Here is a 63,648-nt window from a genome sequence, read left to right as displayed (position 1 = left end):
AACTTATGAGGTTGAATATCTCAACTTTTAGGATTTAATATCTCAATTTATGTAGTTTAATATCTCAACTTTTAGGATTTAATATCTCAATTTATGTGGTTTAATAATTAATATACAAACTTTCAAACTCACACATTATCACACACACTTTTCATACACACTCTCACACACATACACAACTGTTTAACACACACAGCCCGACACACACACACACACACACACACACACACACACTCTGTTTTGCACACACATACACTGTTTTACACACACACACACACCGTTTTACACACACACACACACTCTGTTTTACATATACACACACACACACTGTTTCACACACACACTCACATACACACACTGTTTTACACACACACACACACACTCAAATACACACACTGTTTTACACACACACACACACTCACATGCACACACAGCTTCTACACACACTCACATACACACACTGTTTACACACACACACACTCTGTTTTACACACACAGACACACACTGTTTTACACACACACACACACTCTGTTTTACACACACACACACACACACACACTATTTTACACACACACACACACACTATTTTACACACACACACACACACACACTGTTTTACACACACACACACACACACACACACACTCTGTTTTGCACACACACACACAATGTTTTACACACACACACACACACACACACTGTTTTACACACACACACACACACACGCATACACACACAATTTCTACACACACACACACACACACACACACACTGTTTTACACACACACACACACACGCATACACACACAATTTCTACACACACACACACACACATTATTTTACGCACACACACACACTCATACACACACACACACACACACACACACTATTTTACGCACACACACACACGCATACACACACAATTTCTACACACACACTGTGTTACACACACACACACACTGTGTTACACACACACACACTATTTTACGCACACACACACACACACTGTGTTACACATACACACACACTATTTTACGCACACACACACACACACACACACTCATATACACTTTTAATTAAAATAATATTTTGACTTTTTTTTGTGAGAAAATTGTTTTGGTATTTAATTGGGTTTTGATTGGATCCAATATGATCCACTTTATTTTGTGGTTAAACTTTTAATGGATTCAAAGTGGATCGACATGGATCCAGTTTTAAAAAAATATCAACTGGATCGGATCCGATTTATTTCAACTAAACTTAATCTAAACCGGATCCTTATGAACCGAACCGGATCTAATCGGATCCATGGAACCGGATCCAAATTGCCACCCCTAGGTAAAATTCATTTTGCACCTCTGTACTATGCGAAATGTATCATTTACCCTCATGTTGTAGAGAAAACATCAAATGCCCCCCTATTTTTTTACGGTCAACGATCAAACTTTTAACCGTGTCAAATTTGAGTGTGCAATGATTCTAATAAGTGTGATTGTAAGTTAGTCCGATAGAATCCCCTAATTGTTTTTTATGATTGTTGACGGTTTTTAGCGTTCGTTCAAATTAGGGTTTTTTGTCGTACAGAGTAAGAGAAAATACTTAAATAAAAAAAGAACAAAAAGAAGCAATGAGTTGATTAATTTAATGAGTTATTATTTTTGCAACATTTGAACTATTAAATTTAAACTGATAACATACATTTTCCCTTTTCAAATTTGTTTCTGATCATGGAAATCCGAATGCGGGTGAATTTTATTCTCGAGACTATCGAATTATCGAGGATAAATCCCTTTCTCAAGGGCAAAACATTTAAATAAGAATGAAATAAACGTAAAAATAACAGATATCCCGTTTTATTTAGGCCGCGATTCGAGAATGACGCAGACCCTCAGATCAATCACAGCCATGGCAAATGTGTGTATTATTCATTAAATCTATCTGTATATATATAATTATATATATAGACATATTTATTTAATTTGAAATTTGACAGGATCCTAATTTGACAATGAAATGACAATTAAGGATGCTGCATGTTCAGTGGTATATATATATATATATATATATATATATTGTGAATGGGGGAAGGCTACAACAGCTTGATATATATATATATATATATATATATATATATATATATATATATATATATATATATATATATATATATATATATATAATGTCAAATGTTTGGTAATTTCATTCGAATCAAAAACCTGATTTTATTTAAATACAGATATTTATATACAAAAATGGCGAATGCACATTGTCTCAGCGTCGAGCAATATTAATCAGTTAGATAACTGTAGTTGTTATTTATTCCCATTAATTAAATAGGATTTTTATTTTAAGATTTAGCTAATCTTATTTAACGGGCCTATTAATTCAAAACCGTTGGATACATGGGCCTGAATATTAAAACAGAGTATGCGTGCTAACCCAGTTCTATATTGGCTTAATTCTAATTTACACCCTTGAAATAAAGCATTTTTTTACTTTGCCGTTTGCACCCTTCAAAAAAATAAATAGTATTTCGTCGCCCTAAAAAACAATTAATTCATAATGCACCATGAATTGAATATTTAAAACTTAACAACCTCGTACCAAATTAACAAATTAAAACTTAATAACCACATTATTTTTCTTTTTTTTCTTTTATTTCCATCGTGAAAACAAATTAAATTATTATTAATCTTCAACATCCAATCTATTTTTTAGTGTACAAAGTGCGCAAATATAAAAATCTTATTGAATTATTAAAGAAACTATATTTCCTTACAAAATAAAATAACATACAGTTTTATTACTAAATTATTCGATTGATAGTTCTTTTATTGTAATTGGTACGGTGAAAATATCTGACATAAATCTTTGGAAATAACTTGATAACAAAACATGAGTAAAAATAAAAAATAAAAATGTATCAACAAACAAACAAATAGGAATTAATAATTTTTGCTATAACGAAAATAATAATAAATTAAATGAAGAATGATTTTAGTGGCTGATGTAGTTAATTATTTGTAATACAGGATTGATCCACTCTCTTCTTCATCTTCATCTTCATCTTCATCTTCCTCGACCTCTAACAAGCTCTCTGTAACAATGTCTGCTACGCTTTTAACCACATCCGACCAGTTCCTGCCACCATTTCCATCAATTATATATATATATATATATATATATATATATATATATATATATATATATATATATATATATATATATATACACACACGTTTAGAATATGCTTAAGGATTAATTAGTCCTATCTCAATTTTGTATGGACTATAAACTATACAAAACTAGCATTTTTAATCCCTTCTCACTCTGAACTTTGAATTTTACCTGTTGGTTAATGATGCAGCAATAAAACTTGCCGAAATTTATTTATATGGACGCTTAATTTTTTTTCAACAAGGCTCCTGATCTAAAATGGTTTATTATAAATTCGTCCTATCACATAATCAAATTTTTATTAAATTAATAAGGTTTAAGCATCCATATAATTAGTAAATCCGTCAAGCTTATTTGTGGTATCATAAAATTAAAAATTAATGCAAAAGAAACGACAAAATTCTATTAAGTTAGCGAGATATTAAATTATCTAACTAATATTTTAGTAAGTTTTTACGGAGTTGGGACTAGAATAAATTATTATTTAAGTGAGATTATTAATTTGTCGAGCTTCAGCTGTAGAATTTTCTATATTAATTAAATACTTGCATGCATGTGAATTAAATAGTGACAATTTAAATATATAAATGTAATGAATATATATCTAATTACCCTTTCTGAGAGTCGAAGACGAGGCCGACGGTATACTTAGCCTCTTCCAAAGCCATATCGAACTTCCGAAACTCCTCCGACGTCATTCTTCCGTCATCCACAACTTTAAGCTCCGACGGCTTAAAGTCAAAAAAAATCGGAATCGTTTTCTTCTTAAGCTCCGTCATCAGTGCCAGCTCATGAAGGCAAAAATATGACTCGCAATAACGAGGCGAAAACACAGCGAGGCCAATCTTGCACCCCTTTATCGCAGCGTCGATTTTGTCGAACAATCTGTCGCCAGGTTTCATGTTCTTGTTGTCCAGAAAAGGCCGGAGATTGATCCGGCAGAAATGGTCGTACAGCAACGAGGCCACCGTTCGCTTCGTGTCGGTGCCTCTGTGGTTGATGAACACATCGCATGGCGATGACGTGGCTTTAATTATTTTGGTTTTGTAGTTACTGCGTGTGATGATTTGGCGGTGTTGCAATACATACATGGCTGATGAACGTTGCATTTTGGTGGCCATGATTTAATTCTTTTTTCCTTTTTATTTTTATTATTATTTATATTTATTTTAGCTTTCTTTTGATTGATATGTTTTTGGTGTGTTCTTGTATTGGTATTATATAGGTATAAAAAAAATTGAGTGGGGAGAATTATATTATTTGTTTATTCAGTGTATACTTGAGTATGTGAATATAATTTACGGAGTATTGAATTGATTGTCGGAAAGAATATTTATATAGTATTTCTTTTACTTTGAATTTCGTGAAGAATTGTTCAATTTTCTTACTATAAGGTACATATGTAGATCGAATTTTATTATTGGATCAAATTTAGTTGTTTACTTCTCTCTCTTCTATATTATATGTCTATTTCATTAGAAAAAAAAAAATAGAATTTGTCATCTATTAATATTAATTGCATTTTTTTTTTCAATTTTAGCCCTTATCAATCTTAACTAGTTAATTAAAAAATAATTAATGATAATCATATTTTAGTATTTATATATGTACTATATTATTGTATTGTAATTTATGCATATTCAATTAGTTTCTGAATATGTGTGCAATGCTGCAAGCATAATAAACGACATATAATATGGGAAATGAGTAATAATTAGTTTTGAAAATATGAGAGACAAAGTTAACAACATTTAAAATAGATGATTTGTAGTCTGAAGTTTAGTTTTAACAAATTATTACATGTGAATTAACAGTAGACTGGAATTTATTTAATAACAAAAAAAAAAAAAAGACTTTGAATTTTGAGATTGCTTTTTGACAAATTACGTATTTATGACTGCATGAATTGATTAAAAAAAAAATTCCGACAAAACAGTCCACTTAATATTTCATGTCCAGGACTGTTGAATAAATAAGGTGCATGCATATTCGCTAAGAAATTGATGGGTTTGTAATTTGTATACTTTATCTTGGGTGAATTATATTGATTAATTCACATCTTTACATATCAATATTTAATCGTATAGAGAAAATAGGGGAAATTTTGAAGAAACCCGGCGGCCAAATTGAATTTTCGACAAATGATTTGGCCGGCGGATGTAGAGTTTGTAATTATGATATTAGCATGGTTCGCCGGACTGGTCCAAAACAGTACGGTGTTGCATTCCAATTTCATTGCTACGCCGTGGAAATTGTGGTTGTATAATAAACTTTTTATAAGAAATAATAAAATCATTTAGAATTTGTTAAAAATATTTAACCGCTTCGCATTCATTACGTCACAGATTTTTTCAATCACCGCCCCTATTTAGATCGATAGAGTACGTTCACGGGCTCAAATTCGAATATTGTCCTAAATTCTTATCCCTAATTAAGTAAGTGCAATTAAATATGTAATATAACATAAAGTGTTAAAATGAAATTATAGAAACAAAATTTTTAGTTCGGAAGTTTTGTGTCTTTTGATTTATATTATATATATATATATATATATATAATCAAACAAGACTTGTGGTCAATGAGCAGTCAAATTCTGGGATACTCGTGTCGGTTTGAACTTTGAATGAATCTAATATTTTGTCATAATACATGTACATAAGTTGCGACAATTTCTTATGGTCGTTTATTTTTCCTTAACTTTGATCCATAAAATATTTAGACCTATCTATCTTCCTTACAATTTAATTTGTACACCCCCCTTAGTAACAACACCTTTTGAACTGTCTGTTAAGTGTAGGGTCCTGAAAAATTATATTGACCATGCACTTCCTAGTAATGGTTCTACAGCACTAATTAAAATATTATTATTAACCACATTCCTAATTTAATGGTTTTGCTTTTTTTGCAGCATCAAATAGTAGACTTCTTCTAGGGTCTTTGAAAACTCATTCCAACTATACTTACTTCTTGTCACACAAAAAAATAAATAAATAAATAAGAAAACAAAAAATATGTATAGATTTTCTTCAGTCAATTGATCCAAAGCAACTAATTGGCTCGAGTGGCCCAACAATTCTGTTAAAACTCCAATTGGGTCTACAAAATTGGGTTGGAGCCAATATTGGGCTTATGTCCAATTAATAGATTTTAACTGAGACTTTGATAGAATTGTTGGAACAAAGAGTGGAATTATAACAACAATTGTTGCTAATAGTATTATGTTAGCTCATTAGTTGAAGACATTGATTATAATTCGAGTGTGGTCGAGTCATGGCCAGAAAAGAGTGCCATGTGAGGGTTGACACAAGACAACCTGACATTGGTCAAACGGTGGTCGAGTGTTAATTAGGCAGACAATTGAATTGGGGGTGCTTATCCGGGAAAATAAGGAGCGAAATGTTTGGTTCGAGCGGGAATAGTGATGAGAGTACTTGGCTTACGGCACAATTGAGTATCGACAATGCTCAGAGCTTGGCACGGGCACTGTTCGGCAAGTGGCACGAGAGAGTTCCAAGAGTACTCCACGTTTAATTGGCACGGTGTTAGTTTTATTTATGTTTAGTTTTGTTTGTGCTTGTGCATTTGTGGAAGAAATCGAACGAAGGCTAACTGATCTGGTGAGAAGATATCAGGTCACACGGAGACAAAAATCTCTTGTGTAAAGAAACTCCGGAGAATATCCATAATAACACGAAATTTAAATCTCTACAACAAGAAACATTGATCTCGATCTCCAATAAGCCCATTGGAATTTATGTGCCGAACCGAACTCCAAATACAAAAACGGATGTAAAGTGTGAATGTTTTTGCCAATTCTACCGTGTGCGATGGACATGGCTCGATAGAGTGTTCAAAAATACTTTTTCGTCCCCGTAAAACTCTTGAGCTTGCCAATAGTTGGCAATAGCAGAAAGAGTTCTCCCCATTTTCTTCACCATCTCCTCAAATTTGGAGGCATGAATTTGATCTTCATTTTCCAAATCAAAAACTCCATCGTATATTGCCCTCTGATCATGATCGTGAGGGTTTTCATTTTTCTGCACGAAACCCAAAAAAAAAAAAAAGAAAACAATAATATAATTTCATCAAAGCAGGGTAAGTAATAATAGTTGTTTTTGCGAAATTATAAAAATAATTTAATCAATCACCTTCTTGATATCTGTTATGGTTGTGGCCCAATGTGTTTGGGCCTATAGCCCCATAAATCATTTTAAATAAACACACACATGTCTAAAGGAATGACTCAAACAGAGAATAAGTCCATCAATGGGAATCTGCTAGAAGGCTCAATCTGAGCCCTTGGATTAACTTGATCTTGGCCATTCATTTTGGCTGACTTTCCCTCTTCCCTAGTACTCTCATTTCCCGTTTTGTGCCCTAGACAATCTTTGTTCTCCCTCTTTGTCCCCTTCTGTTTTTTTCTCATTTTGCTCCAGCAGCCATGGGCCAACCGCCGCCATCATCGGCCGTGCTTGTCCCGGTGGTGGTCTCTTCAATGGTTACCTTTGACTGGAGCTCCTATTTAACGTGGGAAGATGAGTGGCAGAAAAAAAGACCTAGAGAAAAACCCTAATTCAAATGCCTTACCCCCTCTCTTCTGTGAGTTGGGTCTGTGGTGAGTGGGTGAGTTGTTGAGTGCATCGTTTTCTTGGTCTTACCTCTGATCTGGGTGGTTAGGGTTTCAGTGGAGAGGGATTTGTTCTCTGTTGGTGCAATCTTAGACAGTGTGTGTAAGGTTTGAGACCTTAGTGAATCTCTGGTGTGAATCAGTTTGGAAGACTGAGTTGTTTCTCTTCCAACATTTAGTATACTCATAACTGTTTATTACTTTCTGGTTTTTTGTTCTAACATTTTTCTGAGTTTTCTGTAAGTCTCTTCGAGTGGAATCACAACAGTGGTATCAGAGCTTGGTTGCTCGAAGATCTGCTTGAAGAAGGCTTACATAACCTAACTTGGTTCTGACAAGGTAAGTTTCCATAAACCCTAGTATTTTTCCGTCTTCTGTTGAATTCTTGTGGAGATTGGGAGCCCTGTGTGGCACTACTTGGCCCTGTGTGGCAGATGTGCTCTTTTGTGATTTATATCTCATCTCCTTACTCGGTTTAGTTTTTTCGCATTTTTTTTTCTCTAGAGAACCTGGACTGCCTCTACTCCAAACCTCTCTTGTCTGGACCATCTAGTGAAAGGAATCTGGGGAGGGGGGTTGTCCAGGACTTATGCTCTTTTTTATCTGTAACTTTGTCTGATCTGTGTGACTCTGCTTGTTCTGTTCTGTGTGTAAAACCTTTGTGCTGACACTCTGTGTGCATCTGTGTGAATTATGAATGCAAATCATGTTGCTCATTTTGATGGGAAAGGTGATTTTTCTATATGGCAACAAAAAATGAAAGGGGTTTTGTTTCAGCAAAAATGTTTTAAAGCTATTACTCTAAACTATGAAGATACAACACCTGCTGCTAAGAAAGCTGAATTTGATGAACTTGCATATTCCTTGATTATCTTGAATTTGAGTGATTCTGTGATTAGGAAATTAGGAAAGCAAGATAATGCTAAAACTTTATGGGATAAACTGCAAGATCTGTACACTGAAACCTCTTAGCCCTAAAAAATGTTTTTACTTGAAAAGTTTTTCAGATTTAAACTGGATATAAGTAAAGATATAGATGAGAATCTGGATATTTTTACAAAACTAGTTCAGGACATTAAATTAAATGGAGATAAAAATATTGATAATTATACTCCTATTGTGTTTTTAAATGCAATTCCTGACACTTATAGTGTTGTAAAATCTGCCATTAAGTATGGTAGAGATCAGGTTACTCTTGACACTGTCATAAATGGTTTGAAAAGCAAAGAACTGGATTTAAAAACCAATAAGGGTAATAAATCTTTTGGTGATGTTAACTTTGTGAAAGGAAAGCCTAAATTCAAATTTCAAAACAAGGCCTCTTCCAGTAATAACAACCAAAACCAGTCTTTTCAAAAATCTAAAAAGGGCAAAGAGTGGAGTAAGAACAAGATCAAAGGCAGAAAATGCTATAATTGTGGTAAACCTGGTCATTATGCAAATGAGTCAACTGAACCTAAGAAAGAAAAGAATAATGAGCAGGCTAATGTTGTTGTTGATAATCTTGGTGATGTTTTCATGATTGGTGAGTCTGTGCATGATTGTGTTAACTCTGTGATCTCATCTCTTTGTGATAATGATTGGATCTTTGACTCTGCATGCACACACCACATGACACCTAATAGACACCTATTTACATCCTATGTGGAACTAAAAAATGGTAATGTGTCCATGGCTGATAGCAGTGGTATTAATGTGGTTGGTTTAGGAACTATTATTCTTAAGTTTGAATCTGGTTTTGAACTTATGCTTAAAAATGTGAGACATGTTCCTAATTTGAGTAGTAATTTGCTTTCTATTGTTGTACTTGAGGATAGTGGTTTGCATGGAAGTTAGGGAAATGGTTGCCAAAATATTATTAAAGATGATCAGTTTGTGTTCAAAGCCATTAAAATGCAAAATTTGTATGTGTGTTTTGCTGAACCCCTGTTGCATGCTAATTTTATTAAACATGATCATTCTTGAGTTACTGCATAAAAACAATTATCTTGATAATGACTGTATGTCTGATCTGCCCATATGTGACTCATGCATTTTAGGAAAACAGACTAAAGTCCAATTTTCTGTGTCTCCTTTTCCTAATTCTTTTAAATGCACTGATATCCTTGAATACATACATGCTGATGTGTGGGGCCCTGCCCCAGTTCCTAGTCATGGTGGTAATAGATATTTCCTCTCTGTGGTTGATGATTTTTCCAGAAAAGTGTTTGTATTCTTGCTGGAAAAATAAATCTGATGTGTTTCAAAGATTTAAAGCATGCAAAGTTTTGAAAATCAAACTGGAAAGAAAATTAAAATCTTGAGAGCAGACAATGGAACTGAATTTTGTAATGCTGGATTTGATGCTTTGTGTGTTGAGTTTGGCATAAAGAGGCATAAAACTGTAGCTTACACCCCTCAACAAAATGGTGTTGCTGAGAGGGTGAATAGGACATCACTTGATAGTGTTAGGTCCATGTTAGATGCATCTGGCTTATCTAAAATGTTTTGGGGTGAAGCTGTTTTAACTGCTGCATATATGATCAATAGATCACCTTATGTGCCTCTATGTGGTGAATTACCTGAAACTAAGTGGTCTGGTATTCCTGTTAGTTTGTTTAATCTTAGAGTATTTGGTTGCTCTGCCTTTATGCACCAGAAACATGATAAACTTGATCCCAGGTTTGTTAAATGTGTTTTTTTGGATTATCCAGAGGGGGTTAAGGGTTATAGGTGCTGGCTTAAGGGGGAACATGGATATAAAACTGTGATTAGTAGAAATATGATATTCAATGAGAATGAATTTCCTTGTCTATCTGTTGTTTCTTCTGAATCTACCCCCATTGAAGTGGAGACTTTACCCATTATTCCTGCTCAACATGATACTGTGTCTGATTCTGATAGTGAAGCTGATAACAATGTGCCTGAAAATGATATTTTTGATCAAAATGCTAATACTGATGTGCCTTATGTAGACAATCTTGGTGATTAACAACTTTCGAGGGACAGAGGTAGAAGGAACATCATTAGGCCTCATCATTTAGATGAGTATCAGCTTGCTTCATATGTGTTTTATGTTTTTGAGTCTCTGGATGGTAATGAACCTAAGTCTTATAGGGAAGCTCTTAAATCTAATGAATCTGTCTCTTGGTTAAATGCTATGAATGAAGAAATTGAATCTTTGCATGTTAACCATACTTGGATTCTTGTGCCAAAACCTGTTGAATGCTCTCTTGTTGATTGTAGGTGGCTGTTTAAAGTAAAGCATGAATCTGATTCAATTAGATATAAGGCTAGGCTAGTGGCTAAGGGGTTCACCCAAAAAGAAGAAATTGATTACACAGAAATATTTGCTCCTGTTGTGAAATTTACTACTGTGAGAATAATGCTTGCTCTAATTGCTCAATTTGATTGGGATTTAAAACAAATGGATGTAAAGACTGCATTTCTCCATGGAATTAGATAAGCAAATATACATGAAACAGCCTGAAGGTTTTCTTGATAAAAATCACCCTGATTATGTGTGTTTATTGAAAAAATCCTTGTATGGTCTTAAGCAGTCCCCTAGACAGTGGAATAAGAGATTTGATGCATGCATGAAGTCCTTGAAATTTTTGAGAAGTTCCTATGATCCATGCTTGTATTTCAAACAATCTGCCCAAATTCCTGTTTTCTTGCTCCTTTATGTGGATGATATATTTCTCACTAGTCCTTGTATTAAAACAATCAATTATGTCATTAAATGTCTTAGTGATGAATTTGACATGAAATTGCTTACTAATGCTAAAAGAATACTTGGCATGGATATAATCAGAGATAGAAAAGGTTGTTCATTATTTCTGAATCAATCTTCTTATACTGAAAAAATCCTTGAGAAATTTTCTATGCAATCTGCAAAACCTGTATCTGTTCCTCTTGCTGCCCACTTTATGCTAAGTAAGGAACAGTCTCCCAAGACTGAACCTGAAATGTCTGCAATGAAGAATGTGCCTTATGCTAATGTTGTTTTCTAAGTGTAAGACTGAAAGTGAACTCTGTGGGTATGTGGATTCTAATTTTGCCAATTGTAGGGATAGCAGAAAATCCTCCACTTGTTATGTATTTACTTTAAATGGTTCATGTGTAAGCTGGAAATCTCAGCTTCAAAGCATTGTTGCTCTGTCTACTACTGAGGCAGAGTATGTAGCTACAACTGAAGCTTTCCAAGAAGCTATCTGGCTGAAAGGCCTATTACTTGAAATTGGTTTCTTAAGGAACAAAGTGGTAGTTTTTTTTCTGACAGTCAATCTGGGATACAATTGTGCAAAAACCCTGTCTTCCATGATATAACTAAACATATTGTGATCAAATTTCATTTTATTAGCAGAATTGTGGAAGAAGGGATTATTGATCTTGAAAAATTCCCCTCAGAGTTCAACCCTGCTGATATGGGTACTAAGTGCTTACCAGTTGAGAAATTTCGTTCTTGTTTGAAAAACTTGAACCTAATTCCTCAAGATTAAACTGTTGTGTATTTTTTTGTTTCAGTCTGTGTGACTGACTGCTTTTCAAATGAGCCTTCTGTGTGATTGCTTGTATGCATGCTCTTCTTTGTGAATTGCAATGTGTTTATCTGTCTGATTTCAATTCTGCATTCTTTGTAAATGTAGAATTCTGTGTGACCTACTTCTGACTTTCTGAGTGAAAGCAGAAAGATATACTAGTATTACTTTGTGTTATACATGTATATAAAAAACAGCAATGATGAGTTCCAATAAACCATAAAATTCACTAATGATACACTTTGGTCCAAGGTAGAGATTTGTTATGGTTGTGGCCCAATTTGTTTGGGCCTATAGCGCAATAAATTATTTTAAATACACACACATATGTCTAAAGGAATGGCCCAAACAGAGGATAAGTCCATCAGTGGGAATGTGCTAGAAGGCTCAATCTGAGCCCATGGATTAACTTGATCTTTGTCATTCATTTTGGCTGACTTTCCCTCTCCCCTTGTACTCTCATTTCCCGTTTTGTGCCCTAGACAATCTATGTTCTCCCTCTTTGTCCCCTTCTGCTATTTTCTCCTTTTGCTCCAGCAGCCATGGGCCAACCGCCGCCGTCCTCAGCCGTTCTTGTCCCAGTGGTGGTCCCTTCAACGGTCACCTTTGACTGGAGCTCCTATTTAATGTAGGAAGATGAGTGGCAGAAAAAAAGACCTAGAGAAAAATCCTAATTCAAATGTCTTACCCCTCTCTTCTGTGAGTTGGGTCTGTGGTGAGTGGGTGAGTTGGTGAGTGCATCGTTTTCTTGGTCTTACCTCTGATCTGGGTGGGTTAGGATTTGAGTGGAGAGGGATTTGTTCTCTATTGGTGCAATCTTAGACAGTGTGTGTAAAGGTTTGAGACCTTAGTGAATCTCTGGTGTGAATCAGTTTGAAAGACTGAGTTGTTTCTCTTCCAACCTTTACTATACTCATATATGTTTATTCCTTTCTGGTTTTTTTGTTCTAACATTTTTCTGAGTTTTCTGTAAGTCTCTTCGAGTGGAATCACAACAATATCTGGATGAATTATGTAATCCATTTGTATTTCTTGTAGAAATTGCATCCGATTAAAAATAAATAGTACTTTATCACCCTATTTTTTTTAATTCACAATCAACCATGAATTGAATATTTAAAATTTAATAAGTACATTATTTTTATTGTTTTTATTTTATTTCCACGGTGGAAAATAATAAATTAAATTATTATTAATCTTCAACATCCAACCTCTTTTCTAGTGTCATAATAAGTGCGAAAATATAAAAATCACATTGAATTACTAAAAATAAACTATATTTTTTTACAAAATAAAATAGAATAGACTTTTATGAGTTTATCACTAAATTATTCCATGGTTCTTTTATTATAATTGGTGAAAATATTTGACAGAAATCTTTGAAAATAACTTGACAACAAAATAGGCGTAAAAATAAAAAAAATGTATCAACAAATAAAAACAAACAGGAATTAATAGTCTTTTTTTTTTTACAGTAACGAAAATAATAAATTAATTGATCTGTTTTGAGAATGATTTTAATTAATAATTATTTATAATAAAAACTGATTGGTCCACTCTCTTCTTCGTCTTCATCTTCATCTTCATCTTCCTCGACCTCTAACAAGCCCTCTGTAACAATGTCTGCTACGCTTTTAACCACATCCGACCAGTTCCTGCCACCATTTTCATCAATTTTATATATATATATATATATATATATATATATATATATATATATATATATATATATATATATATATATATATATTCGTCGTTTAGATATATATTTGTCAGGGAAATTGTAATTTCGGTACTTTATGGCACATGCTTAAGGATTAATTAGTCCTATTTCAATTTTGTATGGAATATAAACTATACAAAACTAGCATCTTTAATTCCTTTTCACTCGAACTTTGAATTTTACCCATTGTTTAATGATGCAGCAATATAAATTTGCCGAAAATTATTTATATGGACGCTTAAATTTTTTTCAAAAAACGTTCATTATCTAAAATGATTTATAAATTCGTTCTATAACATAATCAAAATTTTATCAAATTTATAACGTTTAAGCATTCATATAACTAGCAAATCCGTCAAGCTTTTTATCGCATCATAAAATAAAAAATTCATGCAAAAGAAAATTACAATTAAACCTCTATAAACTAATACAATTGTGACTAACAAAATTTTATTAATTTAGCGAAATATTAAATTATCGAACTAATAGTTTAGTAGTTTTTATGGAGTTGAGACTAAAATAAATTATTATTTAAGCGAGGTTATTAATTTATCGAGGTTCCAGTGGCGGTACCAGGGGGGGGGGCAGGGGGGGGCAGTTGACCCCCCAAGAAAAAAAAAAATTTTTTTTTTAGCTATTTTGACCTAATATTTTTTGAATATTACTTTTGGCCCCCCCAAAGATTTTGTAAGTATGTGTCTTAACCTTAAATTTTTTGTTTATTCTCCATAATTTTATATAAATTATAGATATATATGATATTATAGATATGTGTCGTATTTTTTTTCGCAGTATAAACCTATTTTTTCAATGTTTTGCGAACCTAAATTTTTTTTCGGGGCGTTGCCCCGAACCCCGAAATTTTAGTCAGCCCCCCCTACTTTCTAATCCTGGTTCCGCCCCTGCGAGGTTCAACTGTAGAATTTTCTCTATTAATTAAATACTTGCATGCATGTAAATTAAATATATATATATATATATATATATATATAAATAATTACCCTTTGTGAGAGTCGAAGGTGAGCCCGACGGTATACTTAGCCTCTTCCAAAGCCATATCGAACCTCCGAAACTCCTCCGACGTCATTCTTCCGTCACGCACCACTTTAAGCTCCGACGGCTTAACGTCACAAAAAATCGGAATCGTTTTCTTATTAAGCTCCGTCATCAGTGCCAGCTCATGAAGGCAAAAATAAGACTCGCAATAACGAGGCGAAAAAATAACGAGGCCAATCTTGCACCCCTTTATCGCAGCGTCGATTTTTTCGAACAATCTGTCGCCAGGTTTCATGTTCTTGTTGTCTAGAAAAGGCCGGAGATTGATCCGGCAGAAATGGTCGTACAGCAACGAGACCACCGTTCGCTTCGTGTCAGTGCCTCTGTGGTTGATGAACACGTCGCATGGCGATGACGTGGCCTTGATTATTTTGGTTTTGTAGTTACTGCGTGTGATGATTTGGCGGTGTTGCAATACATACTTGGCTGATGAACGTTGCATTTTGATGGCCATGATTTAATTCTTTCTTTTTTTTTCTATTTATTTTAGCTTTCTTTTGATTGATATGTTTTTGGTGTGTTCTTGTATTGGTATTATATAGGTATAAAAAAAAATTGAGTGGGGAGAATTATATTATTTGTTTATTCAGTGTATACTTGAGTATGTGAATATAATTTACGGAGTATTGAATTGATTGTCGGAAAGAATATTTATATAGTATTTCTTTTACTTCTCTCTCTTCTATATTATTTGTCTATCTGGACCCAGAAAAACAAAAAATTGTCATCTATTAATATTAATCAATGTTGTTAGAATCGAATCGAACCGGCCGGTCGGACCGGTTCGACCGTAACTCCGCAATAAAGTGATCCGGTCTGACATTTAAAACCCAAAAAATAAAAAACCGGGGTCAAATGACCAAAATCCGGTTCGACCGGGTAAAACATGAGAACCGACGAGTCAGTCAAGAACCCGATTTTCAGCCAAAACGTCTCGAATACCACTGAGTTGGTTATTTCTGGCTAGATTTGGGAGAATCATCAGAGATTTAGAAGTGGGTGGCCGGATCTAGTCATGATTGGTCGAAGGATTGTCGGATATGATCATGGGAGATCGAATAGGGGTGGCCGATTGCCGGATTTGAAGAATAAAAAATGGAAAAATATAGAGTATAAACAATAAAATATAGTAAAAGGTGAGGTGAAGTAGATAAAAGTAAATATAATAAGTGGAAGATTAAAAATATAAAGAGAATAATATTTTTTAAACATTAAAATTAATAAAATAATGGCATATTAAAAAAAATCAAAAACCTGGTTGAACCGGTTCGACCCTATAAACTCATAACCCAAATGATTGTCCGGTTCTATAGCCGGTCCGGTTCTGAAAACATTGATATTAATTGCATTTTTTTCTCCAATTTTACCCCTTATCAATTTTAATTAGTTAGTTGAAAAATAATTAATGATAATGGTATTTTAGTACTTATATACTATATTATTGTAGTGTAATCTAGTTAACGTTTGATATATATGATTTGTAGTATGAAGTTTAGTTTTAACAAATTTATTACATGTGAATTATCAGTAGACTGGAATTTATTTATTAAACAAAAAAAAAAGGACTTTGAATTATGTGATTGCTAATTACGTATTTATGACTGCATGAATTGATTAAAATAAATAGTCCGACAATACATTCCACTTATTCTAATATTTCATGTTGAATAAATAAGGTGCATATTTGCTAAGAAATTGATGAGCTTGTAATTTGTGTACTTGATCTAGTGTGAAATATATTGATTAGTTCACATCTTATAGTAAATTCACATAGCAATATTTAATCGTATAGAGAAAATAGGGGTCATTTTGGAGAAACCCCGCGGCCAAATAGAGTTTTCGACAAATGATTTGGCCGACGCTTGTAGAATATGTAATTATGATATTAGCATGTTCCGACTCGTCCCGAACAGTACGGTGTTGCATTCGAATTTCATCGCCACGGCGTGGAAATTTTGGTTGTATAATAAACATTTTATAAGAAATGTTAAAATCGTTTCGTTAGCAATTTTTCAATCATCGCCCCTATTTAGCTGACGACGAAGAGGTTCAAGATTGTTTTTTTTTTTTCTAATATGTGCACCTCGGGGCAGGATAAACCTTTTGATATTAGGATCTTCAGAACGTCGACCATAGCGCGCCTCAAGCACATGATCATCACCAACACAACTATTGTGTTTTGTTACATGTGTTGTTATTGAACGAGGTAAGAACCTCTCGCTCTTATACCATCTAGCATGAAAATAATTAATTTCTATGAATTAATCTTGATATGCCTAATTGGGCCAACCTAATGAGCCTACAATTTATTTACCTAATAGGCCACGAATCCAATATTGAAGACAACTACTATCGATGCTCAATCACCTTCAAGTAAGGTTTGCGCCCGACAATCTCAACTAAGGTATAAATAAATGTTTGAACTCATTCCTTAAGGTACGTCCTATTATATAAGCAATACTATAACATGTATTATCTTGACTATTTCTACTATCCGCACGTCTGACTTGAGCGTCGGAGGGCCTTTTGCCAGATCAACCCCGGCTTAGTTTACGTGTTCTATGATCGCAGGTATCTCAAGGTCATTAAGCTCGTGAGCCAGTGATTCACTCTGCTCTTCCAGCTTATCATACTTCAACTTTCTAAGGTGATATATCTCTAGCATCATCAAATCCATACAACAAAACAAACCCAGAACCATCAAATATAAAGAGAGGAGTCTCCGAAAATTATATTAATTATGAAAGTTATAAATCCTAAATGTTACAACCCATATGTAAAAGTCCTATTAAAACTGAAAAAACTAATTAAGCTATAAAAAAATACAAATTACCACATATGGGAAAACGAGTTAAATTAAACTCGGATTCCAACCGAATTCAACTTTAAGAATAGCCCTAATTAATCCTAGTTTTCTTGGAATTAATATTGATTTTCTACTCTCTCTTTATATATATATATATATATATATATATATATATATATATATATATATATATATATATATATATATATATATATATATATATATATATATATATATACTTTTTTGGCCCCTTATAAACAATCAGAGAAGACTCGTGGTCAATGGGCAGTCAAATGAATCTAATTTTGTCATATATATGTACATAAGTTGCGACAATTTCTTATGGTCGTTTATTTTGTCCTTAACTTTGTTCCATAAAATATTTGGATATATCTTCCTTACAATTTAATTTGTACACACCCCTTAGTAACAACACCTTTTGAACTGTCCCAAATTAAATCGACCACTTCCTAATAATGGTTTTACACATCAAATAGGAGACTTCTTCTAGGGTGTTGTACCCAAAACGCACACAAAAGTTAAAAAAATTAAAAAAATTAAGAAAAAATAAATTCCTTAGTCGATTGATCCAAAGCCAAACTAAACAATTCTGATAAAGTCCAATTGGATAAACAAAATTGGGGGAGCCAATATTGGGCTTATGTCAAAATTGGAACAAAGAGTGGAATTAGAAGAACAAGGGTAAATTACAACCACCCTTGAGGTATGGTCAAATTACGAAAACCTTCCTTCTGTTTGGATAATTACAACCACCACTCATAACTATAAATTTTCTTACACGTCCACATTTGCAGTCAAATTTAGTGGAATCTTGTTGATTATATGGAATACTATCACTTTAGTATCCGTTTTATCCCATTCGAGCTCTACATTTTGCAGCAAGATGATCATAAAAAATGTGTTTTTTGGCTTGTATATATCAGATTGTGATGCATCAAAAACCGTATTTTTACACAAAACGAGTACAAACTAGAACACATTCCACGGAATCTAGATGATTATGTTGAATTTGACACCATAAAAGTGGAGGTGTAAGAAGATTTATAGTTGAGGGGTAGATGTAATTATCATCCAAACAAGATTGAGGTTTTTGTAATTTGAGCATACCTCAGGGAGTGGTTGTAATTTACCCTGAGAACAATTGCTGCTAAGAGTATTATGTTAGCTCATTAGTTGAAGAAATTGATTATAATTCGAGTGTTGTCGAGTCGTGACCGGAAAAGAGTGCCACGTGAGGATTGACACAAGACAGCCAGACATTGGTCAAACAGTGGTCGAGTGTTAATTAGGCAGACAATTGGGGTGCTAATCGGAGAAAATAAGGAGCAAAATGCTTGGTTCGAGCGGGAACAGGTATTGAGAGTACTTGGCAGACGACACAAGTGAGTATAGACAATACTCAGAGTTTGGCACATACATACGTTACTCGGCAAGCTGCATGGAAGTCTCGACGGTGCTCGACACTCGGCTCGAGCACTGTTCGGCAAGTGGCACGAGAGAGTCTCGGCAGTACTCCAAATTCAATTGGCACGGTGTTAGTTTTATTTATGTTTGGCTTTATTTGTATTTGTGTGTTTGTGGAAAGAAATCCAACGAAGGCTGACTGATCTCGTGAGAAGATGATGGTCACACGGAGACAAAAATCTCTTGTGTAAAGAAACTCCGGAGAATATCCATAATAACACGAAATTTAAATCACTTCAACAAGAAACATTGATCTCTCCAATAAGCCATTGGAATTTATGTGCCGAACCGAACTCCAAATACAAAAATGGATGTAAAGTGTGAATGTTTTTTGCCAATTTTATCGTCTGGGATGGACATGGCTCGATAGAGAGTTCGAAATTACTTTTTTGTCCCTGTAAAACTCTTGAGCTTGACCATAGTTGGCAAAAGCAGAAAGAGTTCTCCCCATTTTCTTCACCATCTCCTCAAATTTGGAGGCATGAATTTGATCTTCATTTTCCAAATTAATAACTCCATCATACATTGCTCTCTGATCATGATCGTGAGGCTTTTCGTTTTGCTGCGCGAAAAAAAAAAAAAAAAAAAAAAAAACAATAATATGATTTCATCAAAGCAGGGTAAATAATAATAGCTGTTTTCGCGAAATTATAAAAATAATTTAATCAATCACCTTCTTGATATTTGGATGGATTATATAATCCTTTTGTATTTCCTGTAATAACTGCATCCGATTTACATTTTGCGGCAGTGACGCCGTATTGAGGTTATCAATTAATCTGGAGTCGACAGAGTGTCCTGATAGCAGTTCCACGTTGGTTCTTTCGAATTTCGGACCGAAATGTTGTTTGAATAAATTTCTCAGGGAATGCAACTCCGGCAATTCTCCGCATCTTGACGCACCGAATATCAAACATGACACCGCTTCACTTACCTCAATCGGTAGTTTGCTGCAGCAATAAAAAAAACCACAATATCGCAGCTAAGAGAGAGAGAGAGAGAGAGAGAGAGAGAGAGAGAGAGAGAGAGAGAGACTTACTTAGGCCGGGCAATGTGATGAAGGTTGTCAAGAATGCAATCACAGAATCCATCAAATTGATCATATGCAGATACCTTGCATCTGTCTTTGTGCAGTTTCTCAACCTAAAAATTGACATCATATTTATATATATACATTCATATATATGCATGGATGTTGTGGAGATGAAGTAGAACATGTACCCTTGAGAGAGCAAGTTCACGGTGTCCATCGTGAAGGAGTTGCGCAATATCAGTGCACGATTGCCTAACGATCGCGCATTTTCTCCTCTTTTCGTATGCCAGACGAATCTTGACTTCTTTAATCAAGATTTTGCTGCAACCAGAAATTAATTAGTGGCCAATACATTTTTAGGTCATCAAGACAAGTAAAAAATATATAGACAAGGAAAAAACAACCGGAACTAAGGCTAACAAACAAAGTACGTACGTACCATTTGGAAGCTTTTCTCCATCTCGATGCTCCTTCGATCGACCGGAAAATCGTACAAAACATTTTCAGCTCTCTTTTTTTATCTTCAAATATATATGTATGTATATATACACACACACACACTTGGATGTCTTAGTTAATAAGAAAACAAGTGCAGTAAAAAATCAAATTAATTAGTGTGAAAGAAAGATTAAAGGATAACATTATATTTTCCAAATAGATATATATATATATATGATACGATAAATATAAAACGTTTAGTGTTTTTCACATTCTATGAAAGGAAAAGTAAATAATGACACACTAATATTGCTGCAAAATCGTGGGTAAGAAAATCTCTTCTTTTAATTCTTTGGATTTTCAGTTTAAGCGTTTCACTTTTATTCATTTTAACTTATATAACATTTTATCCAACTTACCTTTTATCGTTTCCTTCTAACTATTTCCTTTTAATTAATATTTTCTATTAATTAATTGAATTACCTTTTTTTTTTTTTTTTCCTTTTGTCCTTCCAAGTTTCAACTAGTCCATTCAATGTTAGAAAAGTGATTTCAAGCCCAACAATGAATCAATTTGTCATCAACTTTTTTTAGGCTAAGAGCCCGTTTGGCTAAGCTTATTTAAAACATCTTATAAGCTCCTACATCTGATAAGATGTTTTAGGAGCTGATAAGCTGTTAGATCTTATTTTAAAAATTAATTTTTAAGGTGTTTGGATATGTAACTTATAAGTTAATTTTAGTTTTTATAAGTTAATCAGGTGTTTGGAAATAAAAGGTCTGTTTATCACTATAATGACAAAAAAGTACATGACGCCATTATAACTGTCAAACTAATTCGACTTAAATAATTTTGTTCCTAAAATGTTATTATAATAATATTTACAAATTAATTTTTCAAATAAAAATAATAATATAAAATTATATATTAAACATACCAAATATTTTTTTATGTATGTTGATATGACATTTGACAATTTTTTAAAATAAAATGAAGTGTAATAAAATATTTTAATGAAACAGATTTGTGAAAGTTTTAATTTTTCTCCCATTAATATATTAATAAATAATAATATAAAGGTTGTAAAAGAAATGTATATTTTTTTATAGCTAGATAAAAGAAATATAATTTATTATTGAGATAATAAGAATATTTGGGTATTTTTATATACATATAAAATATAAATAGAGAACATTTTTTTTTACAATTATTATGATAATTATATTTTAACTAATTATTAATCTTGATTACAAGAATATGTTGTTTAGATAAAATATAAATGTTATTAGTATTCATGTAATATAATAAAGTATTTGAGGGTAATTTTGTATTTTAAGTGTTTTAGTAAAGAAGCAAATGAGATCTTATTGAAAAAAGGTGGGGTGGAGGTACTTTTTTAAAAACATCTTATAAGCTCCCTAACAGCTTATTTTTTGAAAAAATAAGATCTTTTCGAATTTTTTTACCAAACACTTTTTAACATCTTATAAGCTCTTAAACATCTTATAAGATGTTTTTAGGAGCTTATAAGCTTAGCCAAACAGGCTCTAAGTTCCTTGCACATAGTTATCATAGTGTAGTCTACATGTGCGATGCAGTTTACAAGCTATCGAACGAGAACAGAGTTTACCAATTGCACTTTGAATAGCTGCGCATTTAAGAGAATCAAAAAATTTAAAGGATCTTAGTGTCTTCTAAATTCGAGGTTATAACAAATTAAACACGCTTGAGGGTAACTCTTACTTTTGATTACATCTCTTCCAACCGATGCCAACCGAGTGTTTTTTCCAGAAAAACCGAAAAAATTCGTTCTACGTCATTTTTTTGTCGATCGACTCGCGCGATGTCATTTAGGCCTCAAACCTCGTCTAAATTTTCTCAAAATCTTACATCTCGATTTTAAGCATTGAGACGATTAAGATCCGTCGACTCGCGCAATGTCGTTTAGGCTTCAAAACCTCGACCTAATTTTCTCAAAATCTTACATCTCGATTTTAAGCATTGAGACGATTTTAAGCATTGAGACGATTAAGATCCGTCGAAATATTTTTCATTAGTTGTTTTTGTATTGAAGTCTAATATAAAATTTTGGAATTTTTTTAAAACTTTATGTAGACATCTAATTCTGATCTAATTTTGATAAAGAAGAAGAAAAAAAAAAGTTGGAAAAAAACCGGAATCTAAAAACAAGAACGAAATTATTAGTAAATATATCACAAAATTCCTAGAAGGAAATATTCCAGAGTTAATTATAGGGCTAAATACAGTTTGCACCCTTAAAGTATAGGGCTGGTAACACTTACCCCCTTAAAGTTACAAATGTAACACTTACCCCCCTCATTAATGAATTTAATGATAAAACTTTGACTTTGAATGATGTGACATTTTTTCTTCCCAAATTGTTCTTGTAGCTATTATATTAATGCATATATAATAATATATTTTCAATAATATTTCAAAAACTAAATTTTATAAAATGTAATAATTATTAAAAAAATATTTTGATTTATGTTTAACTCCACATTTTAATTACTATGGACCCTAATATAAATAAAAATCTCAATATTTTTAAAAAAATATTTAAAATACGTTAAACATTTGCAAGAAAAAAAATAATTTCAAGACTTAAACGTCCAAATTTTTTTTTTTTATAATAATTATTGATTTGAAAATTTATTTCAATTACTTAAATATAAATTTCAATAAAAAAATATTTAAATATTTAGACGTTTAAATTATAATTTCTTATTAACTTTTGAATACATTTTGTGATTCTCAAAGTAAAAAGTCAGATGATTATATTAGAGTCATATACGCATTAATATAACTATATAAACTATAAAATCATTATTAAAATTCGAATAATTGTTAACTTTTTATTAGCTATAAATGAACACAAGGTAAAACAAAAATGAAACTAAAATTCAATTTTTTTCATTCGTAAATTTACAATATTGAAATAATAAAATTTAGTTTTTGCAAAGTTGCCGAATTTTTTATTATTACATATTCATTATTTATATAATAGCTAGAAGGATAATTTGGGAAGAAAAAATGCCACATCATTGAAAGTCAAAGTTTTACCTTTAAATTCATTAATGAGGGGGGTAAGTGTTACATTTGTAACTTTAAGGGGGTAAGTGTTACCACCCCTATACTTTAAGGGTGTAAACTGTATTTAGCCCTTAATTATAAACAGGAATTTATATTAGATTAAAAATCTATTTCTCTATTACATACATACTTTTTGATATCTCATGATTCATATCTTCATGATATTTATTTTCCAAACTATAACTTTCCTCCTCATCTAACGACGGCACCTTACTCAAAAACGAGTCAACGTGACTAGAATCCCCACTAGGTTTTGAACCCGAAGACCGAACAGAGGGGCCCGAAGCCCGAATTACAGCCGGGGGAGGGATAACCATATCCCACCGAGATAATAATAATTCATCAACTACAGTCACATTCAAATTCCTCGTAGACAGGTTATTGTATCTACTTCTCTTTCTTCTGCGGTACTCTTCCCCGCGCGATTTGTTGTCTCGACCACGACATGATTCTCTAGCAATCCTCTCGTCCCTGTCGGAGCCATGTCTATTTCTTTTTGCTTTACGATAACTTACGAGAGACGATGCACTAGTAACGACTTCTATTCTATCCTTCCTATATAGAATCGAATCGCCGAAGCCGAAATCCTCCGGTAATACCATATCGTACTAGTAAACAAGTTAATAACCAGACAACCTGGATTCAATCAAAACAAAGTTATTATAGAATATTAACCAGCATAAGATACATAGTTTTGAAGAATCTATTCTCTTTATATAGAGATGGAAATTAAAAGAAGTCCTAATCTAACTTAAATAATTAAGAGGGCCTCGATTGGCAAGATAAATTATGTTTAATTAAATAATTGGGTTTTATTCAATGTTGACTTAGTCAATTTTTATTTTTTGGAGATCAGCCAATAGATTTCGGTCAAGAATAAGATTTTTATCGTATGTAGAAGATTGTGTATTTATAGAAATAAAATACGTGTTTCATCTCAAAAAAACAAAAAAAAAAAAAGGGAAAGAAAAAAGACGTGTTTGGAACTTTGGATCTATTAGAACAACTCCAACAAGGTGATGCAAACCTATAATTTACATATTTTACACAATTTCAATCAAAAATCACATCTCCAACAACAGAATACAAAAGCTTAGAATATGTAAAAATGTAACTTTGGTTTCTCAAATTTGGACAACCAAAGTTAATTTTTAACAAATTGTTTAAACATTTAAAATAATAAAATAATCATACTAAATCCCATTCAACCACAAAATATGGTAGTTCAACTCCAAGTAATTTTTTTAATTAATTAAATTATCCTAATTTGAAAGTATATTGACAAAATTATTATATATAATACTTCTTTATTAATAATATTAAAAAAATATTAGTTATTATTATTATTTTTAATAATTTTTTAAATGATTTTTATAATATAGTTGTTGGACTATGGTCCTTGAAATATTTTTTTTGAAATTAATTAAAAATTAATTTTTGAAAAATAATAAAATATAATAATTGTGTAAAATATAAACAATGTTGTTGGAGTGTGATGTTAAAAGTGGTGTTGTATAACACTGTTGATATGCTAAATTATAGATATAGACAACCATTTTTAAACGAGCTGTTGGAGATAGCCTTAGGCTGAATTACCACGTGGACCTCTTATTTATAGAAATAACTCAAAAAATATGAAAGCTATTTTTAAGTATTTTATAAAAAATCCAATGTAATATTTATTCTCCAACAATAACTTACAGGACAAATTACGGTCACTCTTGAGCTATGGTCAAATTACGAAAAAAATCCCTTTTGTTTGCGTGGTTACAGTCACTCCTTCAAGTATGTATTATTTACGAAAATACCTCTCCAGAGATAAATTTAGGGATGTTAAATCGGTAAAACCGAACTGAAATTTCGGTACGCCAACATTTCATACCGTTTACCGAACTGAATATACGATTTGTCGATAAATAATCGAATTACATAAATTTTATGTAAAAATATTTAAAAGGAGGGGTGGCTATAATTAGCCAAACAAGAGGGTTTTTTTCGTAATTTATCCATGTCTTAGTGATGGCCGTAATTTGCCATAACTTATATATATATATAATTTATGTCTAGTGTGATCTGAATTTCCCACTTGATTAAATTTGCAAGCTGTTTTACGAGAACTGAGGTTTACCCGATCTACCTCTATAATTTGTTCCTCATCGAAAAAAAAAATACTTGGTCCAAAAATTACGCAACAGTGGTAGTTACTGCTGATCTGTAGTGTTGAGCTGTCATAATCTGGAGGTTACACAAACAAATATGCTATCAAATGTTTATGTATCAGTAGTTGCAGTTCTTCTGCTTCTTGTTTACTCTATTCCTGGATCTGATCATGACATGTAAACACATATACATACATATATGTATGTATATATGCAGAGAGATCTAGAGAGGGAAACTCCAACCATATATAGAGAGAGAAAAGGAATCAATAAGTTATATATCCATCCATGGCTTCGAAAATTGTAATGATCGTTGTCTTGATTTTCGATCTTATAGCTTTCGGTTTGGCTGTTGCTGCCGAACAGAGGAGAAGCACCGTAAGTACTTTTTTTCGTTGTCTTCTTTTCAGATCATCATGCAACAAATATTTATAAATGTAATATTAATTTGTAGGGCATATCGACGGCAGATGCCGAAGATGACTACAACTACTGCGTTTACGACTCCGATATCGCAACCGGATATGGTGTCGGTGCACTTTTGTTCCTCATGGCGAGTCAAGCGCTTATAATGGTGGCAAGCAAATGCTTCTGCTGTGGGAATCCACTTAAACCTGGCGGCTCGAGGGCTTGTGCTCTTCTTCTTTTCCTCGTTTGTTGGTATGCTACTTTTATTAAGTATAGGGAAAAATACACTTCTAATCCCTCGATTTCACATTTCGTTCTTCTTTATTTACCAAAAAGAAAAGATAAAAATAGGTTCAGTCCCTCGTGCTTCAAGAATTTATCACTTCTGGTAATTTCTGTCAATTTTTCGTTAGTACTTAATTACGGAATCAAAAATGTGTTGATCACTGTAAATTGACGGAAATGACCTAAAGTGTTAAATTATTGAAACATGAGGAACTAAATCTGTATTCTGCGAACAAGGGAGACCAAATGTGAAATTGAAGTAAACTTCAGGGACGAGAAGTGTTTTTCTTTTTTTCCAATAAATTGTTTAAATGAATATAGAAAAATGAAAATATTTGTGTTTGTTTGATATGCTTATATGTAGGGTGACATTTATCATAGCGGAGATTTGTTTGTTGGCCGGTTCGGTGAGGAATGCGTACCACACAAAGTACAGGACGAGGTTCTTCGAGAATCCACCGTCTTGTGAGACGGTGAGAAAGGGTGTTTTTGCAGCGGGGGCGGCTTTCGTTTTCTTGACTGGCTTAATATCTGAGTTCTATTATGTGAGTTTTTCGTCGTCTAACGCTAGGGGAAATTTCGGTTCTTATGGAGGAGGAGAAGCAGGAGTTGGCATGGCAGCTTACAAGTGATCGATCGATTGATTTTTAACCCGAGTTTTGTACTATTTTAATGTTCGTACGGACTTACTTATGTCTTTGAAATAATTCACATTATATGTAATTAAATAGAGTTGCAATGTATTTCTCCGTGTGTGTTTATATTGCAGACCTTTGACCAAGAAATAAACATGCTAATACAGGGGCAGTAGCAAAGTGTATGTAACAGAATTATAATTCAAGTTGACATATATACTATTTTGAGTGACTGCGGTTATATTTGTAATCATACCAAAAAAAGAAAAAAAAAAATTAACTTATACAACCTTTTAAAACCTTGTGACCAATTTTCCTCAATACCAATGTTGAGTAATTAGACTAAGAGAGATGCCTATAAGAATTGTCTTGCATAATATATATGTTAGCCGAGAAGATTTCTATAGATCCCGAGATTGTAGGGAATTTTATTTACTTTCCTTGTACAGTTGATTCTCCTTCTTAGAGTAGGAGTCTTGATTCTTTTTTTCTTATATATGTACCTCTATTAAGGGTTAATAATATATACGTACAAGAAATTCTTCTCTTTGCCGTGTTCAACATGGTACCAGAGCATGGTTGATCCAATTTTTTTTTTTTTCTTCTACGAATCAATTTCTTTTGTCACCATTATTGATTCCTTATACCCTTCTCGAATAACTTCGAATCTTCACACGGAATTACAATGACTGAAAAAGAAAAAACTTCAATTGCTCCAGCCCCGATTATTATCCAACAAGAAAACTCCGGCTTTCCTGTTAGTATTGTGTTGAACGAAACTAATTGTCCATTATGGTCGCAGTTGATGGAGATGCGAATTGGAGCTCGCAACAAAGTTGGGTATCTAACAGGAGCAACGAAAAAACCCGCACTTGAAGATCCGAATTATGATACATGGATTACCGAAAACCACAAAGTGAAGAGTTGGCTCATCGATTCAATGAGCCCTCACCTGATGCAACGATTTATTCGTCTTGGAACAGCAAAGGAAATATGGGAGGCAGTGTCAAAGACTTTCTACGATGGATCTGACGAAACACGATTATTCGAATTAAATCAAAAATCTTTTTCGACAACTCAGAATGGGAGGCCTGTATCTACATATTACAATGAATTGGTTGCAATCTTCCAAGAAATTGATCACCGAAACACCGCCCAAGAAGAATCGGTTGAAGGGCTCTTACAAGTTCACTCGACAATGATGCGTTTGCGAGTTCATATTTTTCTAAGCGGCCTCGATTCTGAATATGATCAGATTCGAGGAGAAATTCTTCGAAAAGACCCGAAGTTGGACCTGGAATGTGCCTACGCATGCGTGAGAAGAGAGTCACAACAACGACAAGTCATGGGAACGTCTAAACTGATCTCCGAAAATACAGCTATGATAGCTAATCGAAATCGGCGAGGGGAAAGTTTCAATTATGGCAAAGGAAAAAATGGTCAAGGTTCGGGAAAATTGAGTAACTACGCTTGCACTCATTGTGGTGAGCCCGGCCATTCAAAACAACGTTGTTATGAGCTCATTGGATACCCCGAATGGTGGGATTTTTCAAAAAAGCCGAGGAAGAATGTTACCGGCAAAGCTGCAGTGGCTATAACAGAAGAAGATCTTCAACCTCGGGAACAACTTTCATTACCTAGTGCCAATGTAACTCAACCAGGTAGTGTTGCTAAAGCTCGAATTTTTTCTGCCATTACTAAGAATAATACTTGGATTATTGATACTGGTGCATCCGAACATATGACTAGAGACCCTAGTATATTGAAAAAAACTCGCCCTTCATCCCAACAGGTCATATCTACTGCCAATGGTGGTACTTCTCCTATTACAGGAGAAGGGTCAATTGTCCTATCCAATGCCATAACACTCGATACCGTTTTAATTGTTCCTAATCTCGAATATAATTTGTTATCTGTTAGCCAAATTACCTCAGCACTAAATTGTATCGTTACTTTTTGGCCAACATTTTGTGTCTTTCAGGATATTCTGACCCGGAAGACTCTTGGTTGTGGTGTTAAACGTGGCAATCTCTACTACTTAGAATTAACGAAACTCGGCGAGCAGTGTAGCAAGGCTTCCTTGACGACGAGTGATCAAGTACAAACTGATGCGTGGTTGTGGCATAGGAGACTTGGACACCTTTCATTTGGTTATCTTAGAAAATTGAGACCTAATTTGTTTACTGGATTGAATCTTTCGAATTTTCAGTGTGATATTTGTGAAATTGCAAAAAGCCATCAAAAACCGTATTTCCCTTCTTTTAATAAAAGTTCTGAACCGTTTATGGTTATTCATTCTGATATTTGGGGGCCTGCAAAAATTCCGTCTATTTCTAAAGCTCGTTATTTTATTACATTCATTGATGAATACACTCGAATGACTTGGATACATTTACTTCGTCAGAAAAGTGATGCTGGTGTTGCTTTTCAAGAATTTCACACCATGGTGAAAACCCAATTTCAAAGACAAATTCGAGTATGGCAATCAGATAATGCAATGGAATTCCTTGACCGTTCATTTGGTGATTTTCTTCGAAAACAAGGAATTAGACATCACACTTCTTGCACTTATACGCCTCAACAAAATAGTCTTGCAGAGCGAAAAAATAGACAAATTATGGAAGTCGTACGTGCATCTATCTTTGGAATGAACGTGCCTCGATTTTATTGGGGAGAAGCCGTTAAGTCTGCTGTTTATTTGATTAATAGGGTGCATTCTCGAGTTATTAGTTTTCAAACTCCACACAAAAAATTACAGACCTTTTTTGACGTACCCCATCAACCGAACCTCGAACCCAGAATCTTTGGTTGCACAGTGTATGTTCATATACCCAAAGTTTTGCGCGGTAAACTTGATCCATGTGCTGCACGTTGTATATTTGTTGGTTATTCTGATTTTCAAAAGGGGTATAGGTGTTACGACCCTAAAACTCGGAAATTGCATGTCTCTCTTAATGTCTCTTTCCATGAAAATGAACCTTATTATTCTGCTGCAAATTCTAGCTCTCGTCTTCAGGGGGAGAATGTGGATAAAGACGATACCTTTGTTGATAAAAATAATGCGAATGACGCATTTATGGAGTTGGAAACCTTGGAACAAAGTATGCATAGCATTGAGCATAATGATCAGTGCTTAAGCAATGAATCTTGTGAAGATGGAGATGGTGGTGATGACCCAGAAATTGAGAATCTCAACGACGAAGAAGCCGAGATAGTTGAGTTGCCCACACCACCAACCGAAGAGTCTTCTTCCCAGAATATCTTGGATGATTATGTTGCCGAGTGTCCATCCCCAACCATTCCCAGGTATTCTCAAAGGCCTAATAAAGGAATTCCCAGAAAACTTTATGAGCCTAATCTTAATACCAAGTTGAAATATCCTATCAATAACTATGTCTCTACTCATAGTTTTTCGGAATCTTATGCACTAACCATTAATCAATTATCCGAAGTGTCTATTCCTAGTAATGTGCAGGATGCATTGGCAGATCCAAAGTGGAAAAACGCTATGAACGAAGAGATGAAAGCTTTACAGAAGAATTCCACTTGGGAGATTGTTTCATTACCAATAGGAAAGAAGCCAATTGGTTGTAGATGGGTGTATACTGTTAAACTTAAGGCTGATGGAAGTATAGACAGGTATAAGGTGAGACTCGTCGCCAAAGGATATGCTCAAAAATATGGTATTGATTATCAAGAGACCTTTGCACCAGTAGCCAAGCTCAATACTATCCGCATTCTCATATCTGTCGCTGCAAATCGAGATTGGCCTTTGCAACAATTCGACGTAAAAAATGCTTTCTTGAATGGCGATTTGGAGGAAGAAGTTTATATGGAACTTCCACCGGGAATACGCGAAAGTTCCAAGCACGAAGGTGAAGTGTGCAAATTAAAGAGATCCCTCTATGGTCTCAAGCAGTCACCAAGGGCTTGGTTCGGGAGGTTTACTTCGGCAATGAAAAAGATAGGATACGAACAAAGTAATGCAGACCATACTTTATTTGTGAAGCATAAAGAAGGTAAAGTCACTGCATTGATTGTGTACGTAGACGATATGATTTTGACAGGTGATGATCCTGAAGAAATGAAGCAGCTCCGAGAATATTTATTCGCAGAGTTCGAAATGAAAGATTTAGGACAACTAAGGTACTTTCTTGGCATCGAGGTAGCAAGATCTAAATTTGGAATTTCCCTTTCACAGTGTAAATACGTATTGGATTTACTAAGTGAAACTGGGATGCTAGCTTGCAAACCTGCTGAAACTCCAATCGAAGTGAATCATGGGCTTGGGATTTTTCCGAATCAAGTTCCTACAGATATAGGTCGGTATCAAAGGCTTGTGGGTAGACTCATTTATCTAACCCATACCAGACCTGATATAGCATATGCCGTAAGTATTGTGAGCCAATTTATGCATGCACCAAGCGAAGAGCATATGGAAGCGGTCTATAGAATTTTGAGATATCTTAAAGGTACTCCCGACAAGGGTTTATTGTACTCGAATAATGATGCTTTAAATGTTGAAGGTTATACTGATGCAGATTGGGCGGGAGATCAAACAACGAGGAGGTCTACATCTGGCTATCTAACCTTTGTGGAGGGAAATCTCGTTACTTGGAGAAGTAAAAAGCAGAAAGTTGTAGCACGATCTAGTGCAGAAGCGGAGTTTCGAGGAATGGCTCAAGGATTATGTGAATTGTTATGGATCAAGAGCGTCGTGAAGGATTTAGGGGTAGAATATAAAGTACCTATGAAGTTGTATTGTGATAACAAGGCAGCAATTCAAATTGCACATAATCCTGTTCAGCATGATCGAACTAAGCATGTGGAAGTAGATCGTCGTTTTATCAAAGAAAAACTTGATCAAAGGGTCATATGTTTTCCGTTTGTCAAATCTGCTAGTCAACTAGCTGATGTCCTCACCAAGGCAGTATCGGGAAAAGAATTTCACAACGTGATAAACAAGTTGGGCATGATAAACATCTATGCACCAACTTGAGGGGGAGTGTTAGCCGAGAAGATTTCTATAGATCCCGAGATTGTAGGGAATTTTATTTATTTTCCTTGTACAGTTGATTCTCCTTCTTAGAGTAGGAGTCTTGATTCTTTTTTTCTTATATATGTACCTCTATTAAGGGTTAATAATATATACGTACAAGAAATTCTTCTATTTGCCGTGTTCAACAATATATGTATATATATAAAAATTCAACTGCGCGCACGGGTTTAACCTGCAAACTAAAGAAAAAGAAAAAAAAAAGATATTACACCTCGTTATTTACAGTGGGTGAATTTGAACCGTAGATTTACACATAATCACAAACACTCATGTGTGTGTATACTTAGAGGGTGTTTGGCTAAGCTTATAAGATATCAAAAGGAGCTTATAAGATGTTTTAGAGCTTATAAGCTATTCCAAAGTGTTTGGTAATTTTTTAGAAAAAGATCTTATTTTTTTTTAAATAAGCTGTTAGAGAGCAAATAAGATCTTTTTAAATAAGTACCTCTACCCCACTTTTTTATTTAAGATCTTATAATGTGTAAAAATAGGAAATAAGCTCATTATCCAAACACTCTAAAAATTAATTCTAAAAATAAGATGTAACAGCTTATCAGCTCTAAAAACATCTTATCAGACGTAAGAGCTTATCAGCTGTTTAAAATAAGCTTAGCCAAACACCCTCTTAGTGGAAAGTTATTAAATCAAATCTACTGTTAAAAATCGACCTGGTGTAAACATCGAAGGCTCCAAACCAAAATATCAACGGCTCATTCAATAAATGAAGAGTCAATATATATATATATATATATATATATATATATATATATATATATATATATATATATATATATATATATATATATATATATATATATATATATATATGATGAGTTCTTCTCTTAATCACTCCTTGAATCATCCAAATAGACATTTATGATTAAATGGCTTTAAAAGTTAGTTTGTCCTTGTCAGATTAGTTCAAAGTGTACGTGTTTGGTTTTTAGTTTTGCAGTTAGCGTGTCTGAAGCTTGCGTATTTCATTAAAATATTCGTAATAATTCTCTCATTCGTGACGTCATCCCTATGTCATCATCAAACCATGCTATGTATATATACTACCCTAATCTCCAGCAATATATTTTCAGCTCGTATATATAATTACATGGAAGTCGGTAATCTGAGTAGCAATACTATTCAGAACCAGTGCGATGACAGTGATGCAAATAACAAACCAAAACCCCCACGCGAAAAACGCGCCGCCGGCTTATCTACTTATACGCCGCCGCCGCCAAAGAAAATCCGTGGCAGTTCCACGTTAGCTTTCCCCTTTGCCCTAGACGACGATTATTGCCAACCTAGCACCACCGCCGCCGTCGGATTGTCTTTTCTTGAACGGACACGATTGAATCCAAAAATGATTTCTTTTTCTCACCACCTTCACCTTCAGCCCCTGGATTACAATAGCCAATCCAGGGACGCCACCAACAACGGCGGTGGTGAAACAACGCCGCCACTGCCGCCGTCGACGCCGCCGAAGCTCTACAGGGGGGTGAGGCAGCGCCACTGGGGCAAATGGGTGGCGGAGATTCGGCTGCCGCGGAAGCGGACCCGCCTCTGGCTCGGCACTTTCGAAAGCCCCGAAGAGGCGGCGATGGCCTACGACCGCCAGGCGTTCCGGCTGAGAGGCGAAAGCGCCCGGCTCAACTTCCCGCATCGATTCCGGTCTAATCATTATAAGCCGTCCGATCAAATCCAACCTTCACCGCCGCCGCTGATCTCACCGTCAAATAATTCTTCCTTAATATCCCCGGCAACAACAAAAACAACAACAAATAATCATTGGTTCTTTTTGGAAGAAGAACCGATTCGTCGTGATGATCGTGATGCTTCTCCATTTACCACTAGTATAATTAATGGGGCGAACGCCGTTAATTATGGCGAACCTTCTTCGTCGAATAATAATCACGCAAAGGATATCGAGACGGGCTATCATCCAATCATTGATCCGACATATTTATCGACAGATAATTATCTTTCGTCGGGGAACGACGACTTTGGATATCAATGGTTGGCTGATTTACTAGACGGCCTGTCCGATCCGATCGGAATTAGTTGCTCCACTGACGAGGTTTTTACCGCTGATTCTCTACAGGACAACTTCCGTTTAGATTCAAATTCCTCGAAAAGTTGATTCCTCGGCTCTTTCAAACAATCGCGTTATATTACATTCAATTTATTGTTAAGGTCACATGTTGGTACTAGTATTAGCTAGTAATTGTCTTGTGTACATTTTCTACCGACAGTTGAGTTTTAGGACAAGTGCCAGCGCCTGAGCCACACTGCAAGTGGAAAATATCCATATGTATATATCTGAGTTGACATTTGTAAGAGAGTTTAATTAGTTAATATATATTGAATATTGTATAGAGAAGAAGCATGCATGAAGTTGGTCGCGTGAACGACATTTATTTTTGTGGATTGTCAGTTTTGTTAGTTGATGAATTGATCATTTTAATATACTATTTTTTATTTTATTTTATTTGGTCTATTTCTTGAATTGATCTAATATCTGCAACTCTCCATTATATTAAGGTCAATAACTATATATTTATGGTTTATACTTTAGAGAAGAGTGTAAACAAAATCAACTTATATCATGAGTTTTGATCATTAAGATTTTTTTATTAAATAATAATAGTTTTGCGACTTTTCCATATATAGTCAAATATTATTGCATTAGGCGTGCACGTTCATTTTTTACCCTTAATTACGGCTTTGTACAACCTACGCCCTTGTAAAAAATTATGTACTTTCAAACAGTAGATTTACACATAATAACACACGCCCATGTGTATGTGTGTTAAGTGGAGAATTATTTATATAGATCTACTGTTTAAAACCACATGGTGTACGTATTTCACCAGATATAGGATCTCACACTACAACACATATCGTCATTTATAGCGTTTCAGAAATGCTATTATAGGCTACCATAGCGTTTTTACAAACGCTATGTCTGCCGGAGCTATAATAGGTCCCAGTCTTATTATAGCGTTTTACAAATGCTATAGTATGTTTGCCAACTATAGCGTTTATTATATGCTATTGTATGGTTTTGAACAACAGCAAAAATACGCTATTGTAAATTACGATAACATCTTTTTCTCGCTATTATTGCTCTTCTACATCATTTTTGAAATGCTATTGTAGATTAAAGATAATTCTTTTTTATTGCTATTATTTTCTAATATAGCATTTCAATGTGCTATATTAGTCTTTTAATGCTTGTCTCCATGTTTCGCTTTCAATAACTATCAACTAAAATAAAATTATCAATCACATGAAACATAAGTATATTAAAAATCAACAATTTTTATTAATATCGATTAAATTTATACAAAAAACACATAAAGTTGTCTACTTGAAGTCATACTACTACAATACACAGTAAATAAAATACATGCGATAATATCACGAAAAAAATCATAATGGATCTCAATGAATAACTTGCGACTACATGAAGCCATTTCTTCTGAAATTCATCATTGTTCTACAGTTCTGTTTTACAGTTTTTGACCTGTTAAAAAAAGAAGGATACATATGTTAGTAAGGAATTACAGTAGTAATATATTGGAAAAAATTACAATAAATTTCTAAGTCGCACATGTCTGCTAGCCATGCCAGTTTAGTCTTGCCTATTTAATGTTTTACAAGCCTAATGTATGATAAAAAGAACTTCACAACTTGTAAGAACATAGATAAAATAATGTACAAATTAACTGGAATCAATGATTACATCAATCCAACACCTCATATATATTCATGGATTACTAAGTAAATTCGATCAGATTCTCATACTCATTAAACTAATCAAACAAGATCCTTTGAAAGTAAGAATTTTCAACTTCAATAATATAAAATATAAGGCATTGACATGTCTATCACTGTATATATAACCTTTAAGAAGTTCCTTAATATCATTATACAACCTAAGAGATCAACCACATATTGTATACATAAGAATCCAACCGTGGCCGTCTCACTTCCAACTGCACCACCATATACATTTACAACATCTCAATAACTAGACAAATAGATTAAAATTATGTGTTATTTAGAATCACTATCAAATAAGGCGAATTCATGAAGGCATATACATACTAACTAACCTACTACTTCCATTCTGATGAAAGAAAAAAATACCTGACCTTATGAATAAAGAAGCAATATCAAATCAAGGATCATCAACATGCATTTGTGTTGCCCAATACCTGTTAAGAATTATGATAAAGCCAAATAAATTGAAATCCAAGGTGTTCAATATCAATTGAATCTACAGAGCAAAAATAGAAATGCATTTTCTATCTTACAGTATATAAAAGCAAATATAAACAATAATTGAACATGTGTGGAGAAATGAATAAAAATAAAACATAAACAAACTGAGCTATTAATGTAAAATTAGCACAAGATTAAAAAAATCTCAATTTCAATATTGTCTCACCAAGCACAAGATTATAAGTTTGTAATGTCACTCAACTCAACGAAAAGTCTTCTTTCATTATCATCAAGGTCTTCTATACATATTTTAGCATTCAATGCCAGCCTGGAGAAAAAAAATGTGATGATCATACAATAATAATAAATTTAAAGGTATTCCAGTATTAGTCATGTAGATACAAGGGAATATGTATTACAAAAATTATAAGATGTTACTCTCTTTTTCACACCACTATTATTTTTACCCACTATTAAATTCCACACACAGAGTACACATTAACTAATGCTTATACGTTTCACCCCTGTCCAACCCTGAAATGCACGAAACCGAAAGAAATAAATAAAAATGGATTAAACAATATAAATAAGTCTATGAATACATATTGCAACCTGAGAATAACAAACCATATATAAATACGATTAAACTATTTTAAAACTAGAATAACGAACAAGAATAATTTAATGTAAAATTAAGGAGATAGGAAGTTTACAAATTGGGGAGTTTCTTGGAGGGTTGTGGAAGAAGAGTAGGCAGTTGGACACATTAATTTGCTCCAAACGACTTCTACCTCGCTAACCTACATCGATGATTCCGATTTCTCTAGCAAAAAACTGATATTAGGGCATTTAGCAGAGCAGACAAATTAAATAAATAAACGAACAAACAGAGATTGAGAGACACTAACTATCCCTAGAACAAAGAGAAATGGCGAGATGGCACATCGACAAATCGACGCAAGGGAGACGAGGGTCTAGACCCTAGAAAGAGCGGATTTTGTGGCGCCGATAGGAGAGATATTTGCCGATTGATATTATAAGAAACGGCGAGGGGAATTGAATTATTTTTCCCAAAATATGTTATATTTTCACGGCCCACTAAATATTGAATATTTCTATAGCGTTTTTTCATTCCAATTGCTAATTATTGAAATTACCGAAAATGAGCAATAGCATTTATGGTAAAAGCGCTATAAAAATGTGCTATGAAAAATCAATTTTCTTGTAGTGTCAAAAGCCATTAATTACATAGGTTAATTTATAATAGGGCCGGGAAATATGCTAGAGCTCGCTGAAACAAAATATAATCAGAACTAAATGGCAACTCAACTAAACATGTTAAATAAACTCATATTTGAGAACATAATACGAAAACGGGTTACAAATTGATAATAACAACCATGAGATTGAGCTAAGAAAAAGATCAATACACATGGCAAACTCTAATGAACAAATGAGATGAACAAACCCTAAGCACATGCAAAACTAGATTGAATGAACTTCGAACTAAAAACACAAGATGTATAGTGGTTCGATCAATTGATCTTTATCGACTTGCAGTGAGGAGCTCTCACTCAAATCACACAATCAACCAGAAGAAGATTACGTACGTACAGATTTCAAAGGATATCTCGATTCTTCTAGAATTGATATCAATCTCCATCTCTCTTCTTTTCAATCTCTCTCAACAACTGATTCTCTCTTAGAAAAGTGATGTTTAACAATGCAAAATAAGAAATTGACTTTTTGGCGATTCACTCCTTTTGAACAAGAATTGTTCTCTAAAATAGATATAGATTTTTTAGTTTTTTTCTTTTATTCTAATAAATAAATAGGCTTTTCGTGTTTGGGTGGATGTAGGCCGTAGGATTTTTATGGCCCAACAACTATTGGGATCCATCATCCATGTTTGAAATGTAGGCCTTTCGTACAAATCCTGTGGGGCAAAATTTGATGATCCGATTTTTTTTTTTTTTTTTTACTTTTTAAATTATTCTCTAGATGCATTTATTATAAGTTAGAATTAATTACGAAAAACCCTTATGTTTGGGTAATTACAACCACCCATCAACTAAAAATTTTCTTGCACATCTACTATTGTGGTGTCAAATTCAACATGATATTCTAGATTCCGTGGAATATTCTCTAATTTGTACTCGTTTTATACAAAAATTCAGTTTAAAATAAACCACAATCTGATATTTACAAGCCAAAACACACATTTTATGATCATCTTATTTCAAAATATGGGGCTAGAATAGAATAAAACGAATACAAATAGGAGAATATTTCACATAGTCTAGAAGATTCCATTAAATCTGACAATACAAGGTACATGTATAAGAAGATTCTTAGTTGAAGATGGTGGTTGTAATAAACCAAATATGAGGGGTTTTTTCATCATTTAATATTTCTTTAAGGGGTGACCTTAATTTATCATTTATTAAAATTTAATTCTGGAAAGCGACTTTCGACAACGCCAGAACGTACATATTTCCCTCTTCTTCCTTTTTAACTGTTCTCTCTTAAATTTTGTTGCAGCCAAAAATTCATTTTCGTCATAAATAGTCACTGAAATAAAATAATACACAGTTGTCTGAAGCAAAAAGCTTCTTCAAATCGAATTAATATCTAATCCAGTACAAATATTAATACATCTGTATATACATTAATCATTGTAGTTAACTTAAATAATTCTTTCTAACATGACATGCAATAATTAACTGTCATATCTCTATATTATTAATATTTAGTATTGCTTCTTATTGTCAAATATCTCTACTTTATTTTTCGATAGTACAGCGTGCACATGCTACTGTTTTTCTTTAACAAGCTATAATGTTTAATCTAATCATTAATCATTAATCAATTAATTAAACTCTATTACACCAGTAATACAGCAATAAATACACCAATTAAATATCATATATACACAGCACTTATCATCGAGGCTTCTCTCATTATAAGGAGAGGTCTTTAATTTGAGTGCGTATTTTATTATATATGATCATTTACATGATAATTAGCTAGGGACACTATTTTTAATGGTATACAATATGTAATTATATTGTATGAGTGTCAACACATATTATAAAAATTGTTTGTTGGTGATCTGATTGATATTATGGGTGTTCGTTTGGTAAAACCGTATTTAAACGAATATTTTGAAAACTTTTACTATTTAACGAACAGAATATTCGGTTCGGTATGGTTTTTTACCGAATTAATTTGGTTTTTTCGTGTTGGTAACCGTAAAATCGAAAATATATTTTAATACTTTAAACTAATTAATTCTTGAATTTGGCATTCAAATTTCAATAACCGGCATAACAATAAAAAGTAATTATCAATAGAGGCTAATTTTGTAATTAAAAAGCGTGATCAATGTAAAAGTATTTATAATTTGTTATAACCTTTAGAAATTTAAAATAAAACATAAAAATTAATATTTATTAAATATTTCGTTATTCTGTACGGTCGGTATATCGAGCATCAATACCGTATATGGTATATACATCGTACCGAATACCCGAAATTCCAAAAAATATTTATCGATACCGAACCAACTTGAACCGCGTTTGGGTGTGGCTGTTGTGTTATGAATTAATGATAATGAAGGCACTTTATTGAAGCAAACAGGCTGTTAAGAATAAGTCCATGTGTGGTTTAATTTCTCCGTAACTAATTAAATCATTAATCACGCTTTTCACTATATGAATTTCGAGTCAATTATTAATAGTACTGGATTGTGTAGCTGGGGGAATTAATACCTGAAAAACACTCACAAATACAAAGGAATAACGAAATTCATTATAATTTATTAATAAATCATTTTCCTATTTTACATCTTTGGCAATCAATCTCTTGGGATATACAAAAAAATTGCATCCTACCAAATAGGCACGTAAAAGGTTCCAGCGCACCCAAAATAATCTAGCATTAATTGACATGTGTCACTTCATAATATATTTATATGTTTAAAATTTATAAGTCATTTGATACTTGTACTTGGACTAAATTCATTAATAAGAAATTAAAATAATATAATGAAACGAGTTCGACCCAGCAACCATAGGTAATTAAAAAGATTTGGTTGATCAAACAAATTCACTTGCTCTAGCCTGGTCATTTGCGGGACCGCATAATGAATAATTATTAATACAAGTATATGATGAACTTTTATCCGGTTAGTATAAAAAAAAAAACCGTAAATTGAAAAAAAAATGCATGAATACCAAAAATTGTCACAAATAAAAGTGGGGAATGAATTGACCTAAAATAACCGATCAAATAATTATGAATATGTATCATATCTGGCAATTAGGCACGAATCAGGACAATCAAGAGCATGTAGGCCCGGGCTGAAATATTATGTCATTGTCTACGTCAGCATTCCCAGTGTTTTCATAATTAAGAAATATAATAAACAATAGGAATTCGTTACGTTGGATTCAAATGGGGATGTATCAATGAATAATCATAATTAAGAAAATAAATGGTTTTAGGAGTAAACAATAATGTGTATAGATACATCATACATATATATCATTGGCAGCATAATAAAATTTGTATTTATATAAATAGTACAAAATTTATTATGTTTATATTTGAATATGTTTGTATGTATATAATGTAGCATAAAATACTTTGATGCATGCATGCACTCATTATATCATGTTTTATTTTAAATTCGTGGTCGAGGAAAAACACATTAAATTGTCTTTATTACAAATTAAAAAGAATAATGACTTTAACATATGATGGATACGTGATAAATGATTTAAGAGCGCTACCAAATGGGAACACGTTTCATATATTATGTAGAAGGGTTAATTACAGTTACACCTCCTTTAAGATACCATAATTACAAAATGGTCCCTTCCTTTCATTTCCTCTGGTCCTCTTTCATAATTATCATGAGGACCTCTCCTCTAAGTTTGATGTATCAAAAATCCAAACCAAAAATAATAAAAATTTAGTAAAATGGACATACTTGTAACAAAATTCAAATGGCTCTTTTATAGAATAAATTTCGGAGGTTTGATTTCTTTGATTTTGTTAGTGTCGACAAACAATTAGTCTCTCGATTTTTTATAACATGCCCAAGTCAAATAGCTATAATACGAAACACTTCTTTTTAGACTATTTCGAAAATCTTAGGACTCAATCATATGGATACATGTAAAATACATGATTTCCAATCCTAGTATGATCGAAAAAATGGGATACATTACGGGAAAATAAAACTTCCATAAAAAGAAGCAAATGGGAAGGCTTTCCTAAATATTCTCGTAGAATCGAGAATGAACTTTGAGCTTCAACGTAAACTCTGTAAATTTGGGGTGGTAATTATCAAAGCGAGACGGGTATACTCTATAATTATGTTATTTAACTGGGAAATGGTTGTAATTAATTTAAATTATTTGAATTACTTGCAGATGCTATCGAAAATCAACTTTAAGTAATCAATAGAGAAGTTACGGTGTTTGCAAATAAACTTTAATTTTTATTTTGACGAAATATTTAATTTGTCCAAAAAAATGGAATATGGGTAAGGAGAATAAGGGTGAAAATGTCAAATACCTTAGTTAGTTACAAAAGTGTTTTTAATTTAGAAAAATAGTTTCAGACGTGCTTCACAAATTATGGCTTAACATTTTGATGATGCTAGATTAATTAAATCACCTTAAAGAGTTAGAGTAGGATGAGTTGGAAGAACAAAATGGATCACTGGCTCACGAGCTTGATGACCTTGAGATACCTGCGATCATAAAACACGTAAACAAAGCCGGAGGTTGATCCGGAGGAAACTCCTCCGACGCTCAAGTCAGACGTGCGGATTGTAGAAATAGTCGAGAGAATACATTTTGTAGTATTGCTCAGATAATGGGACGTACCTTAAGGATTGAGTTAAAACATTTATTTATATCTTAGTTGAGATTGTCGGGCTCAAACCTTATGTGAAGGTAATTGAGCCTCGATGATAGTGGTTTTCAGTATTGTTCTCGTGACCCAATAGGTAAAACGATTGTAGGTCCATTTAGTTGGCCCAATTAGATATATCACACTATATTCAGAGAAGTAAAAACAAAAATCAATGCTCACAAATACAATTTGGGGCGAACGAATGTATCATAAAATAACGGGCATAAGTGTCATCTGGCGACTTCACGAGAGTAGCAAAGCCCATTCGGGCCGGGCTGATATTATGCCATCGTCTACGTAATCGATTGAGCGTTGCCACGTTTTCATGATTGAGATATATATATAAATAAATTACAGGAGTTATTAAATCCAAATTCCAATGGGGGATGTATCGATGAATCAAAGCATATATAAATATGTAAAGCATGGGCTGCCTAATAAAACTTTGATGTATATGTATGTATAATGTATGTATATTGTATATAAAACATATGTGTCTGTGAATTGTAATGCAGCCACGCAGTCACAACAAAAAAAATAATATATATGTGCCAAATAATATTGAAGAGCTATATCTAATTGTCTGAAATATTCCTAGGGCCTATGAATGATAAGATATTATTTTGTGTGATTGAAGTATTTAATTTTGAGCGTAACGCCTACTATGTGTTTTTATTAAAGTAATTAAACTAATACATAAAGTAGAAAGAGATTCGATGATATTATAAATAATCATTAGTCACGAAGGATCATCAAAATGATTGATTTTTTTTTTTTCTCTTTTTCATAAACTAGAAAACTAGTAATTCTTCCAATGCGATTGCACGGGATTGCAAAGAAGGAAAATTTAAATATATGATAATTAGATTATATTAAAAAAAAAAAAACCATATCGATGTGTGCAAGAAAAAGAGAAGAGTAAACAACCACAGTATCGTAACATATTAGGATTTTGCTTGTGAATTTACAAATTTGATTTACAATGAAAGTCATTAGAGAAAAAAGAAAAAGAGGAAAATAAGAGATGAAAAAAATATTAATAATTAATTTTAGAAAAATTATAAATATGTCATTTGGGTTTCTTAGGTTGCTCTAATATGAATTTTCTTACACGTTTACTCGTATGCGGTCAAATTCAATATAATCTCATAGATTACATGAAATGTTCTCTAGTTTGTACTCGTTTTATGCAAAAAAATACAGTTTCAGATGCACCACAATCTTATATTTACAAACCAAGAGACACGTCTTATGATCATCTTGTTTTAAAATGTGAAGCTCAAATGGGGTAAAATGGGTCCAAACTGGAGAGTGTTACGCATAATCTAGAAGATTTCACTAAATTTGATACCACAAGGATAAACGTATAAGAATGTTCATAGTTGAGAGGTGTGCTTGTAATTATTCAAACAAGAAGGAGTTTTTTTTTTTTTTGTAATTTTAACATTACATCAGGGATAATCGTGATTTACCTTAGCAAAATATAATCCATAAATCTTTTGGATAAAAAAATCATTATCAAGAAACTAGTTGATTATGCCGTATGTCAATAATAAATCATGGACACCTATATCATTACCAAACGAGAAAGTAAATTTTTGATTAATAATATATAAATGCAGATTGGATCTAAAGTCTAACATGTCCTAAATATATATTATAATAATATCAAATGTCAAGTGTCAACTAATGACAATATCTTGGATGCGTAATTTAATATTTTATTTTCTTGTTTTGTCAACGAGGGCCTAGCCCAATATGAGATTTGCGATTAACCGACTTTTTTCAAATCAAAGGCCTAAAATAGTAAAATTAGAGATTTGGTTTACCTTAGGAAGTCAACATTATAAATTGACTGTTCATATCTGTTTCAACAAGAATACGATCTCTACAATTACCCCTTCGTGTAATTTCTAAATTGCAAAAAGGCCCTTATGTTAAAAAAAATTGAGCAAAAATCTCCCTACAATATAGGCTGCGGCTATATGCAATACTCATTCCACTTGTGCAAGACCAAATTAAAGAAAAATTCCAAAAGATTCTATTTTATTAAGATGGAATGACAAGTATGCCCATAAATTAAATTGGCTTTTTTTTTCTCATGTAAGACCAAATACAAATAATGAGAAAAAAACAAAAATCGACACCAAGGTGTCGAAAAACTATGCTACAAATCGACACTTAAGCGTCGAATTTCATAGGTAAAAATCGACATTGACATGTCGAATTTGTAGCACAAATTCAAATGTCGAATTTTATACCTAAAAATCGACATCTAAATGTCGAATTTTATACCTCAAATTCGACATCTAAATGTCGATTTTTACCTGTAAAATTCGACCTGTACATGTCGAATTCGTTTGCGCGGGATTTTTTTTGGAAAATCGATATTCTAGCTAAAAAAAAGCCCATAAATGCATACATTCTTGGGTTCTTCCATCGTAGAATCTTCTATTTTGATGTCTTCTGACTCCATACTTGCCATCTTTGTAAGATTTGTTGAGTTTTGATGATTTTGAATTTCTAGGTTTTGTGGGTTAATGGAGGAGGAAGGAGAAAGGTCTTGTGAGTTTTGGAAGATGGAGAAGATGATAGTTGGTCTTCTGGTTTTGTGGTCTTGTGAGTTTTGGAAGATAGAGAAGATGATAGTTGGTCTTCTGGTTTTGTGGTCTTGTGATAGGGTTTTTTGTGTTTTTGAATTTTTGGTCTTGCATATTTGGAATTTTTTATTTTTTTAATAAATAAGGGTATTATAGTATTTATACATTGAAAATTTTAATTTGGTCTTGCACAAGTGGAATTAGTCTTGCATATAGCCGCAGCCCTACAATATATTTTGTGAGGCAAACTGCCATACATATAAATTGCATGATGACATATGTGAAAAGACAAAACTATCCCTAATAAATATTAAATTATATTTCAATTTTGAGTAAGTGAAATGAAAAAAGATAAATTAAAGGGCCTGGTTTAATGGAGAGGAGGGTTTTTTCTATATTTAAAGGAATTGAACTGAAAATGTTGAAAGCTTCATTTTGGAGCTTATTTTCTAAGTTTCTAATTTAAAGGGTATTCACGTTTTTTCAAGTTACAAAACCAATCCTCAGTCGAATTTAATGCGAGTGCATTGAATGATCAACTCGCAAGGACCTTATTGGCTTTGTTAATTTTTATAGACGGATTCTTACTAATTATTTTAATACAAGGATTTTTGTGGCAATTAGAGATTATATATAGGGAAAATTAGTGCTAATAGCCCCTACAATTCATCAGAAATTGACAGTGCATATAAAGTTCTTATTTCACTTTTGCTCTATAGACTATATATATATTTTCGTGTTCTATAATTTTAGCATTCAATTAAAGGAGCCAACAGTACTTAATAAATATTTTATTTGTTTCATTTTTGTTACGATAAAATTCATAACCAGTCATATATATAGCTATGTGCTCTTGTTCAATAGTTTGCAAACAATACGGAAAAATAAAATGTAAACTACGTGTACATTAGGCAAATTCAATTTATTTGACTTTACGCTGAACTTCTGCTCCACCAACTAGATCGTGTTATCGTAACTCGCTCGGGTTTTAAAAATAAATTAAAATCTTTTAGAATATGAATTAGATATGAAAGTTTGATAGTTACTACTCTTATTAGTGATGCTTGTCAGCGTAATACATTTATGGCGACCGCTGGTTGTTGGAGTATTGTAAGATTTATTTAAAACCTCTGTAATAAATGTATGAAACACAAAAGTCAATTCTCTGATAGTTGCAAAACAAACTTCAACCTAATCATATGTACTCGTTTGTTGATTATTTATTTATTTCTAATTTCATATATTGAAAGGCTAATTAAAAATATATACAATCTCTGAAAATTATACTTGGTAAAATTATATTAATTTAGTGAAATATTAAACTATTGAATTAATAATTTAATATGTTTTTACTGAGTACTTGGGACCGAAAAAAGTATTATTTAAGCGAGGTTATTAATTTATCGAGTATTGTTGAATTAACCTTCACAAATTATATAATTAATACTAATTTATACATTTTATTAAAAAAAATACTCATTTATAAATTGAATATTATACTAATTCACTTACAGTTACGTGCATGGGATAACATCATTGATCCATTGGACAAAGGAAAACATATATAGTACAAAAAAGAAAGTATCTGCAAAATAAATATTGGCTATCTAAAGCAAAATTGTACTGAATAAAATAAGATTTATCATGAGATATTAATAATTAATATTTACATATATAAATACTATGTGTGATTATATTTAGAGTGTGCAGAACAATAAAAGCAGAAGCATGCAGACATGCTTAAAGGAACCCCGTTATCTATTACACTATTGCTCGATAAAATTGGACCACAAAAATAAAATAAAAATAAATATTTTTAATTATACTTTAGAAAATTTATGTTCGCCAACTAACCGTAGAGTGGGCGGTGGTCCCCAAAGCTACGAAGTAGACTCGCTCAAGAAATATAAATTATAAGGTAAATTACGGTCATCCTTGAGGTAAGGTCAAGTTACGAGAAAATTCATTATTTTTTAGTAATGTGTAAGAAAATTCATATTTATGGAGGTGATTGTAATTATCCAAACATGAGAGATTTTTTTTAACTTACTCGAAATGATATCATCTAAAGTTTGGAACGACCTAAAATTTCAGTATATAATATCTAAATTCATTGTATACATATATGGTATGAATTCACCAAAACAAACTCAAATTTTGTTATTCGTTTCGCTTCAAAATAACTGGCGTCTAAGATTTTCGGTACAAGTATTGAGAAACTAATAAATATGTATTTTTAGAAAAAAGATACGTAGTAGTAGTACTAATAAGGGTAAATATGGAAACGTGGTTTGAAATAATTTAGAAGTAATTCTCTTTTTTATTAATTATTCTCGCAGTTTGTTATAATTTAGAAGTAACTAAGGGTAAATATGGAAACGTGGTTTGAAATTTTTAGTTCCAAATACAACCTAAAAAAACATTCGCTTTTTTCAACTTAATAAAAGGTTTCTCATTAAAAAAAATATGTATATATATAAATAAATAAAAAAAAAAAAAAAAAAAAAAAAGAGAGAGAGATTGTGACACGGGTAAATAGCTATTAAAGACAAAACAGGCAAATCTACCATTAGTACTTTAGCGGAGAGTTGGGAGCCGTAAAATGACAATTTGTACATATATCTTGTTATCTCAATCTATTACACAATACAGTTAAATTTATGTAGATTAATATAGTTGGAACCCGGATATTTCCATTAATTTAGTAAAATATTAAATAATTGATAAATTAATAATTAGTAATATATACGTTCATTTATGAAATATTGTTGTTGTTATTTTCAGTATCTATATTTAAAACAATTAGTGATGAACTCTTAGATGGTGAAATCACCTGAGAACTGTAAAATATAATCAATAAGCTAAATTATCGTAATAAAATAGATGTTAAATATCTCTTGAACTATGTTGTAGAAGATCACATAACTTCAAAGATGTTGATCGTCGAATAAATAAAGTATCATGAAAAATTATAAAGAGGATAAAGGAAGATGATAGTTTTACTATAAAGCACGTTTCTTGGACCGGAACTCTTATAGAAGCAAAGATATTGAATAATTTTTCGTTGAGCTATCACAAATGTACTTCGGAATAAAAGAAAATTGAAGCATATTTTGTTAATTCATCATAAAATTTATCATAAATTAAATGCAATTTACAAATTAAATCGGTATTTATAGGTATTATTAACCTTGATGGGGTCAATTTGGTAAATTATTGGGCTCGTATAAACATTTGGGCTTGGAGTCCATTGATGAACCGTTGTCCAATAATATTAAGCTTAATAGGCTCAGAATTATGTCAAAGCTTAAGAATGTGTACGATTTATAAACACATCACATTCTCTTCCACCATAAAATGTACGCTTTATTCATGCATTCCTACACACACTAAAACACACATCGATCTCACATCGTTTTCTCTATTCGCGTTCCTTATCATTTTACTCTTTCTTGAACTATTTTCCCAACTAACTTGAGCGTCAGTGTTTCTCCCCGGGGCTCAAGCCCTGGGATTTCAGGTGAACAAAGTACTTTTTCAAAGATCGAGATTGGAGAAGGTGTTCGATAAAAGTCAATATTGATGGTGGTTAAATTGATCGACTTCCATCAAACTTTATATATTAGATGAGGTCTCTTAGAATTTTAAAATATACGTTACCTTATCAATTTAGCACGTCTTCCTCAAGACGGGTCCGAAAAAAATTATTATCTAAACAAGATTATTGATTTGTTGAATAATATTTATTGAGGTTCTAGTGTCAAATAATTAAGTGTATATAACAACCGGAGGTTGTTTAGAGGCTTTTTAGGGAAAATGTAAAAACCTCTTCTAATAAAAATAATAACTCCAACATTATATTTTACACATAATCGATCAGCAAGATATGTAAAATATTGTTCTGTTATGACTTATGAGATAATTAATGAATTCGTGGTTTATGAGATAATTAATGAATTCTCTCTTGGGCTTGTTCATTATTACTCCCTCCGTTCCAAAATAATTGTCGTTTTAGGGTGTTGTGCACATATTAAAAAAATTACTTCCTCTGTCCCATATTATATGTCTTTTTAGAGAGTTTTTTTTGTCCCAAATTATTTGTCATTTTATATTTTCAATGAAGCATTAATTGCATTATTTTCAATTTTGCCCTTAATCACTCATAATTAATTAGTTGACAATCAATTAATATTGAGGATGTTTTAGTAATTTTATCTGTTTTTTACTATAATCTATGCACATTTATTGATTTTCTTAATATGTGCAAAATAACCCAAAACGACATTTAAATTGGGACGGAGGGAGTAATAAATATGTGTGGATTTTAGGAAAATACATATAATACGATTAAAATACCCATGTGATTAATTATATCTCAACTAATTAAGAGTAATAACTAATAAGGGCATAGTTGAGAAAACGGTAATTAATCCATCATTGGAATTTTAAAGTGACAGATAATATGGAACAAGAAAAACTTCCCAAAGCGACAGTTAATTCGAAACGGAGGGAGTAACAATCAACTATATATAAACACAAAATTAATTACTTACAAATGCAAAATTAAGGGAGAGAGATGATTCTTATAAGTTATAACCATAGACATTTAATTGCTTTAATTTTACTTATGATTCTTTTTAAAAACTTGGGGGTCGATTTGGTTCCAAATTCACCATTAAATAATTGAAATATTTATATATAAGTTTTAATGTAATAGCCTTTCATGAAAGAAATTAGCCTTTTTTAATTATGTGAAAAAATAAAATAAAACGTGCTAAGATTCTTCTTCGTGTTGGACATCTAGCTTGGGGACCAATTGTTCAATTTGAAGTTGTCCGGTGCAAGTACGGAAGCTTTGTAACTTTTTTTTTTTTTTTTTTTTTTTTTTTTTTTTTTTATCTTTTTTTTTAAATATAAGATAAATTATGAAAAACCCTGAACTTAGGCCAAATTAGGAAAAATACCCACACCTATCCATAATTGTTAAACTCCCCCGACTTTTATTTTTGTCTTACACCGACCCCCTTAGGGTGTAATTTTTACAGAATCTTTTTGAGTCCATGTAATATTGCCCGAAACATGTCGATTCTACCCCTGTAGACGTGACATCTATTTATGCTACTTTTATAGAGACAAAAATTACCCTTCGAGGGACTTTTACACGGAATATTTATTCTTCATCGTTGTCACTAAAGTTGATTTTTGTCTTTAAGAAGTGACATACAAAAATGTCACGTCCACGGGTAAAATTGACATTTTTTGGGGCAATATTCTGTGGACTTAAAAAGATTTTGTGAAAAATTATACCCTAAGGAAGTCGGTGTAAGACGAAACCAAACTGTTTCATAATTTAGCCTAAGTTCATGGGGACTTTTGTAATTTACCCTAAATCATATACATTCCATGAAATTCATTTAATTATCCTATTTACATAAAATTACACATATTAATGGAACAATAAATAATATATATATATATATATATATATATATATACACCGTAATCCAATATAAGGGTATGAACATAATGGACAGTGGCGGAGGCCGCATATGACCAATGGACCATCGCCCCTTTAATATTTCTTAAATTCCTATTATCTTTTATATATAAAAACATTGCGACTAAAAGTATAATTGGCTCCCCTCGTAATTTTCTTGTATACATTCAACTCCAAATTTAAAATCTTGACTCTACTAATAAGCTTTATACAAGAGGAATCAGAGATTAACTTAATTACATGATAAATAAAGAAATTAGTGCTACAAGAAATAGAAAAGAATTTGATATTTGACGTGAGACTTGTAAAATCAATTAGTTCAAACAAAAACTGAATTTCAAATCTCATTATACATTTTCAATAAGGGGATGGCTAAAACAAATACCGTTTATTTCTCACTTCAATACCATCAACAGAAAAAATAGAAAATAAATAGATAATGACGTTAATACCCTTAATAAAATCAATACCACACAAATTTTGTGCGTGATATTGATTCTCATTAATGTTAATAATGTCATTACCTATTTATTATCTATTTATTTTTTATTTTTTATGTTGGTGGTATTGAAGTGAGAAAAAACGGTACTCCCTCCGTCCCAATTTAAATGTCGTTTTGGGTTATTTTGCACATATTAAGAAAATCAATAAATGTGCATATATTATAGTAAAAAACAGATAAAATTACTAAAACATCCTCAATATTAATTGATTGTCAACTAATTAATTATGAGTGATTAAGGGCAAAATTGAAAATAATGCAATTAATGCTTCATTGAAAATCTAAAATAACAAATAATTTGGGACAAAAAAAACTCTCTAAAAAGACATATAATATGGGACAGAGTGAGTATTTGTTTTAGCCACTCCCTTTCAATAACCTTTATTTTTTAGGAAAGAGAGATAGAACGTCTATGTAAATCTCAAGGTTACTTTTTATTTAATGTCTAATCTCAAGTTAATTACAAGATTGATGGCGATAAACCTTCTCCAAAATGTCCATTTATTTATCTTATTGTCTTATATTGTAATTCTATTTTCTTTTAATTTTTTTTGAGGAAGTAATTCTAATAATCTATTATGTTATAAGAATATCTATTTTTTTAGATAGTACCAAACTACCAAAGTATTTAATGAATCTATTTTTAAAATTATTTTTGTTCAATATTATATGTCACTTTACATTTCCAATAGTGCATTAATTGCATAATTATCAATTTTACCCTTATTAACTATCTCCAAAACTCTCTCACATTAATTATCGGCAAGGGCATTTTAGTATAAGAACATATATTTTTCTAAAATTAAGCAACATTTATTGAGATCATTAATCCTTGTGCACAAGCTAAAAACGACAATTATAAAGGAACGGAGGGAGTATATTCGATGAGTGATCAACCCATAGTTCTCGTATATTAAGGTGATGTGTGCAAAGAAAAATAAAATTAAAAACAACTTTTAATCTTTTTTTTCTCATGCTCTGTTTTTAGGTGTTTGTAAAATCAATTTGCAAATTTTCTTCACCCCAATGATAACTTATTCATGTAATTTTATTTTGTTTCTAAAATAATTTTTTCTTATAAAAGCAAATCCATCCATTCGTACATTTATTTTATGAATTGGATGTAATAAGGTTTTATGCAAAGAAAATAAAAAAGAAGTGGAGATATTTGTTGGAATTTGGTGCAGATTTTATCTGGGTAATTCGTCTAAAAATATTTTGGTTTAGATGAATTTATTTTCTGGATTGAAAAAAAAAATGAAATATCAAAAGCAAACAAACAATTGTACAAACAATGGAGCTAGATGAATCACAAAAAATAATAATCAATAATAAATTAATAATTAATAATTAATTAAAAACCAACGGATTATTGAAGAACCAAACCTCCATCAATTATTATGGAAATATCATAGTAATAACTATAAGCCACCTTTCTCCAATACCCACCACATGTCTGTTTTTTATTTTAATTATTTATGATTTAATTCCCCTTAAAATTAATATCCAAATCTAACCCCATTAATTATTTATTTCTTCAATTTTCACCCCTATCAGGGGAACTAAACTCTCTCGTCACGTACGCTCACAACCAAACAAAAGCTTCCCAACACGCCACTACACGACACCGTTTCCATCCCTCCTCTCTCTCTCTCTGCATCTCTCTCTCTTCTCTCTCTCTCTCTCCATTTCTCTCTCACTAAATTCATCATCGGATCTGAGTTCCCCAAAGTTAAAACCCCTCCTCCCAATATTGTCCGATCTCTCCGTATCCCCACGCAGCAATCACACACACACACACACTCTCTCTCTCTAAACCCATACATCTTTCTCTCTCTTCGTATACGTACAACATATACAGTCGAGCGCTGCACAGTGAGGAAGAAGAGTAAAGGAGGAGGAGGTGGAGGTGGTGGCATTGAATTGGTTGGTTTTCGGGCCCGAAGGTCCGGCCCGAATGCGATACGAATCGGGCATTGCGAAACCGGGTCGGATGGAATATGGTAAGCGATGAGCAAACCCCGGGAAGGAGAAGAAGACGACGAGGAGTACTACCACGACTCACTTGACCGGCTCCTTTCCTCCGCCAACACTTCCTGCTCCTGCTCCCCGCCCACCTCCGACACCGACGAAGACTACGATCCGACCCGTATCTACAGCCCCGATTACCATGACCCGGTTCTTAAATTCCCCATTGGCGTCTCCCACAACTACAGCGTCTGGATCTCTCACCCCTCGTCGGTGGAGGAGCGCCGCCTCCACCTCCTCCGCCAGATGGGCCTCACCCGCGACCCCTCCCTCCTCCGCCGCCGCAGCCCCCATCAATTGAACCCCCTCGGTGAGGCACCCCACAGTAACGAGTCTTCTTCGAAATTCATTAGTGATACTTGTGATTACGTTAATTGTTATAATGTTAGTAATTGTGACGGTAGAGCATCTGGGATCGTACGATCGAGGTCGGATGGGGACTGCAGCAATTCCCGCACGAGTTCCGAAGTTCAACCGAATGATATGGTAATTGATGGAATCGGTGTAGATGTAAATAATAATGATAATAATAACCGGAGCAACCATCGAATCTGTTACGGTATGGACAGATCAAGAAGCGGCAGTGAATCTCCGGTGACGAGTAATCTTTCCCCAAATAAGCCACCAAAGGGGTCGATTAGATTGGATCGCGACCGTAATGGGAGCCTCGGTAATTTGCTGGACGAGGGTTCGCATTGTAACGGGGCGGAAGATGTTAACGCCGTGTGTATGATAAAGAATTTGGATAATGGGAAGGAGTTTGTGGTGAACGAGTTGAGGGAGGATGGGATGTGGGAAAAAATTAAGGAAGTGGGAACAGGGCGGCAGCTTACGATGGAGGAGTTTTCGACGGAGATGTGCGTCGGCACTTCGCCGATTGTTCAAGAATTGATGAGGAGGCAGAATGTTGAAGATGGGAACAAGGATGGTTTGGATTCGAACGGTGATGGAAGCTGTGGGAATGGATTTAAATTGAAAAAGAGGGGCAGTTGGCTGAAGAGTATAAAAAACGTGGCGAGTTCGGTTACTGGACTGAAGGAGAAACGGAGCAGTGATGAAAGGGATACATCGTCTGAGAGGGGCGGGAGGAGATCCAGCTCAGCCACAGATGACAGCCAGGATATTTCCTTTCATGGGCCGGAAAGAATTCGTGTGAAGCAGTATGCGAAATCCGTTAGAGAGCTTACAGCTGTTTTCAAGAACCAGGAGATACAGGCCCATAATGGTTCGATTTGGGCGATTAAGTTTAGTTTGGACGGTAAATATCTGGCTAGCGCTGGAGAGGATTGCGTGATTCATGTGTGGCAGGTTGTGGAAACAGAGAGGAAGGGAGATCTGTTTTTCGATAAATTGGAAGATGGGAATTTGAATTTTCTGTCTTTAGCGAATGGATCGCCTGAGCCTTCTTCTATGTCGCCGAATTTAGATGTTCTTTCGGAGAAGAAGAGAAGAGGGAGGTCATCTATAAGTCGAAAGTCTGTGAGTTTAGAACAAATAATGGTGCCGGAGACTGTGTTTGGCCTTTCGGAAAAGCCATTTTGTTCATTTCGAGGGCATTTGGATGATGTGCTGGACCTCTCCTGGTCGAAATCTTCGGTCAGTTGACATTTTTTTTAAATAATTCTCTTTGCTTTTTCACCACCATGGTGTTTTGATGTACATTGATGATTTGGGTAAGGTACCAATTGCATGTTGGATTTGCATTTTAGCTGTTTTCATTCAATTCAAAGTCAGTTGCCGAAATTTTTTTCCCACCAAAGAATTCTGGTTGAGAAAATATGAATTGTGGGTAATAGGTTTGCTAATGGAATTTGGGTTCTTCTGTACAAAGAAATTTAGGAGTTGACCTAAAGTAAAGTATTCAAAAAGAATAAGAATGAGTCTTAAAAATGTTTTGCTTGTGATTCGGAAGACTCGCCCTTGAATTATTATGGTCATTTGTTTGAATTAGAAGCAGTCACCGAACAGGATTAGTAAAGTTAAACAATTCTCGTATACATCACAAAGCTGTTAGTTTTCTTTTATCGTATAAACTATTTGTGAGGGTTATTTAATTTCGGGCGTGAATAAGAGAAATGTTCTTACGTTTAAATTGGTAACCATATTTCAATTTTCAATCTTCAGTGTCGTGTTGATTAGTTGAGCTATTGAATTGTCAATATGTCAGGACATCGAAACATTAAGCACGTTGTATACAACATACATTGGCATAGTAGCTAAGTTCTATTTATGTTTCATATTCCAAATTTTGTCGGTTTCAGTTAAATTTTAAGCAGTTCAAAATTTCCTTACAGTTCTCTCTTCTCTCCAGCAACTGCTCTCATCTTCAATGGACAAAACAGTGCGGCTATGGGACTTGTGTAGCAGGACTTGTTTAAAGATCTTTTCACATAGTGACTATGGTAATTCCCACCAATCTTTTCCACTCTTTTAATATTATGAGTGCCGGGTTATATAATATAAATAACCCTACCGCCAATGAATTGGTCCACCGTGTTACTGGAAATCTACTGTATCGATCTGCTGTAAGAAATGATTTTATTGAAACGGTGAGGGTAAAATCGGAATTCTGGTTGCCATAGTTCTGGTGGGATATAATTAGATTAGCTTTGTGGGTTTTAATCGGTTGATAATAAAGAAAACTAGTGTGGATCAAATTATGGGATACGGAATAAAGTTTCTATACAGTGTTCGAGAGTTTCTTGCCTTAATGTGCTTGTCTCAATCTTAATTTGATCAAATACTAATTTTCAGCAATCTTTGGATGCAGTTATACAATTTAATTATTGATAAATTTTCTTGATTTCTGTGAAACAGTGACATGCATCCAGTTTAATCCCGTCGATGATAACTACTTCATCAGTGGTTCTTTAGATGCAAAGGTGCGAATATGGAGCATTCCCGACCACCAAGTTGTCGACTGGAATGATTTGCATGAAATGGTCACTGCAGCCTGCTACACACCAGATGGGCAGGTTAGGCTTGGATTATACGAGGCTGGAATTAATTTATTTGATATTATTTTGCATTATGATTGGGAAAAAATCCGTTTTAATTACGCATATTTTTAGCTTGTTCTCAAAGATATGTTTGTAAAATTTGGTAGGGGGCATTGGTTGGTTCATACAAAGGCAGCTGTCGCCTATACAACACATCAGGTATGATACGAATACGATTGCGATTTTGAGAATGATAAATTTCTATTGTGAGTAAATAATTAATTATGTATATATTTCATGTCACGCAGATAATAAATTGCAGCAGAAAAGCCAGATCAATCTGCAGAATAAGAAGAAGAAATCCCATCTCAAGAAAATCACTGGTTTCCAGGTACACCATTTTGTTATCTTTGAGAAACAAAAGTCGATTCTTGAAGTTACTAATATATTTTTATTCAATAGTTTGCACCTGGAAGTACATCAGAAGTGCTCGTCACATCTGCAGATTCCCGTGTCCGAGTCGTTGATGGTGTTGATCTTGCTCACAAGTTCAAAGGTATGGAGATGCACGCGATTTTTTTTTATTCTCTTTATTTAGAATTTAATTGTGTCTTTAAATTCTTAAAGGTGGTGGTTTTGTGGTTGTTTAAAATTCTCTAATTACCTTTTAGTTATTGCAGACATAATTGCGAGAAAATATAAGAAAATTAAATCATATTTCTATTGTTTCTTTGTTTAAGCTTTAATGATGAATCTTCAACAGGGTTCCGTAACACAAACAGCCAAATCTCAGCCTCCCTAACCTCCAATGGCAAATACGTAGTTTCCGCCAGCGAGGACTCATACGTATACGTTTGGCGGCACGAAGGCGGGTCCCGCCCAAACAGAAGCAAAGGCGTCACCGTCACAAGATCCTACGAGTTCTTCCACAGTCAAGATGTCTCCGTTGCAATCCCATGGCCAGGCTTGTCCGAGACATGGGGGGGCGGCGCCCCCCAAGGGCAAAACGGTCATTTCGATAACCAGGACGACCTCTCCACCGCCAACCACCCCACCACCCCCGTCGAAGAAGCAACCAACGGCGGGGGCGGCGAGAACTCTCCAGTAGCTTCCGGAAGCAGCAACAGCCCGCTCAACGGAACGCTGTCTAATGTCACAAACGGCTATCTGTTCGATAGGATATCGGGGAGTTGGCCTGAGGAGAAGGCTCTACTGGCTGCCGGCAAGAAGAATCGGAGTAGTCCACGCGTAAGTGTTGACTTTACAAACGGGGTTTATCAGAATAAATCTGCGTGGGGTATGGTTATAGTTACTGCCGGACTTAGAGGTGAAATCAGAACGTTCCAGAATTTCGGTTTACCCGTTCGAATGTAGGCTGTTATTACAGTTAAGTGCCTAAAGAACTCTGCCCCCCTAAGTCAGCAAAATCTGTATAGATATTCTGTGAGATTGTAACATTCGCGAGTTCTTTTTTTTTTTTTTTTTCTCGATCTTGTACCATTGCCTCAGTCGAGGAGTCCTCAGCTGGGGAGGGTAGGGCGGGGGCGGGGGGTGAAAGAAGATGTTATACTATTGGGGTTAGAAACCGATTTTATTTTGTGTAATCGGCAATTGTAGAGTTACGAGTATCATAAATGTAAGCAAAAATACTATATCAATTCATTCAATTTTTATCTTTGCCCTTGTTTTTACTTTTGTATACGCGAAATCGGAAATCGAAAATCGGAAATACTACTGATGGTGAATATTCATCTATTTTGAAGTGTTTTGAATAGCATAAAGAATGCAGACTATATCTTATAGTTATACAATGAAGCTGAAAAAAAAAACAGTTAATAATAAATGAATAAATTACCAAATCTTGATTTGTGGCAAAGAAGTGAAAACTAGGTCCCTGCAATTTGCAGACTGCTGCTGCTGTAAGAATAAATATTATCCAATTATCCATCCTATGATTTTTTTTTCTCCATACCTTATTTCATTCACCCCATAACTGTTTGCAGACATATACTACAAAATAATAATTAATAAAAAAAATAAAAGTCAGAGGAAATCTCAACCACAAATTCTGATTGGTATTCACTGTCCAGGTGGCATGTAATTCCAAATAATATTATCTTATCCTTGCTTCATTTCATTTTCATATCCAAATATTTATTATTAATATTTTTAATTTTTCATTGTCCAAAATCTTGCAACATTCTTGTACTATATATACTTGAGTTCACACACCATCAATAGTACCAACTTCTTTACTTAGATTTATTTCCAAAGTTTAATAAAAGGAAATTCAACTTCATTAATAAATAATGGCTCTACAAACTGCTGCTGCATTTGTCCCTTCTTCATTCTCCCTTCACAAAGAGGTCAGCCTATATGCTTCATTTCATGAACTTATATATATTTTTTATATAAATTAATTTAATTTATTATTATTCGAGTAATAATAATATTCGGCTTTCGTATTATAAAAATTAAATTGTTATTTTTTTGTAGGGAAAATCATCGTTGAAGGAGTCGAGCCTGTTTGGATTTCCACTAGTAGATCATGTCAAGGCTGACATGAAGAGAGGATTATTCAATTCAAGAAAGTCGGCTTCGATTAGGGTTCAGGCGGTGGCGTCGGCGGCGGCAACCACCGCCCCGACATTCACCCCTTCGACGGTCCAAGGTAAGAAAACCCTAAGAAAAGGCACCGTAATAATCACCGGAGCCTCCTCCGGTCTGGGGCTAGCGACGGCCAAATCCCTCTCGGAAACCGGGAAATGGCACGTCGTAATGGCGTGCAGGGACTTTCTCAAGGCGGAGAAAGCCGCCAAAGCCGCCGGCATGTCAAAGGAGAACTACACCATCATGCACCTAGACCTCTCCTCCCTCGACAGCGTCCGCCAGTTCGCGGACGGCTTCAAGCGCTCCGGCCGCCCGCTCGACGTCCTCGTGTGCAACGCCGCCGTCTACCAGCCGACCGCCAGGGAGCCGTCGTTCACCGCAGACGGCTTCGAGCTGAGCGTCGGCACCAACCACCTAGGCCACTTCCTCCTCTCCAGGCTCCTCCTCGACGAAATGAAACAATCCGACTACCCGTCCAAGCGACTCATAATCGTCGGCTCCATCACCGGAAACACGAACACCCTGGCAGGAAATGTGCCCCCGAAGGCGAGCCTGGGAGACATGCGCGGGCTCCAGGGCGGGCTGAACGGGCTGAGCTCCACCATGATCGACGGCGGAGGGTTCGACGGGGCGAAGGCGTACAAGGACAGCAAAGTGTGCAACATGCTGACGATGCAGGAGTTCCACCGGAGGTACCACGAGGAGACGGGGATCACGTTCGCCTCGCTGTACCCTGGCTGCATAGCGACTACCGGGCTCTTCAGAGAGCATATTCCGTTGTTCAGGCTACTTTTTCCGGTGTTCCAGAAGTTCGTTACGAAGGGGTTTGTGACGGAGGAGGAATCCGGAGAGAGACTCGCGCAGGTGGTGAGTGACCCGAGTTTGACGAAGTCCGGTGTGTATTGGAGCTGGAATAAAGATTCGGCGTCGTTTGAGAACCAGTTGTCGAAAGAGGCCAGTAATGCCGATAAGGCGCGTAAAGTGTGGGAGATCAGTGAGAAACTCGTCGGTTTGTCCGAAGCCGCCTGATTTTAGAGAGAGAGAGAGAGAGAGATGAGAGAGAAGAGCACCTGTAAAATTTATCTTCATTATCAGTAATAAAACCACTCGATCCACATTTATTTAACTTTTTCGGTAGTTAATTAATCAACAGTTTTTTTTTTTGTTTGGAGCGTTTGTTGTTTCTTAATTAATTAAAATTTAATTTTATAAATTATGACTGCTGCTACACAAACATCGAAAACAAATTAACGTTTTCTTTAAGCTTCAACATGCCATGCAGCATAAAGATGATGCATATCTAATCAACTCAAATATTTCATATACCAAAGGGTATCATTAATATTATAATGTAAACAATATATTAATAACACTTACTAATAAATGTGACCTAAATAAAATATTGTTAGCAAGTGATCACATCTTCTGGATAACTCTAATCACATTACGGAGTTAATGAACCACGTGATAAGCACATGCATTGGCACATGCAGTGCGCATGCTTTCTGTTATTGCAATGTCAGCTTTCGGGCCACCAGAGAGAGCATGTGATTTGTAGTGTTTGGACATTTTTGTTTTGTTTTCGTTCTTTCCCAAAAACAAAATGGGATTTATTACACTTTTCAAATCATTTTCTCAAAACAATTTCAAAAGTTTCTCTCTCCTTCAGACATCATGTGACTGCTACAGTAAAATGATTTGAGTGCTACAGTAAAAAATGTATTCACTAAAAAACAAATAAAAATCACTTCATCTTTTAATTTTTTTCTTCAAAAATACTTTTTTCTAACACCTTTAAACATGATTTGACTGCTACAGTGTATTTTGTCTCCTTCCAAAATACAAACAAACATTATTTTCATTCTCAAATTATTCCCCCAAGACATATTTCCTCAAAATGAAAGCAAAATAAGATCCAAAACGCTTCCAAACATTGCCGTAGTTTTTTGGGCGTCGTATAAAGCTGGTGGAGGTAGCGGGAAAGCAAGGGAGAGATCGTGTGTGTATATATATATATATATATATATATATATATATATATATATATATATATATATATATATATATATATATATATATATATATATATATATATATACACTAGGCCAAATTTCATTTCAGGCGACTTTTTTTTTGCGACGAAAAATGTATCGTCGCTCAAATTGCGACGTTTTTATGTATAATCGTCGCAATGATGTATAAATTAATTTTACATTTAAAAATTTTGAGTAATTATTGCGACGATTTTCCGTTACGTCGCAATAATCATCGCAAAATTGTCCACTAAATTTCCCTGAAAAACTTGCGACGTTTATTATACATAAGTCGCAAATATGCGACGTAAATTTTTTCATTCGTCGCAATGGGAAAAATATAATCCAAACAAATTTTAATTAATAACATTTGCGACAAATATAGGAAAACGTCGCAGATTTCAGAAATATTGAGAGGTTTCTGTGTTTTTTAGTCGCAATAGTTTTCCAATTAATTTATTTTGAATTTCGTTGCGACAAAAAAGATGAAATCGAAATAAATGTCGCAATAAAAGCGGCAATTTTATTTCATTAAACTTTTTACTGCGACGATTATTGCACTAACGTCGCAATTATGATTCTATTCGTGCGACTAATTTGATTAACGTCGCATTTATCTGACTATTTTATTCATATAAAATTTGCTTCAAGCGATGATTTATAGAAACGTCGCAATGTAAAATTATAATCCCTTTCGTACGCCCTAATTGAACACACTACCAAAAAAATGGGCTTTTGTGACAGCCAATTTTGACACTAAATTGATGAAAATCTGTCACAAATGGTGTTTTGTGACGGATGTGTGACTGAATGGTTCCGTAAGAAAAGGCCTCGTCACTAAATTATTTGGTGACAGATAATTTCAATCCGTCACAATAATGTGACGAAAAATTCAGTCACAACGAAAAATTATCGTGTCACAAATATGCTGGTCAACGCCCTCATATTTTGTGACGGACTCTGTCACAAACAATTTATCCTCGTCATTAATCTGTCATCATTCATCCGTCATATATACTGTCACAAAGAATCTGTCACATACATTTGTCACAAATTTTTAGTCACAATATCAGTCAAGCTGTCACAAACACGTCAGAAGTTTTCGTCACAATTCCACAAATAATATTAAAATGACAATTATATTAATATTTTTTTTCGTATAATATATTTTAGACATTGTATTCCAAATATTTTTAAAATTTCATTCAAACCAAAAAAAAAATGTAACGCAGAAACAACAAAATACCACGAAGTGTCAATGATCTTAAAACAAAATATCATTTCTTTTACAATATTTCTATATCTGCAGCTAAAACAGCTAAAACTGTACTACGAATGACAAGCCACAATTAATATCTTATTACAAAACATTGTTCTCTTTTGTGTTCTACAATCATTTATGTTCCATCTTTTTTCAGTCGCTGCCATCTTTTTCGCCCAACTCTTTTGCTTCCAACATCCGCAGGCCGTGAAATCATATTCTACCTTTCTATCCATCACATACCTTGATCACTCAACAGTTGAATTTTGACTATCTTTCAAATTTGACAATTTCATCTCGTATCGGGGTAGCATATGGTCCATGCCGAACAATAGTCCCACATCTGCATCACTCTATGAATAATCTGAACTGCGTCTGAATATCTAACACAAAAAGGAGGAGATTAAAATTAAACCAAGTCCAACTTAATTATCATGAAACAAATCACCAAAAGAAAATTACTTCTACTGAAAAGTTCAAAATAAAAGTAATTTACTGCATCATACGAACATAACCAGGACATACATAGAGAAATCTATTACATAATCACTTAAGGAATCGATTGAGATGGTGTTGTGCTTGTGTACAAGGATTGTGTCGTATTGTTCTCTTGATTCTAGAAGTAAAATTATTCAATCTTACCCTCAAGCAACCATTTCCATGGTTTTTGAGATGATTGAATCTTGAGTCGCATACATATACCAGTTCCAGTAGCTTCTATGTACTAGTTTTCGTTTTGAATATCCTGCAACGAAAAAAAAAAATCAAATAATTCCATATAAAATTAAAACAACAACGATAAAAAAAACTTGTACTATAAGTATTTTAATGTACACGTGTGTAGAGGGAAAAGAAACAGAAGGTGCAGAGCTTCTTTGCAGCAATTTAAATGCATCGGGCCTCAAGGTCCAAATAATTATAACATCTAACATATTTTATTTGACATCATCTAGTTATAATTACGTACAAAAATCGTCCATCGTTTAAAAATGTACACCTTAATCAAATCATTCATCATTGATCAAAATAAAGGGAATAAACGACAGTGTTCTTCAGCAAAGACTTAAAAAAATGGACCGAGTAGGATGAGTCGTTAGTACTACATATAAATAAAGAACATAGCATAATGACATTCTGATCAAATAGTTAATTAGAGAACAATAAACAAGCTTATTGGTTGATACACTTAAACAAAATCCCTTTCAAGGAGCAAAGATTGTCTACGGAGTATTAAAGATGAAACATTTACCTTATAAAATACTTCCGCTTCGCCCAACTACTCAATAGAATACCTAAATTTTCAGTAGTTGAATGACTTTTGTCAATCAAAAAATATATTATCATTCTCTGAACTGAAATGTATAAAACATAGAAGCTATACCTGTAGCTTAATGTGAAAAACACGACAAAAGATCTCTGACGGTAAACTGCACATTGGTACCCTGTAATTCAATTACTGATTTGTAGATGCCTCCAACTAAAATATCCCACAAACAACATTAGTT

General features: G+C 33.6%; 6 protein-coding genes, 2 long non-coding RNA genes and 1 pseudogene across 10 annotated transcripts in view; 4 read left to right on the top strand and 5 right to left on the bottom strand.

Annotated features, from left to right (window-relative positions):
• Positions 1–3,018: 3,018 nt before the first annotated feature.
• Positions 3,019–4,278, bottom strand: LOC148765981 (putative 2' cyclic ADP-D-ribose synthase BdTIR pseudogene; annotated as a pseudogene).
• Positions 4,279–15,045: 10,767 nt separating this feature from the next.
• LOC105968597 (putative 2' cyclic ADP-D-ribose synthase BdTIR) lies at positions 15,046–15,558 on the bottom strand. The gene has a single exon (XM_012993231.2). The coding sequence runs from the start codon at positions 15,556–15,558 to the stop codon at positions 15,046–15,048; it is 513 nt and encodes a 170-aa protein (XP_012848685.1).
• Positions 15,559–19,735: 4,177 nt separating this feature from the next.
• Positions 19,736–20,929, bottom strand: LOC105968149 (uncharacterized). Its single transcript, XM_088812463.1, has 5 exons — positions 20,868–20,929; positions 20,617–20,749; positions 20,435–20,538; positions 20,069–20,345; positions 19,736–19,957 (listed from the first exon to the last, which is right to left on the bottom strand). Exons 1-5 carry the CDS (start codon positions 20,927–20,929, stop codon positions 19,736–19,738), a joined length of 798 nt encoding a protein of 265 aa, XP_088668589.1.
• A 5,430-nt stretch (positions 20,930–26,359) lies between these two features.
• LOC105967391 (hypothetical protein) lies at positions 26,360–27,700 on the top strand. Its single transcript, XM_012991991.2, has 3 exons — positions 26,360–26,518; positions 26,595–26,800; positions 27,198–27,700. Exons 1-3 carry the CDS (start codon positions 26,429–26,431, stop codon positions 27,463–27,465), a joined length of 564 nt encoding a protein of 187 aa, XP_012847445.1. The 5' UTR covers positions 26,360–26,428; the 3' UTR covers positions 27,466–27,700.
• A 5,923-nt stretch (positions 27,701–33,623) lies between these two features.
• Positions 33,624–35,104, top strand: LOC148765980 (uncharacterized). The gene has a single exon (XM_088811919.1). It carries the CDS (start codon positions 33,633–33,635, stop codon positions 34,659–34,661), a length of 1,029 nt encoding a protein of 342 aa, XP_088668045.1. The 5' UTR covers positions 33,624–33,632; the 3' UTR covers positions 34,662–35,104.
• A 718-nt stretch (positions 35,105–35,822) lies between these two features.
• On the bottom strand, positions 35,823–37,886 carry LOC148765979 (uncharacterized). 2 transcript variants are annotated; one of them, XR_016029155.1, is made up of 4 exons: positions 37,462–37,886; positions 36,975–37,076; positions 36,679–36,741; positions 35,823–36,047 (listed from the first exon to the last, which is right to left on the bottom strand). It is a non-coding gene; the product is annotated as an uncharacterized LOC148765979 (long non-coding RNA). The 2 variants fall into 2 exon arrangements; XR_016029154.1 differs by lacking the exon at positions 36,975–37,076 and having other exon boundaries at positions 37,462–37,880.
• Positions 37,887–52,719: 14,833 nt separating this feature from the next.
• Positions 52,720–57,916, top strand: LOC105968168 (uncharacterized). The gene is made up of 7 exons (XM_012992795.2): positions 52,720–54,896; positions 55,612–55,702; positions 56,118–56,275; positions 56,407–56,458; positions 56,548–56,630; positions 56,702–56,795; positions 57,003–57,916. The coding sequence occupies exons 1-7, from the start codon at positions 53,283–53,285 to the stop codon at positions 57,611–57,613; spliced, it is 2,703 nt and encodes a 900-aa protein (XP_012848249.2). The 5' UTR covers positions 52,720–53,282; the 3' UTR covers positions 57,614–57,916.
• A 476-nt stretch (positions 57,917–58,392) lies between these two features.
• On the top strand, positions 58,393–60,013 carry LOC105967399 (protochlorophyllide reductase). Its single transcript, XM_012991998.2, has 2 exons — positions 58,393–58,605; positions 58,736–60,013. Exons 1-2 carry the CDS (start codon positions 58,549–58,551, stop codon positions 59,876–59,878), a joined length of 1,200 nt encoding a protein of 399 aa, XP_012847452.2. The 5' UTR covers positions 58,393–58,548; the 3' UTR covers positions 59,879–60,013.
• A 2,289-nt stretch (positions 60,014–62,302) lies between these two features.
• The window catches only part of LOC148765978 (uncharacterized), a 1,689-nt gene continuing 343 nt past the window's right edge, over positions 62,303–63,648 (bottom strand). Inside the window, exons 1-4 of one of the 2 annotated variants that reach the window (XR_016029344.1) lie at positions 63,525–63,648; positions 63,393–63,435; positions 62,786–62,888; positions 62,303–62,526 (exon numbers count right to left, since the gene is read on the bottom strand). The exon at positions 63,525–63,648 is cut by the window's right edge and continues 10 nt beyond it. This is a non-coding gene — a long non-coding RNA (uncharacterized LOC148765978). The remainder of the gene's footprint in view (positions 62,527–62,785; positions 62,889–63,392; positions 63,436–63,524) is intronic. The other variant, XR_016029345.1, reaches the window with a different exon arrangement.

The sequence above is a fragment of the Erythranthe guttata genome, chromosome 13 (genome assembly GCF_056151865.1).
Source record: "Erythranthe guttata isolate IM_541 chromosome 13, IM_541, whole genome shotgun sequence".
Classification (NCBI taxonomy): Eukaryota; Viridiplantae; Streptophyta; class Magnoliopsida; order Lamiales; family Phrymaceae; genus Erythranthe; species Erythranthe guttata.
This window is presented reverse-complemented; position numbering and strand designations above follow the sequence as displayed.

What these genes read in the sequence shown, in the direction of transcription:
- LOC105968597 (XM_012993231.2), bottom strand. Translation starts at nt 15,558, where the DNA reads ATGGCCATCAAAATGCAACGTTCATCAGCCAAGTATGTATTGCAACAC.
- LOC105968149 (XM_088812463.1), bottom strand. Translation starts at nt 20,929, where the DNA reads ATGTTTTGTACGATTTTCCGGTCGATCGAAGGAGCATCGAGATGGAGA. An exon ending in TGGAGAAAAGCTTCCAAATG is followed by an intron (nt 20,750 to 20,867) that starts GTACGTACGTAC and finishes TTCTGGTTGCAG; the next exon opens with CAAAATCTTGATTAAAGAAG. An exon ending in CATCACATTGCCCGGCCTAA is followed by an intron (nt 20,346 to 20,434) that starts GTAAGTCTCTCT and finishes TTATTGCTGCAG; the next exon opens with CAAACTACCGATTGAGGTAA.
- LOC105967391 (XM_012991991.2), top strand. Translation starts at nt 26,429, where the DNA reads ATGGCTTCGAAAATTGTAATGATCGTTGTCTTGATTTTCGATCTTATA. An exon ending in CCGAACAGAGGAGAAGCACC is followed by an intron (nt 26,519 to 26,594) that starts GTAAGTACTTTT and finishes ATTAATTTGTAG; the next exon opens with GGCATATCGACGGCAGATGC. An exon ending in CTTCTTTTCCTCGTTTGTTG is followed by an intron (nt 26,801 to 27,197) that starts GTATGCTACTTT and finishes GCTTATATGTAG; the next exon opens with GGTGACATTTATCATAGCGG.
- LOC148765980 (XM_088811919.1), top strand. Translation starts at nt 33,633, where the DNA reads ATGGAAGTCGGTAATCTGAGTAGCAATACTATTCAGAACCAGTGCGAT.
- LOC105968168 (XM_012992795.2), top strand. Translation starts at nt 53,283, where the DNA reads ATGAGCAAACCCCGGGAAGGAGAAGAAGACGACGAGGAGTACTACCAC. An exon ending in GCTACACACCAGATGGGCAG is followed by an intron (nt 56,276 to 56,406) that starts GTTAGGCTTGGA and finishes AAAATTTGGTAG; the next exon opens with GGGGCATTGGTTGGTTCATA. An exon ending in AGAAAATCACTGGTTTCCAG is followed by an intron (nt 56,631 to 56,701) that starts GTACACCATTTT and finishes TTTATTCAATAG; the next exon opens with TTTGCACCTGGAAGTACATC.
- LOC105967399 (XM_012991998.2), top strand. Translation starts at nt 58,549, where the DNA reads ATGGCTCTACAAACTGCTGCTGCATTTGTCCCTTCTTCATTCTCCCTT. An exon ending in CATTCTCCCTTCACAAAGAG is followed by an intron (nt 58,606 to 58,735) that starts GTCAGCCTATAT and finishes ATTTTTTTGTAG; the next exon opens with GGAAAATCATCGTTGAAGGA.